Source organism: Barbus barbus, assembly GCF_936440315.1.
Source record: "Barbus barbus genome assembly, chromosome: 18".
In the NCBI taxonomy this organism is placed as follows: domain Eukaryota; kingdom Metazoa; phylum Chordata; class Actinopteri; order Cypriniformes; family Cyprinidae; genus Barbus; species Barbus barbus.
The window spans coordinates 28482878-28554966 of record NC_136746.1 but is presented as its reverse complement, the minus strand read 5'-3'; the positions used below and the strand labels follow the sequence as shown (position 1 = coordinate 28554966).

General features: G+C 35.6%; 2 protein-coding genes across 2 annotated transcripts in view; one reads left to right on the top strand and one right to left on the bottom strand.

Moving 5' to 3' along the window:
* Positions 1-2075, top strand: part of ntpcr (nucleoside-triphosphatase, cancer-related) — a 10310-nt gene extending 8235 nt beyond the window's left edge. Inside the window, exon 5 of the mRNA XM_079439991.1 lies at positions 1639-2075. Coding sequence (XP_079296117.1) covers positions 1639-1707 — 69 coding nt within the window. The 3' untranslated portion in view covers positions 1708-2075. The remainder of the gene's footprint in view (positions 1-1638) is intronic.
* A 15575-nt stretch (positions 2076-17650) lies between these two features.
* Positions 17651-70215, bottom strand: LOC306884250 (uncharacterized protein). Its single transcript, XM_079439983.1, has 33 exons — positions 69361-70215; positions 67277-67345; positions 63717-63869; positions 56763-56909; positions 56080-56271; positions 55025-55108; positions 54525-54643; positions 54027-54141; positions 53764-53841; positions 53491-53606; positions 47575-47737; positions 41542-41642; positions 41375-41456; positions 40078-40227; positions 39065-39214; positions 37361-37617; positions 37160-37280; positions 35645-35839; positions 35378-35530; positions 33547-33764; positions 32322-32505; positions 31994-32149; positions 30532-30846; positions 24434-25202; positions 23232-24325; positions 22165-22230; positions 21947-22027; positions 21712-21798; positions 21422-21513; positions 21220-21305; positions 20851-21117; positions 19814-19912; positions 17651-18992 (listed from the first exon to the last, which is right to left on the bottom strand). The coding sequence occupies exons 1-33, from the start codon at positions 69823-69825 to the stop codon at positions 18745-18747; spliced, it is 6672 nt and encodes a 2223-aa protein (XP_079296109.1). The 5' UTR covers positions 69826-70215; the 3' UTR covers positions 17651-18744.
* Positions 70216-72089: the final 1874 nt, after the last annotated feature.

Here is a 72089-nt window from a genome sequence, read left to right as displayed (position 1 = left end):
TTAATTCAAATACATCATTCTTAAATTTAGACCTAAATATATTTTTTTTAAATCAAGGCTCATTTTCAACACCAAAAGTGCATATATAGTTCCCCAAAAGATATCTGATGCATGCTAGACTTCTACACAGAGGAAAGTGGAAGTGTGGCTTCATTTGACCGTTCGTCTGTGAGTCACACAGGACGTGTGTCTAGACCAGCATGTGATGAATCCATTCGGTGTGTGCTTTACATGTGTTTGTGCTGCTGAAATGATGAATGATAACACAGATTCCTGTGCATTGCTTGTTGTTTGGTCTGTATGGAATCTGAGCCCACATCAACAGAAGCTGCACAGAATTCAAACTCGCATCATTCACTAAATTCCAGCACTTAATCAGTGTTCTGAGCGGCAAGAGATTTGACTTAAAACATGTAAACAATATCATTTTATAATGCTGTAAGCTACCAATATATAATAAGGAGCTCGGTTACATCTATTCTGCAAAATTCCACAGACAATCAGTGCAGAAAACTTTAAAAGGACACAGATTCCCTTTTCTGTGATTATATATGATCAAAACAATAGTTTGAATTTCATCATCATTCAACTTCATTGTTGCTTACTTTCATCCAAATATGTGACCCTGGAGCACAAAACCAGTCTTACGTTGCTGGAGTATATTTGTAGCAATATCCAAAAATACATTGTATGAGTCAAAATTACTAATGCCAAAAATCATTAGGATATTAAAGATCATGTTCCATGAAGATATTTTGTAAATTTATTACCGTAAATATATCAACTTCATTTTTGATTAGTAATATGCATTGCTAAGAACTTAATTTGAACAACTTTAAAGGCGATTTTCTCAATATTCAGATTTTTTTTCACCCTCATATTCCAGATTTTCTAAAAGTTGCATCTCGGACAAATATCGTCCTATCCTAACAAACCATACATCACTGGAAAGATTATTTATTCAGTTTTCAGATGATGCATGAATCTCAATTTCGAAAAGCTGACAGTTAAGACTGGCTTTGTGGTCCAAGGTCACATTTTCTACAGTCATGGAAAACATGCAAATATCAGGGAATTTTTAAAGTGTCTCTTTTTATTTTTTTTTCAAATGTAAAAAAAAAAAAAAAAAAGTCATTTAATAGTATTTTTTAAATAGTCTTTTTAAAATTGTCATTTTATATGATTTAATAATTGTTTTTTTTTTTATACAAAAATGATATTTTTATAATACAGTTTCTACAGTCATGGAAAACCTGGAAATATTTGGGCGTTTTGTTGAAAAAAAAAAAAATCTTTATTTAACATTTTTAAACAAACATTTGTTAATTTCTCATTTAATAGTTTGTTTTAATTTTCAGCTTTTATGTTCTTTAATTTTTTCAAAAATGTCCTTTTTTAATTTCCATTATATATTTGTTTATTGGTTCACTAGAGCTTGCTCTTTGTGAGTTCAGACTATGTAAAATGGTGTTTAAAAGTCTTAATCAGTAATCACAAACATGGAAACTAATTGGTCAGAACTTAACTCTCTGAAATGGATGTTTAATGAACAAATCTGCCTTTTTTCACTATTGCTCATCTTTTCTTTCACAAAGTCAAATTCCAGTTACGTTATGCTGTCTGTCTGTCCTCCCACAGATCACGAAGGAAAACAGAGACTTGATCTTTGATGACATTTTCTCAGCTGTACAAGAGTGCCTGAAGTAAACGAGGAGGCATACGTTACTGATCATTTATGTTTTCATTTTTGTTTGCCAAGAAGCCCCTCAGGAGCTCCGTTGGTTCGTCCAGTGCAGCGTCACAGGAGTGTAATGTATGCGTGTGATTAAGCATCTCTCTCTCCAGCACATCTTGTAATGGACCGAGCTCTGCATTATTGATTGGGAGCGAGCGTGAGAGACCGTCCTGGAGGAGCAACTGAGATGAACAGAGGTGATGCCCTGCAAACACTCGTCAGCCCTTAAATGTTTTCAGTGGGACAGAGAGGCCACTGAGGCGCCGACCTTTCCTCCTGAGCTTCCTGTATGTACGTTTCCCATTAAACAGGAAAATAAATTCATATTTGAGAGAACACGGTCAGGCTTCCAGATGTTTTATTTTCAACGCAAGTATGGAAACATGTTCCTGAATATGGTTAAAAATTATATACTGTTTCACTTTTATAATACTTTTTCTTGACAAAAAAAGTACAATAAATGCATAAGTTTTATATATCATTATTCACTGAATATGCATAATACATTTGAGAACTACAGCTTTAGACAGAATAACAACTGGTCTCTTCCTTCCACAAAGTTAAAAAAGGACTAAAGAAGTTTAGGAATATCCACTACTGTTACTGTTTTTTGGCGATTAATCCTTGCTTTCAACCAGCAATTCTGTCTGTTTAAAGGGACAGTTCACCTAAAAATTTGAATTCTGTCATTTATTCACCCTCAAGTTGTTCCAAACCTGTATTAGTTTCTTCTGTTAACCACAAAAGATGATATTTTGAAAAATGTTGGTGACTAAACGGTTGCCATTAGCCATTGACTTCTATAGTATGTTTTTTTTTTTTCATACTATGGAAGTCAATGGCTACCAGCAACTGTTTTAAAATTAGACATGTTTAGAACAATATGGTGAGTAAATGTATTTTTCTGTTTTTAATTAACAAAACATTTAACAAAAAAAAAAAATTGCCATTAATGCATGCAATATTTAAAACAAACTGCAAAACATTTGAGTTCGTCATGATCGCAGATGGTCAGTGCAATGCTATTAATTAATCCAACCACAACAACTGAGTTTATAATGTCTGATCCCATTTCAATTTATTTTATTTGTATGAATTCTTTATAGATTTAGGCACAGACTATATAGTGAGTAAATACTAGAATTCAATAGAACTCAAAACATTCTTTACAAAATGCTGATATCAATGCATGTAATTTTATTAGACAATGCAAAAACAAATTAAAGTTCACAGTTGACTGATGCTACTACTCCAACCACCACAGCACTTTATAATGTCTGATCTCACTTTAACATTTTAAGCACTACAATAAAAAAATAATGCATGTAGAGCCAGTTAAATCTATAGTGTTATTGAGCAACATTCACTGAGGATTATGCTCTTTTGTGAAATCAAATTAAAAATTAATCTCTCTTCCATTGCATTTGCATTAATTAGTGAGATTCACTCTTAGATGTGCTGCGATCAGACCTCAGAGAAACTGGACTGTGCTTTTGTCTGAATTGTGGTTGGAGTTTCTACAGATGAACAGGGTCAGCTGGTAAAGCGCTCTTCCAAATGCAAAGGAAGGAGGAAAGGCCAGTGCACAGTGAGATGTGCGTCACAGACCATTGTGTGCCAGTTTCAGCTCTGCCTTGACGTCCATTATCAGGCAGTGGAACAAACGCAGCTCTCTGACATGAATCATCTGCTCAGCTCTCTGCTTTAGAGTGTATTATAATCATATTCCTCTAGTTACTATTTATACAGTCTTCAACTAGCATATAAGGTGTCTCAAAACATGTTTTGAGTCAAATGTCATTCACAACCCATTTTGCTTATAAATTTTGGAAGTCACGCCATGCAGTTGTAGGATATTCTGGATGGTTGCTAGGTCATTGCTATGGTGTTCTGGCCTGGTTGCTAGGACGTTGCTATGCAGTTGCTAGGGTGTTATGGGGGGTTGCTTAGTTGTTGCTATGCAGTTGCTAGGGTGTTCTGGCCTGGATGGTTGCTAGGTTGTTGCTATGCAGATGCTAGGGTGCTCTGGGTGGTTGTTAGTTTGTTGCTATGCAGTAGCTATGGAGTTCTGGCCTGGTTGCTAGGTTGTTGCTATGAAGTTTCTAGGGTGTTCTGGCCTGGGTGGTTGCTAGGTCGTTGCTATGCTGTTGCTCGGGTGTTCTGGCCTGGGTGGTTAGGGTGCTTTAGTGTGTAAAAACATAATATTGCTAGTTACTGCTCATACAGCATTCAAACTAGCATTTATGGGGTCTCGCAACAAAGCATTTTAAAAGTCAAATAACATTCACACCCTATTTTGCTTACAAATTCTGATGCAAGGAAGAATGTGAAGGCCACAACATGTCCTCTGTGAACAGTCCCTGAAAAGTGTTAAAAACATAACTTTTAAAGAACAACACAGTCACTGTCATGTCCAGTGTTCCTCCTCAAATATCGCCGTACATCAAAACAAGTTCATAATGTCTCTGAATCTCAGTGTGTGTTTGTTCCAGGTCATTTGAAGGTGATGGGCTGCAGAGGCCAGACAGATTGAGAAGGGGATTGTGGGTAGAGCTGTGGCCGTCACGGGACTGGTGAGGCTGTTCTCTTAAAGACGGTGCCAATGGCCCGCAGCGGCAGCACAGATGGATTACATAATAGCGCTGACGGGGGCCGTGCCAACTCCTGTCCCGTATCTCACCCACTGCGACAGATTATTGACCCTATATGCGTTTGTCTTCCAAGATTCATCCCTTTAACTAGCCTCACGTCATCTTGCATAACCAACCAGTGCATAACATGTGCCTTGGGAAATCATTTTAACCATGAATAAAGAAATGCGTTTCACATGAAAGGACATTTAGAAACTCACTAATAGAGACAATATATTTACACTTTACAATGTTTTAGAGATGCATAGGGGCAGAACATTTCAGCTAAATTTCTGGAAATTTTCCAACAAAATTCCAAAAAATCCTGGAATGTTTCTGGAAATTTTCTTCCCAGAAATTTTCTGCATCTTTGCAACCCTATTTGCCCCTGCAAACTCACCACCACAATACTACGGTGTTGTGGGAGGCTCTCAGGATATTTGGAGTGTTTTGTAGCATGTAGTTAGGGTGTTCTGGGTGGTTGCTAGGTCATTTCTGTGTAATTAAGTAGATGTTAGTATATTGATAGGCTAGCACTAGGGCAGGGGTGTCAAACTCAGTTCCTGGAGGGCTGCAGCCCTGCAGAGTTTAGTCCCAACCCTGCTTCAGCACACATACCCATGTTGTTTTCAAATAAGCCAGAGGGACCTGATTAGCTGGATCAGGGGCCTGTTCCATAAAACAAGTTTACCAAATAAGCCAGGCTTATTTCAGTAATTCTGACTTATTTTCACTTGATTTGGTTTCTGAAAGCAAAGTTACCATAGCTCAAGCTCAGTCACTGTGGCAACTTATGCTGGCAAACTAACCTGGTCCGGAGCAGGCTAACTGTCAGGCTAAGTTGAGCTCCTCTAACTCTGACCAATAGGAACGCATCCATATTACCACTGACTCTCTCACATACAGTCAGTTGAATTTATTATCGGTCCAAAAATAAAAGTATACAGAAAATACACCTTAAATAATCAAATAAATAAAAAATAGGCTACAACCAACTGCATTTAATGTATTGTGCCCAAAATGTAGGCGAATGACATTTTAACATAGTTGCTACTCGTGCATGCAGTTGATCAGAAGTTTCTAGCCATGCAGCCTTTCTCTCTGAATTTATGACAGCTGTACCTTTTATGGTTATTAGAACATTAAAACATTACAATCTAAAATGGCTCTTTAAAGCATTAAAGCATAAAAACACAATCAAAAGTTAAAATCACTGAATTTGAAAAAAATGTAAATTTATAATAGAAATCAGAGTACATTTTAACTGATAAGAGGAACACACATTTAACTCATTTGAGCTAGTGATTAACAGTTGCTGCTATCATAAAAATACACTTATATGTAGGAAATTAAAATTCTATGTGTCACATTTAATGTGCAACAACAAATATTTTAGCAGAATGTATATTTTATTCAGAATTCTTGCGCTTGTATTCTATTCTGCTCTGTCTGTGTAGCGCGCATGCGCGCCGCAGCGCTCGTTCTCTCATGCGCCCACTCCTGACAGCTAAATGGATATATTTGCATGACTTTCTGACATTTACAGATGTAAAAAATATACCCGTGACGTATCAGTTATGCACTGAGGAAAACACAATGTGTCAAATGCGTTAAACAGCACAAATATTCGCTGTTTGCTATGGTGGATCGATTTGATCCATGATCGACATTAAGGGCTGCTTCAGAATAAGCGTGTACGTCACATTATCCTGACTCACTGAACCTGGATAGCATTAGTCAGATTGCGTCAACTTGAATTGTCGTTTATGGAACCGCTTTAGTCCCGATTGATTTGTTAGGTTATTTCAAGTCAGGTTTTGGACTTTAATCCCCGCTTTTCTTAGCGTCTTTTATGGAACAGCCCCCAGGTGTGTTTAATTAGGGTTGGAGTTAAACTCTACAGGGCTGTGGAGTTTGACACCTTTGCACTAGGGTATATTGGGGGTTATTACATAGCCAGAATGTTGCTATGTGATTGCTAAGGTGTTTTGGGTGGTTTTCAGGGTGTTGCTATGTGGTTGCTTGAGTATTGTGGGTGGTTTCATTGCTAGAATGTTTCTAAGGCATTCTGAGGGGCTGTTAGTGTGTGGGTATATGATTACTAGGGTGTTTTGAGTGGTTGTCAGGGTGTTACTAGGGTTTTCGGGGTGGTTGCATTACTAGAGTGTTAAGACATTCCAAGGAGCTGTTAGCATGTTGCTATGTGATTACTAGGGTGTTTTGGGTGGTTTCCAGGGTGTTACTATGCATTTTCTAGCGTGTTCTGGCTCGAATGTTGTTATGCAGTTGTTACGGCATTCTAAGGAGTTGTTAGTGTGTCGCTATGTGATTGCGAGGGTGTTTTGGGTGGTTGCCAGGGTGTTGCCATGCAGTTGCTGGGGTATTCAGGGTGGTTGAATTGCTAGAGTAGGGTGTTGCTAAGGTATTTGGGATGGTTGCATAACTAGAGTGTTGCTATACAGTTGTTAAGGTACTCTGAGGGGCTGTTATTGTGTTGCTATGTGATTACTAGTGTGTTTTAGGTGGTTTCCAGTATGTTACTATGCAGTTGCGAGAGTATTCTGGCTAGAATGTTGCTATGCTCGTGCTAAGGCTTTCTAAGGGGCTGTTAGTATGTTGCTATGTGATTACTAGGGTGTTTTGGGTGGTTGCCAGGGTGTTGCTATGCAGTTGCTAGGGCATTTGGGGTGTTTGCATTGCTAGAGTGTTGCTATGCATTTGCCAAGGCATTCTGAGAGGCCGTTAGTGTGTTGCTATGTGATTGCTAGGATGTTTTGGATGGTTGCTAGGGTATTGCGATCTCTAAAATGTTTCCTTCGATTTTTCTCCACCGTATAATGGTCTGGTAGGTGATTGCTTAGAATAGTAATTGAATTATATTTGACGTAAATATTGAAATATTAGCCTACTAATGATTCTGCATAAATGTTGACTCATTCCTTTTTTTATATGGACTAATAGCATTTAACATAAGAGCATCATGACACCTAATGATTTTGTATCCTGTTTATTCATTTTCCTCTAAAACTGCTTTCAGTGGCTTTCCCTTGTGCGCACTAAAGTGAGTTTATCCTCACTGAAAATGGATAGAAGCAATTTCCATAAGTCTACTTTATCTGAGCTTGCAGAAGAGTCTTGGTCAAAACCAGGAGCGTCTGCCCATAAGAGCTGCTGCATCCGGTGCCAGCACATACAGATGGTGTGTGTGTACACCAGTGTTTTTTCACTCATTGACAGAGCCGTCAACACAAAGCCTTAGTAAATAAGCATGTTTGGGCGCCTTTGAATTGCCTTTCATTTCCATATCGCTGACATGCATTCATGGAGGGCAGACGCTAAATGTCTAACCCCTCCCTGCAAACGTCTGAATGAGGCCCAGGGGGGGTTTACAGTCTGGGGCGTATAGTGAAGTGTGAGGGACCTTTTGTGAGCACCTTTTTAATATATTACAGACATTGATATGAATCACAACAGACAGGCGTGCTACCTCAGTGCCTCAAATGAGAGATGCACACCGGACAAAAGCAGCATTTGGAGAGTAAAGACACGGCAGCACGTATTGGTCTAAGATACTGAATTATTAAATGCATAAATGATAGACTTTGGAAATGAAAGACAGCACAATATTTTGGTTACAAGGATGGAAAAGAATTCAGAGGTCTTGTTTTTAAAAGCTAAACCGTTTTTATCTTCATGCTTAACTGCTATCATGTAATGTTAATTATAATGCAAATAAAATAATGATATGCAAACAGAAACGATAATAGCCTGTCATTTTAGTGATTTATCTGCTACAATAATGTAATGCTTTTGAATGATCTTCGTTTGGAGGTATCTTAATTTCTGTAAATATTGATAGTTTATTTATTTGTTATTGAATTATTAGATCATTTTCTTTAATTACCGATTTAAATATTTGATTGTTTGTTATATTGAATTATTAGATCAAGTCAAAAACAGACTGTTAACAGATTAATGGATTTATATTTGTTAGATTTATACATTTAACCCTTTGTTTGCATATTAATTATTTGCAGTTAATCAAATTACAGTTTGAATTTTAATTGCTCAAGAACAGACAAAACTGTTTATCAGATTTACACTTAACCCTTTGTTTGCACAATGAATTATTTTCAATTGCTTAGTCAAATTATAATTCAGTTCACTTAATTGACAGTTCGCTTATCAGATTTATATTTGTTTTCATATTAAATTATTTGCAATTAGTTGATCAAATTACAATTCAGTTAATATTTTAATTGATTGACAGCTTAAATGCACAAAAAAAACTGCTTAGATTTATATTGGAGTTACATATTTAACCCTTTGTATGTATACTGACTTATGTTCAATTAGCTAAATTACAATTTATCCAATTACTGTTTTAAATGATTTTTACAGCTCAAATACAGACAAAACTGTTTATGAGATCTATATTATATTAACATCAGATTTGCACATTTAACCTTTTCCTATGATGCTGCCTGTTGAGGCTCATATGAAGGAGCAGAACAAAAGTACAGGACTGACCACAAAAACAGAAGTTTCCTCTAAAAGCGCTGTGAGTCATGTTGACTCGAGGACACACATACATCACTACCCCTCAAAACACACGTGTAGAGTTTCACCTTTGAAGCCACGCAGATCAAAGTGGCTGAGGAAGACCACAGTAAAGAGATATAAAAGCACAGATCACTGAAGAGGCGAACACACGGTACCAGACACCTGTTCATGAGCCAAACACTCTCACATCTATTCAAAAACAAGCTTTGAGAATAAATGAGTGTGAAGAAGCAAAGCTAGCAGGTTAACCATTTGCATGCATCTCTGGTATAACTTATGAGAAGGTCTCTCAATATATTGCAGGAATCATCCATCTAAATCACCATTAACCACAGAAAATCCTTTTGGATCATCCTTCAGTTTGCACAAATGGGTTTTATAGTAATGGACATCTGTGGTGCAAGACACTGACAAACATTCAAATGCATTCTTAAGATATTGCCTACAGTCATGCTCAAAAATATCGGCACCCTTGGTAAATATGATCAAAGGCGGCTGTGGAAATTAATCTGCATTGTTAATCCTTTTGATCTTTTATTAAAAAAATTCACACAAATCTAACCTTTCATTGGATAATAAGAATTTAAAATGAGGGAAATATCATTATGAAATAAATGTTTTTCTCAAATACACATTGGACACAATTATTGGCACCCCTAGAAAATCTTATGAGTAAAATATCTCTGAAGTATATTCCCATTCATATTCACAATTTTGAGCACTCCAGGGTGATTATGAACATGAAATTATCCAGCCATGCCTTCCTGTTTCACAGAAATATAAATAGGAGGGAAAACAAAGCCCAAATTCCCTTAATCATCCATCACAATGAGAAAAAACAAAGAATATATTTCTGATGTGCAGCAAAAGATAATTGAGCTTCACAAATTAGTGAAGTGGCTTTAAGAAAAGAGCTAGAGCAGTGAAAATGCCCATTTCCACCATCAGGGCAATAATTAAGAATTTACAAATCAACAGAAAATTTTACAAAACTGCCTGGAAGTGTGTCTATATCGTCCTAATGCACGGTGAGAAGGAGAGTTTGAGTGACTAAAGACTCCCAAAGGACCACAGCTGGAGAATTGCAGAAAATAGCTGAGTCTCGGGGTCAGAAAACCTTTTTAAAAACAGCACCTACATCATTACATGTTATTTGGGAGGATTTCAAGAAAAATTCTCCTCACTCATCCAAAAACAAACTCCATCATATTCAGTTATCAGACAGGACTGGCACTTCAAATGGGACTGGCTTCTATGCTCAGATGAAACTAAAAAATGAGGTTTTTAGCAGCAAACACTCAAGATGGGTTTGGTGAACACAGGGATAAAAAGTACCCCATGTGTACAATGAAATATACTGCTGTATTTGTGATGTTGTGGACCTATATTTCTGCTGGAGGTCCTGGACATCTTGTTCAGACACATGGCATCATGGATTCTATCAAATACCAACAGATAAAAAATCAATAAGTGACTGACTCTGTTAGAAATCTTATAATGGGCCGTGTTTAGATCTTCCAACCGTACAATAATCCAAACACAAACCTCAAAAACAACACAAACATGGGTCACTGAGCACAAAACCAAGCTTCTGCTGGCCATTCCAGTCCCCTGACCTGAACCCTGTAGAAAATGAGTGATTTTTGTGAATTTTTTTAATAAAAGATCAAAAGGATTAACAGTGCAGATTAATTTCCACAGCCTTCTTTGATCATATTTGCCAAGGGTGCCGATATTTTTGGCCATGACTGTAAATGTTATACATGTTAACATGACACTAACATAATGAGATCGCTTACGAACCTTGTCAAGATCTCCAGGACTCTGTCATGACTTGAAAATGGTAAACCTGGTAACTTTCTCTTGACACACAGAAACAGAAAGGGACGTGATGTCCACAAACTATCCTCGGAGGCAAATCACTTCAGTTGCTGTTTAAACTAAAAAAAAAAAAAAAATCAATCTTACTATAAATTGTGATTCTTATACTCAAATCAATCTAAATAAAATGCAGTATCCATTGTATGTGCATTACTGTAATTACTGTTAATTTAGTTTATCAATGTTAATGATAATGCAAATAAAATGATATGCAAATAAAACAAATCTTTTCATTTTTATAATTTATCTTTAGTTGGAGACGTCTTGATTTTTTAATAAATAGTTTGCATATTGAATTATTTGCAGTTAGTTACTGAAATTCTAATTAATTCAGTTAATTTTTAAATCATTTGACAGGTAAAATACAGATAAATCTGCTGATCTGATTTATATTAGATTTACACATTTAACACGTTGCATATTGATTAGTTTGCAATTAGTTAATCAAATTATAATTAAGTTTTTTTTATTGACAGTTCAAATGCAGACACATCCGATTTGCACATTTAACCCTTTGTTTGCATATTAAATTGTGTTATTAGTTCATCAAATAATAATTCAGTTTTAATTGACAGTTCAAATACAGACAAAACAGGTTTACACAATTTTATTTGTATTTATTTTTTAATCTATGCAGACTCTCTTTTTCTATTTTTGTGACTTGCAGATCATCATTATGAGCATTTTATGCAAAAATTAACTGAGATGCAAAATTCAAGCTTCATATTTCTGCTATAAAACTGACTCACAGACTTCTATTGTAAGTGCGTTACTGTAAACACAATTTATGCATTTTTACAAACTGAGAGCCAAGAAATTTTTTTCCTATAGCTCAAATAGAGCATGATGCTTGCAACAATGTCATGGGTAAAAATCCCAATAAATGCATAAAATGTATATTTTGAATGTGATGTAATGCAAAGTATCTACCAAATGCATGAATGTGAAATTGAGACAAATGCTGCTGCACAGAGCAACTTTAACTTTTTAACTACTTTGTGATTTTATGAAGCGTTTGCTTCAGCTCTTGTTTTTCAGTCTTTTCCATCTGACAAACACCTCCTTATTGCCCTGGGACGCGATATAGGATTCCAGCCTCCTCATATGAATCAGTGGGTACTGAGAGAGGTCGTGACCTCTGAGGAACTGGCCAGCAGTGACAATAACAAGCGAGATGGTCAGAAGCGGCCCTCAGGGACACATTTGGACAGAGAGTTTCCCATGACACCGGGTCAAACCCTTCAGCTCGAGCTCACAGAAAAGAACATATTAAAATGACAAGAGGAGTCTGATGAAAGTTAGCTAGTCTTCCCTTAAATTGTGATTTTTTGCCCATGCATAACTAGATTTAACTCACCACCAAGATGCTCTGCAAAATCCACTAAATCCATCACAGAAATACTACTGAATATTTTGTAGAATTATTTATTTATTGAATCTCTTCTGCTCACCGAGGCTGCATTTAATCAATCAAAAATATTATTAAAAATATGAATATTGTAAAATATTAAAATTTAAAATAGCTGTTTTCTATTTAAATATATTGTAAAATGTAATTTATTTCTGTGATCAAAGCTGTATTTTCAGCATCATTACTGCAGTCTTCAGTGTCACATGATCCTTCAGAAATCATTCTAATATACTGATTTGCTGCTCAAGAAACATTTCTGATTATCATCAATGTTGATATTTTTGTGGGGGTTTTTTTTAACTGTTCAGAAGTTTGGGATCTGTAAGATAAAAAAATTATTTATTCATCAAGGATGCATTAACTCGATCAAAAGTGATGGTAAAGACAAGTTATAAAATACTTTTTTCTATTCATCAAAAAATCCTGCAAAAAATGCATCATAGTTTCCTCAAAAATATGAAGCAGCACAGCTGTTTTCAACATTTTTAATAATAGATCATGTTTTTTGAGCAGCAAATCAGCATATTAGAATGATATCTGAAGGATCATGTGACACTGAAGACTGGAGTAATGATGCTGAAAATACAGCTTTGATCACAGAAATAAAATTACAGTTTAAAATATATTCAAATTGAAAACAGTTATTTAAAATTGTAATAATATTTCACAATTTTTACTATTGTTACTGTATATTTAGTCAAACAAATGCAGACTTGGTGAGCAAAAGAGTCTTATTTCAAACAAAAGAAATCATAATTATTCCAAACTAATCCTTCATAAATCCTTGATCAAATTAAGTATTTGTTTCAGGCAAGGATACAGGTTATTGAGAATGTGAGACGCCTGTTAGTGCACATTGATTTTTTTCTTCTTTTTTGTCCCAAAGAGTCGAGTGAGTTTGACCTGTGGCGTGATCGAATGTTGACAGCGGTGCAGGGTACAGGAGCGGGTCGTGACCTCGGTCATTGATCGGAGACTCTCCAGTACAGCCTTTCTGATGACCGGCAGAGAAAGACCTCGATTGTTGGCTTTCATCGGCGTAATTGACTCGTGAGCACCAGTCAATGGTCTTTTTAAACAAGCGCCGCTCATTTATCAACATCATGGAGTAAAAGTGACAGCAGGACGTCAGATAGAGTCGTTTTCAACTAGTGAGCCCAGACTTTTGGACCCCACTAGATAATGATTTAAATATCAACTTGGTCTCATATGGAGAATGAAAATCAATAGAGAGCTATGAATGAGTATCGCAGCTCAGATAAAGCTAAATTCTCATTATTGCCTGCATTTAATCTTTTAAAAAAAAAAAAAAAAAAAAAAAAAAAAAAAAAAAAAAAAAAAAAAATCGCATTTGTGATTTTCATTCCTGTGGGAGGCTTATAATGGCCACAGAAGAATGTCTTTTTTGAAAGTCCTTGAGAGTTTTTGAGTCTTCATTGATTCATCCTGTATATATGATATTTAATATTCTAGTCAAGTATGGGGGAGAAAAAAAATCCAGTCACATTCCAACAAATGTAAACATTAAAAGTCATTTTAAAAACCACAAATTTGACAAATAACCATATCAAGAGACTAAAATATGGCAGAGACTTGAGGCCAATGAGCAACCCATAGACGCTTGCTAAAAATGCTTTTTAATGCTTTATGTGTCCTATATTTGTTTGCTGCATCAGAAGCAATAGCATCTGACTGGGTTTTGTTTTTCATACTTGACTAGAATATTGATTCAATATTAAGTATGGAAAATATTATTGAATCTCATATTGCATATACAGGGCTGAACGATGTTTGAGGCGTTTTACACACCACACTGTTACGTCCCATTAAATAAGCTCCGTCCCTTTGCACTTGGCACATTTCTTGTACATAATGCACGCTAATCCGACATTGACCATGTGATGAAAGCCATTGTTTGAGCACTTTTACCCCCCGATCCTCTTTTGTTTCGCATCCCTCTCGCTTCATTTCAAGTGGCGACTATACCATTTCTTCTTATCATTTTAACATGAAATGCTCACAATTATATATGCGGAGACTATTTGAAAGCTTAAAGGGATTGGAGGGGCATCCAGCTTTTCATATGCAAACGTACGAGCTCAGCATCGACCTCTGAGGGTTTGGGGCCCAAGCCGGAAGGCTCAGATCTCCTCGGCGCGGCTTTAATGATTATTGTGCAGGCTTTCTTACTGTGTTTATCTGTAGTTGCCATATCAGCGCTTTTGAAATCCCTGTCTGAGAGGGAAAGACGAGGGTGTGTTGAATCGTGCCTGGTGGATCGTTAAAACAGGCAAACAGCTCATTTCTTCACTACGAGAGAAGCTGCGGTCATTGATTTATCTCAGGGCCGAAGGCTTTTCGTTGCCTATACAAAACACATTTAGCTCTTTTCACAAAGAATAGTAAAAAAAATGCACAATTTATTTTAAATATTGTCAATCAGATCTACACACACCACAAAACCTGGCAAACCTAATGTAGTTAAACAACTAATTACAATTCATTATAGGCCAACTATATCATAGTTTTCCCTTTATTTCTAAAATACATTTCTGAAATGTTAGATATACCCAGCAAACTATTTTTGGAACATTCTAGGAAGGTTAGTTTTTGGTTGCTAAATTAAACCAACAGAGAATGTTTTTATTTGGTTCCCAAAAACATTAGTCGTCATAGTTGGGGTAACGTCAAGGCAGTGAATGGGAGAGTACCACAAATATATTTTTTGCATTCCCATTTGCTCAAATTGCAAAAGGCAAACTCCACGTTAGTGTTTGCATGACTTTCCAAAAAAAAAAGAAAAAAAATAATTTTACAGACTGATAATGGCAGTCAGAAGAGAGAACGATGTCAAATTTACGATCCCTCCCATAGATGCTTCATTAGAAACACCCTCGCATTAACGTTAGCTAGATTTTTTGTAATTTGATGCAAAAGTGATATAATAGAAAGTAAACCCCTGGTTTCACAGACAAGGCTTAAACCTAGTCCTAGACTAAAATATAAATCTGAGCTGTTTCAGATGAAATAAACTTGCACTGACTGATCTTAAAATATATCGGTGCCTTTGTTTTGTCTCAAGATACACACCAGTAATGCTTTTATTCTAAGGAGGTTTATAAAAATGACTTCAATGTCCTAATTGAACTACGGCCTAATCCTGGCTTAGTCTAAGCCCTGTCTGTGAAACCAGGCCCTAGTGTTATAAATGTGCATACATTTAAAAAAAATAAAACCCTTTAGAGGATTTATGATGCTGATGACCGTTTATCTTGTGAAAAGGGTCCATGGGAACATTGTGGTTACCAGTCAAATGCAAAATTATATCTATTAAAAATGGTCCCATCATAGAGAAAACTGCACTTGCTGAAATCACAAACGACTTGCTTCTTGCACCAGACTGCATCTCAGTACTATTTTTATTTGATCTCATGACATACTCATAGTTTGATAACAAAACTATACAGGTATTCAGGGACAGGCTTTAGGATAGATCCTACATGTCTGACCATTATCACTTGTTCATTTAAATGGGGAATCATCTCAGTTAACACCAGTAATGTATGAAGTACTGCAAGGATCAGTATTAGGCCCTCTGCTATTTACAATATACATGTCACCACTTGGTAATATTAATAGAAATTATTATTAGTGCATGATTTTCACTATCCTAAAACTGTAGATTTCTGCCATATGGACATCACCTTAAACATAACACCTAAACGTTATATTTTGAAGCTGTTTTGCAATGATGTGTATCGTGAATTGAACTGAAATGCAGTTTGTTGGTGGTTGCATGCTGACCAAATTCCCTGCAATATTCTGGTCTCATTGGCCCCTGTATATGCGATCCAACACAATATTTAATATTCTAGTCCAGTATGGAGATAAATCCAGGCGCATTATGTAGCTATTGATTTTGATACCGCAAATGATTGCAAACTAGTTGCAAATGCAATATACAGTAGGTCACACAAAGCATTAAAAGTAATTTTAAAAAGTACAAATAGCCATATCTAGAGACAGAGACCAAATGCAACCAACTGGGAATGTTAATGCTGGGTAAAAATGCAATATGATGCTGTGTGCAAATTTCAGCTATACTTATTCTGCAGTATTTATTAATCCAGTTTATTACTTTTGGACCCTCACAATTGGATGGTAGTTTATGGATGTATATGACTCAAAATATCATAACCACTGCAGCATTTCTGATTTGCCACGTCTTTAAAAGAAAAAAAGAGCCATAAAGCCAATACTCGTGCTCATTCAAACTGCTGTAATGACCTTATTTTCTTACAATGCTTATGAAGACATTATTTTCAAGGCATGATGTTTTACAATCTGAACATATTTCCCACTGTAAAATATCTAAAATAATGCATTACATGTTTAAATTGTGTAAAAATGGTCATATACATTCATGCCACCAATCTCAAAAGCTCATGCATTACCCAGAGTAAAAAACAACTTCCTATAAAACCATCCTGACACACTGCATTAGTTTAAATACAGAAAGCAACGCTAGAGTATGTGAATCAAATGTTTAGTCTGGAAAAACACACGTTAAAGGGACAGTTGGCCAAAAATGTAAAATTACTGTCAACATTTACTCACCCTCAAGTAAATAAATAATGACAGATCTTTCATTTTTGGTTGAACGAACCCTGTAAGACCACACAGAACTCAAACCAGCCGACACAGAAAAACATGACAAGCTGACAAATAATATGTGCCAAAACTTCAGAGAAATTGCAATCCATGCCAAAAACAGAACATACATGAACTGAAACCCACCTCAAGTGGAATGTGGTGGGAACACTGAACACATTAGGTATCAAAAGTCTCATATCAGTAGATTCAGTACGGCAGTATTTTATGGCTGTCATCATATCCACAGCAAACTGCACTCATTTATACACACGAAAACAATCTGGCAAATAATGAAATCTCAGCATAGGAAAATGTTGAGGTTGAAGGAAGAGTTCACACCAATGATGACATCTATAACTAAAAAGTTTTGATATAATATAGTACTAATGTTTAGTGTGAATAGATCATTACTCACCCTCACGATGCTCCTATTTTCTTGTGTTCTTCACTTTTTGAACTATATTCTGTCAAGCCTAATTAAACACACCTGAACGAGTTAAAGTGTTTAAAGTCGTTAAAAACATCTAGGCAGGTGTGATGGAGCTAAATTCTGCAACAAATATGGCCCTCCGGAAGATTTGGATACACATTTTATGTAACAAATGGGGACTGGGTCAGTTGAGCTCCAAAATGACAAAAAAAAGCACCAAGGGAAGATTTACAGAGAGCAGAGATGCCCAAAACTGACCAGTGATGACCTTTGATTTGGCCCGTCATGCCATAGCACAAGAGGATATTCATTTCTAATTAATATTTATATTTAATTTTTTTTTTCTTAAAATGTTGTTCTTTTTTTAATTGAAATGTAAAATCTGTGAATTCTCCTGAAAAAGCAAAAAATTTATATTTCAATTTTAAAATAAAAAAAAATATTATTGATTTTTTTTTACTTTTTAAAAAAAATTTTATGCATTATAATATAGCTGGATTGAGTCGGCGCCAATAGCCTCATGGGCATCGTGCTGACATGTAGCACCATTGCGATTCGGGCATCCCGGGTTCGAGTCCCAGCTTGGGGACCTTTCCTGCCCCTGTCCCCTCTCTTTCTCCCACTTCGCTTCCTGTCTAAATACTGTCCTATCTGAATAAAAAGGGAAAAAATGCAAAAAAATCTAATTAAAAAATGGATTTAATAGACCTATATATTACATAATCTAATTTAATATACCAATATAATATAGTTGGATATAATGCATTTACTTTTGGCTCACAGCCCTCAATCAGGATTGATTTTTGGACCTTCATATTAAAATGTTTGGGTAGAGAGTAACGACTTAAATTTGGGTCTGTTTCTCAAATGTTTTATGACTTCAGAGCAATTGGATGAGTAATATGCACTATTGGTAACACTTTTGTGGTGTGCTTTTGTCTTTTTGGAGCTTGACGGACTTCATTGCTCTAAATATTTCAGCTTTTTCTTCTCTGTATTTCTCCTCTTCTCTAGCTTGCTTCTAAATAGTCTAATAAACCTGCTGGTGTTACAAATTATGAATATTGGTTCAGTGATAACATTTCTTTTGTTCCTCTTTGAAATTTGCTTTGGATAAAAGTGCAGATAAATGCATAATGTTCCATGAAAGAAAGAGTCATATGGGTTTGGAACAACATGAGGGGGAGTAAATGATGACATGATTTTCATTTTTGACTAAACCATCCATGAGCCCGATATCAAAACTGCTGATGAAGTGAGAAATTGAAGGAGTGAATATTACACATCTTGCAGCAACACAATCATACAAGATCTCATTCAAAAACGTATAGACAAATGTTCTCCATCAGATCCATAAATAAATGTAAGAAAAATGTTTTGAACTTGTGTCCTGCACATGTCAGTCAGGGTCTTTGACCTGCAGTGTCACAGAAAGTGTCCGTCACTCCTTTTTCCCAAAGAACTTCCTGAAGACAGATTTGTTGGGGGGTCGTGGGAGGCTCATGTAGCTCCTCATGGGCAGATCGGAGAAGGACTCCTGCCGGACGCAGTTTGGCGAGGCCGTCGCTGTGCTTTTACAGACTGACGGCATCTCACGATCTCCAATGAATAGAGTCACAGAGTAGCTGGAGCTGCTGTCCTGGCCTTTGCCTGAAGGGCGCGCTACAGGCTTGATCCTCTGATATGTGGCTGTAGAGACAGAGATAAAATAACAATAAGTACTAAATGTTTAAGGAATAATTACAAAATTTTTCTTCCATGTTTCAATTTTAATTGTAAACCTCGGTTGCCAATTTTTTTTTTTAAATTGTTTAATTTTCATCTGATTACATTTGAATTATATTGTTAATGTTTCATGCCTTCATTTGATTACCAGAGTTTTGGATAATAAATTTGTATTAAATCATACAGTTGACCATAAGTTATTAAAGGTTTATGAATTCAATTGATTAGTCATGCTTTTTGATTATTAAAACTTAATTCAACCATTAAAATTGAACTCAGTAAAATTAAAACTGAAAACAGAGAATTTCATAAAAATAAAAATAAAAGTATTTTACAGGGCCATCTTTTTTGTTGTTGTTATTGTTAAACTTAAATTGTTGAATTGTATAAGTTTCATGATTTCAATTAATTACATGCTTTTTGATTACTAACATTTAATGGAATCCAGAAGAATGGAAATGGAAAAAAATGGAATTTGGGGAAAAAAAAAAAACTTCCATAAATAAAACATTCCATATGGCTCTAAAATACTTTTTTTTTTTTTTTTTTTAAAGCTTTTAATAAACTGTTGTTCAACTGTACAAGTTTCATAAGGTCATGCTTTTTGACTCAAACTGAATTTAACCAGTAAAACAGCCCAGAAATATTAAAACAGAAAAATAAAAAAAACTTTGGAAAAAATTACAACCGAATTTTGAAAAATAAAACCGATTTCATAGGGCCCTATATTAAAGCACAACTGAATTCACTCCTAATTGGATGTGGCATGTGTGGCTCAGATGTACCTGAGGTAAACGAGTGAGAGCGTCTGTTTTCACTGGTCCAGCCCTGAATGGACATAGAGCACTGTCTCAGAGACTCGCCATGTGAGTGGAACTCATCCTCTACAGAGAGAAAAGAAAAAAAAAACAGAAAATTAATCATTCAACCTCTACAGTACAAGGGCAGACAGTATAAGTGAGTAACAAAGTACTCGAGGTGAGAAATAATGTGACCAAGGTGGAAATGACAAAATCCAGAGAGCGGAATAGAAGTGCTTCTCCAGAAATAGAAAGCCGCTGACAGCGAACAGATGTGACCATGCCTCATATAATGTCTGCTGGAAGCTCCGATCAGCCCCAGAGTCCTCTACTGCCCTCTTTTGGATGTCCAAAACATTTGTCTTGCATATTATTTATTTATTACTTGCATTAGTTGGCAGTGTTGAGGAAGCTACTTTGAAACTGTCAAACTGAAAGCTAAATTTATCTCGAGCATGCTTTCAAATACATTAAAGTAGCATACTTAAGATAAATTATGTATTTAAAGATTTTCTTTTTTACTGGACAAGACAAGATGCTGGTAAGAATTTTTTTTATAGTGCAATTTAAAGTAGTTTAACTACATATTTATACAATTTATAGACATTTATTATAAATTATATATTTCATAATATACTTTCAGGCACTAAAACAATAAGGTTGTATAAGATGCAACTTAAAACTTAGTAATTTATATAAATTACCGTATTAAATAGTTATGAATATTAATTTACTAAATTTATTTGATCAAACAGTAATGAAATATTAATGAAATTATATTAAAATTTAAAATAACTGCTTTGTATTGTAATATATTTAAAATTGTTATTTGTTGCTGTGATGGAAAAGCTGAATTTTCAGAAGCCTTTAATGTATTTTTTCCCCTATCAGCTTATTTATATGAATCAAAGCTAAAAAAAAAATGTATCCACATTTTTTTATGGCAAAAAGTAGCTGGTTACAAGAAAAACTACCCTTATTTTTTCTTAATTCATTGAACTGTATTAGTCACAGTTTCTTACCACAATGACCCGCATCTGAGAACGAGGGGAGCAACAGATCCTGATGCCTTTGGTGGATCTGCAGAGCGTCACTGGTGTGAACTATGATCTCTTTGGTTCGGCCTGAAGCGTGCTGACTCTGTGCTAAAACGGTGGTGGTGACATAATTTCTCATGGAGCAGTGACATTTATCTCCACACTGACAGCCGGTGATAGCAGGAGAATGTCTAGGGAGCGTCGCTGAAGCCCCATGACATGTTGATCTGTTCACTACAGAATCACTAGACGCTGTAGAGATAAGAGGATTTCGTGTGAATATGACTGTGGTCATATAATGCAGCACTGAAAACTTGTTAAGAAAGGACAGACAGATACTTAATGGTATAATACCAGTGTGTGCTTGTATTCTGAGGATCCATTTCTTCATCATAAATCGGGATGATGCACTGAGGAGATACTCAGATCCGTCCCGCAATCTGAGAGAAAAGTGAAGTCCTTCAACTGAATATGTGCAGGTGAAAATGATTTAAACAACTACTTCCATCTCTAACTAAGACAAACATGAGACGCCCTTTAGTTGTTCGTCATTTACCGCAAGCAGAAGCAGTTGGGTTTTTTGGTGTACTCTGGCGATGGTTCACACACCGCTCCAATTAGATTCAGAGGAAGGTTGGTCACACAGCTCTATGTGGTATAAAAATATAGAGTCATTTTGGCTAAACTCATACCCTTAGATGCTTTACAGCTGCTATTAAACATATTTCAATCACAATTTAATCACAGTTCAATCTTGCAATGTAACTAATGATGTCTGTTTGCAATAAAGGAACATAAAGTTTTCTACTTGGTTGCAAAGCCAGAACATGAAGTCTCCAAGCTTACCTTGAGTGTATCTTTCCTGTCCTGATAGAAACATATTGTTTGTTTGTATAGCACAGCATGATAGGAGTTCCACGCCCTGCATGGTGCCTGAAATAGTGCATTTATTTTATTGGTTATATAAAGACCAACCGAAATGTCGAAAAATTTGACATTTACCACAGTAGCCTGGATGAGACATAAAATGCTTATTTGTTGTGGTTGGGGTCAAGAAAATCTGTGTAATTGTGATATTTACCTTCTTTCCACCCAGTTGTAGTTTGTGTTTCCTATCCAGTGTACCTTCCATAGATGGCAGTTCCAGTTCTTGTCTTCCACTCTGAAAAACAACAGTCAAAGATTAGAATTAACAACCTTGATATGATGATACACAATAATTATTTCTCGATATTCTGAATAACTCTTAAGCATATACTCTCTGTTCTTGTATATGGTCTGCCGTTATACTTTGGGTACCTGGATATCATTGTCATTGGTCCCATCCAATCCCATATGAACAGACAGGAGGCTCATGGATTGGTCCTGTGGAGAGAGAACACGTATCAATGCATTTATTACCATGAAAAAAACCAATTACATGTGCACTAATCAGAACTACAATAATGGGCAGAATGATATGAGATATGCTGGCCACAACTTCATTTGAGGGCAAAGATTTCCAAATAAAACCCTCAATCGTCCTCGGAAGTTCCTACTTCAGCCGTTTAAAACAAATGCATCAGTGAAAAGCATTTTTGCTCCCACAGAGAACGATGGAAAATGTAAGGTATCCACCATGATTTTGTCCTTGACAAGCTTCTAAATCAGAAAGTCAATGCTTTCGAATCCTCCTACTACTAAATAAATCACTGTGGTGGCTCTCATGAGCACTCATCTCATAAATATCATTCTGACATATTCAAGGCAGCACAAGTCAACCACTTTAACCAGGGGTGTCCAAGCCTGGTCCTGGAGGGCCAAAGTCTTGCAGAGTTTAGCTCCAACTTGACCCAACACACCTCCCTGGAAGTTTCCAGTACACCTAGTAAGCCTAGTAAAACCTTGATTTGGTAGTTCAGGTGTTCAACTGGGGCTGGAGCTAAACTCTACCGGACAGTGGCGCTCTAGGAGTAGGACTTAAACCACAAGGCCACGTCCTGCAGAGTTTAGCTTTGCCTTGCCTCAACACACCTGCCTGGAAGTTTCTAGTAACCGTAAAGACCTTGAGGTCCTTGGTTCAGGTGTGTTTGATTGAAGCTAAACTCTACAGGACATTGGCTTTCCAAGAGCAGGACTTAAACCAGGAGTGTCCAAACTCAGTCCTGGAAGGCCACCATCCTGCAGAGTTTAGCTTCAACTTGCCTCAGCACACCTGCCTTGAGGTTTCTAGTATGCTTAAGACCTTTGCTAGTTCAGGTGTTTAACTGGGGTTGGAGCAAAACTCTACAGGACAGTAGCCCTCCAGGAGTAGGGTTGGACACCCCTGACTAAAACGGTCCTAAACAAAATCTAACAGGGTTTGACTGCCAACTTATAGACCTCACCTTCAGAAAACCTGTTTCCTCCTCCTCCTCCTCCTCCTCCTCTCTATAATGGTAGATATACTTTTGCTGGTCCTCTATTTCAGGTAGTTTCACCATATCTGAAGCCGTTTCATTAACAGCCACTTGTTTGTAAACCTGTTCCTGTTGAGTGAACGCAGCCCAAGACCTTCTGTCCCCTTTATCCAGAATTTGCCTTTCTTCTCTTGGGTTGTGCTGCTTCCCAGAACCCACCATAGTCTGGACAGATGGTGGAAGTCTGAACTCCGCCACAAGAAGGTTGGGTGCAGAGGCCGTGACCAACTTCCTGAAGAGCACTGCTTGTTCTTTGGGTGAGGGTTCCCTGCGTTGGTCTGGAGAAGATGTGGCCTGGTAGCCATTATACATGATGTCAGAGTTTAGACTCTCTCGGTAGCTGTTGGTGTGGTTCCAGATGTCCTCCAGCTCCTCCTCTTCCTGCTCAAACTGTTGATGGTCAGGATGAACTGGATCATCAACGTCGATAGATAAGGTAATGCTCTTGTCCTTGGAGAACTCGAAGTTCTTGTTGGACACTCCTGCATCCAGGGATTGTACCTTCCCAATGGTCCTCTTGGGCACTGGACAGTCTGGGGAGTCTATGTACGGACCCTCAGCACATAACTTGAAGCTTCCAGAGCTGGAGTGACCAGAGTCCACTGAGTCCTCTCTTCCATTGGCTCTGAAGTTCAACACCACATGAGATGCATGGCTGGGACTTAACTGTTGAGTGCTGGAGGTCTTTGCTGGCTTATGGAACACGTGTCCATTAAGATTGTTAACCAAGGTATGAACACTAGGACATACATGAGTTGAGTTGTGGTTAGCTATCGTAATTGAGTTGTGGTTAGCTATCGTAGCTGCCGTAGTTGAGTTGTGGTTAGCTATCCCTTGAATGGCATCTTCTGGAGGACTTGTATAGTGGTTCTCCTTGTTCTCAAGTTGAGTCACATTTGCGTTACAACTAACCACCTCTTCTTTGGGCACTATACTGATTCCAGACAGATGTTTCTGTTGGATATTGGTCAGATCACTGAGTGATGAAGGATGATTCTCCTCAATTGAGATGTCTTCAACAACTGGAGAAGGTGGAGGAGGAAATTCATTTTCAGTAAATGAAACTGTGTCAATGCTGATCTTTGAATGAATGAATGAGTCTTTACAATCAATCTTGAGGGTTACTTCACCTGGGTAAATTTGTTTGGGCTCTTCTTTTTGTGTTGGAGGTGAGCGGACTGTTTTAAAGGTGCTCAGAGCTGTCGGACGATCAACCTGAGAGTCCTGGTGATGAGAGTCTGTCTTCTTTTGCTCAGGATGGCCAATTGTGATGACATCTTGAATGCTAGGGATGAGGCTCATATCCTTGGGCAGGTCGAAGCTTAACATAGAGCCCAAGGACAGAAATCTGCAGTGGTTCTTCACATGTCCTTGGGTGGCAACCTCTAAGGTGCTGTGAACTGGAGATACAACCTCTCCAGAACATTCTGCATCTATGTCTTTCACTAAAGGGTTCTTTATGTAGTCCAAGACCTGAGTCCCATCGCTGTTTGGTTTCCTTGCATTTTTCTGCTTCTTCCTTTCTTTCAGGGGCCAAGTATGTGTATCGTATGTCACCGGTTCACGTACAGGTGGCAAATCAGCCTCCTCTGACAGATCCTCTCCCATGATCTTCTGAATGGTGTTTCTACGGTCATCTTTCTTCTTCTTCACCTTCTTGCTCTTCCTCTTCAGACTGCTAAAGATTGAGATGTTGCCATTCTTTGGCAGGAAGTTGTTGGCCTGCTGAAGGGTGTCTTCGATGGAGGACGAGGAGTATGGGGAGGTGCAAGGGGAGGAGAGAGCATACAGGGAGGTCCTGGGAGAGGAGGAGGAGGGCCTTGGAGCATTGTCTTGGGGAAGCGCCATACTCTCATACACTGCCGTGTTGTTTTCCATTACATGCAAGTACGTACTTACCTAAAACACAAGGAAACGATTGTTTTAGAGGATTATAACTTTTTTTCTTCCATGCATAAAGTGGAAAGCATTCATAAGTATCACACTTCAACACAAAGTTCACCCTTCAAAGACACATCATGCTAATTATCTGATGTGCAGTGCTCCTAAAAAGCATTTGGGCATTTAGGTCGCACATAAAAATTAATGAATGTCAAAATATCAAATGAAGTAGCATATGCAAACAAATGTTGCTGTAATTTTTAATACATGCATGAAGTCAGTTTTTCTCAAAAACACACAGGTGTAGTTCATCACATTAACTAATCAACATGTTTCACAACCACAAAGTGTCTTCATTTTTGAACTTGTAAGTGTGCTTGTGTTATCTTTATAACAAATGTGACTTGGTTTGGTATTTTGTTATCTTATGCAACGACATTCATATTTAAGTGTGGCTTGAGTGTCCAAATACTTTTTATGGCCGGTGTAATTCACAATTCAAACACTGAAAAATTATCATTTGTATAACCATTTATGAAGTGTTATTAAGTGTTTTAGTATCTGAACACAGCACTTCTATGAGTGTCTGGCTCAAGCAAAGCATTCCTAAGCAAAAACACAGACACATGTTGCTTCACATTTGTTACTGATGAATGATGACATCGCTCTGCAATGATAAAAACATTTAAAATGCTGAAACATCTTTTCCTTCACTGCTTATGTTAAGCAGCTGGAATTCACATTTGTTATGGGAAAAAGTAAACAATTCTTACATTCTGTGAAGAAAAATTATGCAAAACTTGCCAATACACCGCCAGTATGTTGTGAAAGTTTTTCCAGTGAGTTGCTATGTCGTCGCTACATACTACGTGGTTAACATGTTATAAGTGGTTTTTAGTGTGTTGCTAAGGTGTTCTGGATCGTTGTCAGGGCGTTACTATGCAGTTGTTAAGCTATTCTGAATTGGTTGTTATTATGTTGCTATGTGATTGCTAAGGTGTGTCAGGTGGTTGCAAAGGCACTGCTATGTAATTGCTAAGAAATTGTAGATGATTGCCAGGGAATTGCTATGCTGTTACGATCATGTTTGCGGGTACGAGTCTCGGGCCGGCAGGGATTGTAGGTGGGGGGAGTGAATGTCCAGCGCTCTCTCCACCCTCAATACCACGACTGAGGTGCCCTTGAGCAAGGCACCGAACACCCAACTGCTCCCCGGGCGCCGCAGCATAAATGGCTGCCCACTGCTCCAGGTGTGTGTTCACGGTGTGTGTGTGTTCACTGCTGTGTGTGTGCACGTTGGATGGGTTAAATGCAGAGCACGAATTCCGAGTATGGGTCACCATACTTGGCAGTATGTCACTTCACATTCTTCACATGTTCTGAATAGTTGTCAGGGTGTTACTATGCAGTTGCTAAGGCTATGTGATTGATGTTCTAGATGGTTGTGCTATGGTGTTCTGAGTGGTTTCTTACATCAAAAAGCCACAACAAACCTTAGCAAACACCACTAATAATGCAAAAACATTAGGTTTACATGAGAACAACATGAACAAAAGAACACTGGCATGACTACACAAGCCTGCTTGATTTTTTTTTTTTAACTCTGGGCTTAATAAGAATCATCTGCTCTTAAAAATGTCGTCATACACAGCTGTAATGGCTTGACCTTTCACCCCGTGTCTAATCTTGTGCTGCTCTGGCAGCCCCAGACCATAAATCACACAGGGCAGTCAGGAGGGCCTTCTAGAAAGTTCACAACAAATTCTCCAGCGCTCCTGCTGGGAGCCATTTCAAATCTCAGCGATCATGGGAAGCGAAGGATGAGGTCACATCTCAGCACCGCGCTGCTGTCATGAGTGAGATTACATCAGCCTTAAAGAGAGCTTACGTAAGAGCGAAAAACCCCACTGCATGCATCTTATCATCTGCTTCCTTTGTCATTGTCTTTATCTGTCCATGCATATCTGATTAAAACAACCAATTTGCAGCAAATCTTTAGATCTAATAAAAACCTCTGGCCTCTGCTGGTTTCTGACTCATTTGTCAAGATGGAGCAAGAGTTTAAAGAGTTAAAAGTATTTTTTTCTCCATTTGACTTTAAACAAATGTAAGCCATTAGTCGACTAATCACATTTATATCAATTTAATTAGTTAAATAATAGGCTTTAATATATAGCCTATTCCATGCTCAAGCGCACACAAAAAGCTCATCGCAAAGCAAAAAAGAACTATAATGACTATGAATGTGTCAGAAAAAATATCAAGGAGATATTTTAATCATTTACTGAGTCAGTGTGCGCTGCAAAGATGAAGTTGACAGTGCTGACTTGCCATTTAGTACAGTGGATGTGCCTTTAGAGAGAAATGCAACTTTCATATGGATTTACATCATAATCAGAGAGCATTTGGCTTTTATTTGAATTTCGGTTCATTTTTGTGATGCTCTCCATCTTTCGTCTTGGTTGTTTTCTTTATTTTACAAAAGCACAACGTTTTGTGGATATTGCGAGTGTACACAAATAAAAGTAGACCCTTTACAGTTTCAAATGTGGTACTCTTTTCTGTACGAGCAAAATGACAGTTTTTTAAAGATGTTTTCGCTGTTATCAGGAGAAAATGCAAGTTGCTGGAGCCTCCATGTCATACAGTATGTGGACTAATAGCTTCCACACCCCACACAAACACTTGGATATGTGCCTAATAGAGCACATTTATCTAGGTTAACATTAGAGCGAGCGGCCATGTAAAGTTGCTACTACAAGTTTCAATTACAAATGAAAAGCCATATTTGAGGGTGATGAATGATTTCACGAACATTTGGATTTCCTGCCACAAGGATAGACATTAACGATCTGTTCATCACAGTTTTTTTTTCTGTGAATAACTGACATTGTGGTCGACTAAGCCTCTTCTCGTCGACTATTATGGGGGGCAGAGCTAGTAAAAAATACTAAAAGTTTGCTCTGTTCTCATGCAAAGCTATTGTATGGGTGCAGAACACATGCATGAATGTTTCAATCATCATTTCTGAATTTGTGCGATTATACACTGATCTCTAGGGTCTGGTTTTTGCTATCAGTGGATTTATATGTGCTGAAAGCTGCGAGGGCACAAAATAAAAATCCTAGTGACAGATATAAAAATGCATTTGAAATTAAATGATATGACAGCAGCTAGACTCTTTCCCACAAGCCCTAATCCTCCTGATGTTTTCAAAAAAATATACTGGATTACATGAGAGCTGCAAACCTACAGCAATGGGCAACATTTCTAAAATAACTTCTAATGGTGACCGAAGTTTTCATTTCACAGACCGTAATGGCATAATAAAAGTCCCAAGGATATTGCAAAACCATTTAAGGCTACTATATTTTAAGCTCCTGTAACCGTTCCAAGAAACACACACTTTTTTATTTTTGCTGCAATTACTTTCAAAATGTTCCCAAAGACAGTTTTGTAAACAACCCGAATGCTTGAAATGAGGCTTTATATGAGTCTTGGAAGAGTTTCTCGTCCCCGTTTCTAATACTTCCCATATACTGGCAGCTCAAAATGAGATCATTGGAAGTGGCTATTTCCTCCCTCATTTTTTCATTACCTGCCCCTACCTGTTTCTGTTACCAATCTCCTCTAAACAGTAGTGACTTCTCTTCCATCAATCAAAGTCTCTTTGGCTTTGTTGCCTTTCCAACCACTGCACAAATAAATGATCAGGGCAATGGCGACATTTCAGAATAGCATACTATTATACTATGATTCTGAGATGTACTGCAATGCTTCAGTAATCAAAAAAATATGATGAGATGTTTTGAGATCATGATGTTAGTCAGTCCATCACACTACAGTCCTCATGCACACACACAAGCAGAGCTGGGTAGATTACTTACAAATTGTAGTCCGTTACTGACGCCAAATTACATGACAAAAATTGTATTTAGTAATGTAATCCATTACATTGCACATTTTAGGTAATATAATCAGACTACTTTTTGATTACTTTTGTAGGGAAGTCCATTTCCACCACTAAATAAAAATTAAAAAAGGTAATTGTGACTTTTAATCTCACAATTCTGACATTTTTCTCGTAATTGCGAGATATAAACTCACAATTCGGACTGTTTTGTGTCACAATTGTAAGATATAAAGTCAGATTTGTGGGATATAAACTCAGAATTGCGAGTTTATGTCCCTCAATTCTGACTTTATCTCTCACAATTCTGAATTTATAACTCACAATTGCAAGTTTGAACCATGCACTACTGAGAAAAAAGTCAAAATTGCAAGAATTTTTTTTTAAATTGTGAGATAAAAATTGGCAATTACCTTCTTTTTTTTTCTTTTTTTATTCAGTGGCAGAAATGGGCTTCCATACTTTTGACCTAACTTGTTTATCACATTGATTTAAATAGGATAATCTTGTAATATATTGATATAAAAATACAAACAGAAAGAAAATATATTCCACTCATTGTTATTAACAACAAAGTGCAGTCAACATTACATCAAGGTTTCCCAAAGCGGGGTTTGTGAAGGAACTGATAATAATTAGAAAAGCTAATAATTAATTATATCATAAAAATGTAAAGTTAAAAATCAATTTGAAAATAATTGTGTTTGAAAGACAAAAGCCTTCCAAAGACATACTAATACATAGTTAAATAACTCAATTAGTGACAATAAAAAAAAAAAAATGTTGATGCAATATTGGGATGTTGAGAAAAAACTTCTTAATTTTTTTGTAAATCAAAAATATTAAAAATCCAGTAGTCAAATGTGTTTTCTGTGCAATTATAGCCAGCTGACTAATGGCTGGTCTTTATGTGAATATCCACAATACTAACTTCTAGCGGCAGGGCAGGCTATTTCAGGGAAAATTCAAAAGATGATAAAATGAATATGTAATCATGTAACCAATAAAAATGTAACTGTAGTCTGATTACGAGTATTTTACAATGTAGTATAATCTAACTACAAGTACTTCATTTTTTTGTAATCTGATTACGTAATCCAGGTACTACCCAGCACTGCACACAATTACCATGTTTCTGTTTACTCGTGCAGGGCCACCGACCAACAATATTTACCTCTTCTGCACTGTGTCGAAAAATCTTTTTCTTTCGCTTTAAACTACCAAAAAGCCCCTGGCAGCGCTTCCAAAAGCTTTTACAGGCAGAAGAGTGAGACTCAGCAGGCTGAAGGGGAACGTAGAACAAAATAAAACAGAGAAGGGTGTTTTTGAGGAAAGAGAAGGAAATGTGAGGAGACTGAGAGGGATATCAAACACAGAGCAGCATGTAAGTGCAATAGGGTTTGACTGTGTGTGACTGTGATGCTTAATCATTCTCACCCTGTGCACAGGTTCGGGCACCGGCACACCACCTTCCCTGCCAGGCGCCTGTACCTGGATTTGTGTGTCTCCAGAGTTACTGAAGCTGAGGATGAGGTTGACGGTGCCTCCTAAAGCTGAGGGACTGGGGTCCTTTAGCACCAGGTACGGTGAATCCGGCCTCTCTAAATGACCGCTGTCATCGCTTCCTTTAGGACTAACACTTTGCATCACCTCGTATCCATAATTGTGCTGCAAATCATCCTCCATGTCAGCAGGGGGAGCACTTATGAGGCTTTCTGTTCTCTTCTGAGAGACCTCGGGTGAGGTTTCCACCTGAAAATGGCAGAATTAGAATGGCTTATGAGGAGACTGCATCTTTGGATCGATCTCATGAAAACGGTTCAGAAATTCCAAGTCACACTGCGCAACCAAAAGACAAAAACATGTATTATTTTAGGACTTAACTAAACTGTTTGCATTGTGACATTATTTGACAATTAACCACATTAAGCACATTTCCTGCCTTCAATTTCCCATTACTATACATCCAAAAAAAAGAGGCTTTTGCATCTGAACTCTTCATATATATATTACACTCTATATTCTATATTTTATTCTTTATTAATAAAATAGTAAAGCTTGTTTGCATTATGATTTTTTCTACATTTAGTAGCATTTGCTTCATTTAATATATGCTGATTTAAATAAAAAAAGAATATCTAATACAAATCATCACTGAGAATAAGTGCAAGTATAAAAAAAAGATTAGGTTTTATTTTTTTAATGTAAAAAAACATGAAATTAATTTTTTTATATTATTTTGTTGTTTGGGTTGATCTCATGAAAACAGTCAAGGATTTCAGGACCATTAAGACTGTTTGCATTGTGACACTTTAATGCAAAAATTCTATATTATTAAATAGTGAAGTATTTCGACATTTAGTAGCGTTTGATACATTTAGTGTAGGCTGGTGCAAAAAAAATCTAAATTCATAAAATAGTGAAGTATATCTACATTTAGTAGCATTTCGTGTAAGCTGATGCAAAAAAAAAAATCTATATTAATAAAGTGAAATGCTTCTACATTTAGTAGCGTTTGCTACTAAATTTTATCACTAAATTGTATTTATTTCTACATTTTATTTTATATATTTTGATGTAAATTGAAAAATCATTGCTAATATTGATTGATTGATACTGATATTAATTAAGACTAATAAGCACATTTCCCCATCTTCAAATTAGCTGTAATGGGGAACAAAACTATTCATAAAATGATAAAAAATTGTTTATAGCATTTGAGAATTTGAATCATTGCATTACAGTATTTTACTGCTAAATCATCATTGAGAATAATTTTAATTATTGTAATTGATATCAATTACTTATCTATTATTATTTATTTATTATACACACACAGTTTTTGATTTATAATCTTCATTTATCCCCAGAAGGGAAATTCACAAATGAATGGTTCTACCTGTGTTTGCGGGCTGCAGACCGTAGCCTCGGAGTAAATAGCGTCTGTCTGAGCTTCTTCAGCCTTCTGTCTGCTCAACAGCTGATCCTTCTGAGCCCTCCAGTGGACCAGGATCCATCCCAGCATGCTCCTCAGTTCCTCCATCCTCTCTCTGATCTGCACAAGACAAAGAGCAATGGAAAACCCCCCCAAACCATTTTAACTTTATGTCATCCAGAGGAAACTTGCTCTTTCATAGGAGACTTAGAGAGAGTGTAGAGTTACAAAATCTATTTGTATATCAGTTGAGCAATGCAACTGAAGCAGATATTATGGAAAGCTTATATACCATTTTGTTGAGGTGATGCTCATCATCAAAGAGTTTTTTTCCAGCCACAGCGAGCTGATCAAACTCCTCGAACTTCTGCTCTATCTGCCGATCCAGAACCTTAACCAGAGGCTCCTGGTTCTCTCGGCTTTGACGCAGAGCACTTTCTGAGAAAATGCAGGAGCGGGTGTCTTCTGTCCAAGAGCTGTGGGAGAGAAGATGAACAGCAGAGAGGTGAAGACAAGCGCTTCAGGCCAACTCACACAGCTCAAGATGATGCTCACCAGACGTTTCTCCAAACACATAAGAGAACACAATGTGAACACATCTCCCATCAATAAATCAAACATTAGCTCTGCAAATTATATTCATAGAACATTCCTGGTGAATCACACCAAAACATGTCCAGGTCACATTTCACCCTAAAATCAAATGCGTTTTTGCTTTATGCCATTATTTTCATGACAATTAAGTAAGTTTCCCCCTAATTTACATTACTGTAATGCGTCCATACATTTAAATTTGTTTTTGTTCAGTATTTTTATTAAAAAAAATAAAAAAAATTATATATATATATATATATATATATATATATATATATATATTTTTTTTTTTATAATTACAATAATTTTTTATTTATCATTATTTTAGTATTGAGTTTTTTTTGTTTTATTTTTCTTAAATGCTATTAAATTCTCATTACTAAACTACAGTGCGTTTTATTAAATATTCAAATCAATATTTTTATTATAATTTATATACATTCAAAAAAGAGAAAATATATTAAGTATATAATAAGTATTTAGTATTAATGGTAGCATTTATTATTGTTTTAATTTATGTTGATTTAAAAAAAATATTTAATAGAATTTTTTTATTAAAAAAACTGCAGAATTGAAATGACTAGGCACATTACAATAATACAAATTTTGGAGGAAACTTGCTTAATTGTGAAGAATATAATGAAAATAAAATAATATTTATAAATTACTATATATAATAAAAAAATTACAAAGCAATTAAAAATGTCTATTGTTTATCATACATATCATGAAAATATCATAATGCAAAAAAGTCTGATAGTCCAAAAAAAGGTTATTTTTTGTGTTAACTATGCATATTTATTATCATTCCTTTCTTTTGGTTTTTAGGTTAATTATGACCTGTACATGTTCTTGTTATGTCAATCCTTAACAAAATGTGAAATAAAACAAGGTCTCATGTAATCGTTTTATCATTGACTTACATCATTGCCAAGTAGTTCCTAAAGAAATGGCGCAGATGTCCAAACTGCAGGAGTCTCTTCTTGTTTTCAGCCACACTTTTGCCGAGCTCGTCCCAGGAGTTCAGGCTGGTCTGAATCTCAGTCCCTACAGCGTTCATCCTCTCCGGACACACGTCTGACAAACGGCTCGCCAGACTCGCCATGGTCTCCACTTCCTCCTTCAAGAGCCCGTATTCAGCCTGGAGGAAGAAAACACGTCTAGGTTTAAGTTCACAATCGCATACTACTATCCTACAAGTGCTATTTTTGCAGCATAAACCCCAGTTGTGCAAACTCTTACGGCCTCACACTTTCAGTTCTTTAAATCTGTTAAAGGAACCATATGTTTCAAATATGCATCATGACAGAGTTTCTGAAGCTAATTAAAAGCGTTAATAAGAATCAAGCCGCTGTGTTTCAGATCTGCGGCTGCTAAACAGAGATTGTCAGATGCTTTGTGCATGAGCGTCAAACTATTTTAGTATGAGCCATTAGGTCATTTCTTGTGCTTTGGGGTTTCCAGACAGATGTGTTCGTGTTTTGCACGCCATCAAGGTATTTTTGCATCGCAACGCACCCGCACAATGCAGCAGTCTCAAATGAATCAACCGATACATACAAATACACATCATAAACGCCAAAAACTCACACACAATGGAGTCCTGTGTGGATAATAAAGGCATGTGTGGGCTCACTTCATTAACATCTATTGAACAAAACAAGGGTCTGGCTGAGCCTCAGTGGATGTCCAGCTTCAACCACAACAGGAAACAGATTCTAGAAACAATGTGCTAAAACAAATTCATCACAAGAAGTGGGAGAAAGACATTTCCATTAGATCAACACCGGGCGGTCACCGAGTCCCGGCAAACAAGATGCTTCCTGTTCTCAGAGGTAAATGCTCCGGACATGTTATTGTGTTGCGAAAACACTTGGTTGCTGTCTGGATTTACTTTAGTTTTTTTTTGTTTTTTTTAAAAAGAGTAAAATCGCATGAAAGCATGTCTAGGTAACATTTCACAACAAATATCTGCATGAATAAAATCAGCTATATTTTTAGGTACAGGAATTATTTTTTGCAATAACACTACTACTACTACTAGTAGTAATCATCATCATCATCATTATTAATTATTCTTTCCTTTTTTATTTGTTATTCTTATTTTTATTACTTAATTGTCATGAAAAATCTCAATAATAATAATTGTCATTTTTTGTTACTTAACTGTTATGAAAATCACATCATGATAATCACAATAATAATAATTATAACATTTGTCAAATAAAAAATAATCACGTTACAATAATAATACATTATAAAAATGATATAATAATAATAATAATAATATCATATATTTAACAATAATAACAACAACATAAAAAACAACAATATTATTATTTTTCAAATAAAAAAATAAACATTACAATAATAATAATACATTATTATAAAAATTATAATAATAATAATAATAATATCATATATTTATAATGATTGTGTTGTGATTATTTTCTTGACAATTAAGTAATAAATGAAAATTGCTGTAAAAAAATTTTTTATTAAATAAAAAGGATAAATCGACAACACTACCATTATGTATAAATATTTTACAATTTAATTTAATTCTAATTTTTTATGTGTGAGTGTGTGTGTGCATTATAGCAATAAAGATTGTTAGGAGAAAATAATTAACTCATAAAAAACAAGGTAGTACTGCAAAATATTTTACTTGTCCTAAAAATAAGGTAAAATGTGAGCCAGGTTTTGCAAGATTTTTCTCTGGTAGTCCTGCAGTAACGTTCAGTGCACCCGTACCTCCAGCTGGTCCTGGTACTCCTGCAGGTCATCAAGACCACAGCGATCTGGCTCACATCTCACAGCCATCTCACTCTCCATCTCCAGCACGTCTACGGCGAGTTCGGCACAACGCTGCAGACACTGCTCCACGCGCGCCGACACCATGGCATGCTGGGAAACGAGGACAGGACGAATAGTACAGAGAATAGTGAACACTTACATATTAAATCTTTCTTGCCAGGTCTGCCTCAACACAAACAAAAGTTAATTTCTGACTCTACACACCCTGGTGAGCAGCTCCTGGATGCTCTGGTCATGTGACTGCGAGCGGCCCCTCTCCCGCGCCGTGTCATTGAGCATCTCCACTGCTTCTCTGAGCTCCTTCACAGGGTTCCCAATGGCTTCCATCAGGGGCTCATCGTGTCTGCTCACCGGCAAGCCCAGAAGAGATGGTCCAGAGTCAAGCTCGCTGCACAGCGGCTGGAGGAACACAGTACAATAACAAATAAACCAAGAAATCAAACAAAGACTAAACTACTATAAGTCTGAAAGTCTGATTATGCAGCTCGTTGGAATAATCGATTCTGATTGGTCGATACTGCCATTCTGATCAAATATTTGTGGGGTCTCCAGTGAGACTGAATGGTATAATTAACAGTTTTTGTCCAACACAGCTGTGCTAGTTTGATGCCTCATATCACTCCGTAACCTCTTCAGTCTCATTTAATCTCAAATCAATATTTCATGTCCACTTATTTATTTGTTCGGAGTTGTGGCAAATTCATTGCACCTCTTCACTTATTTTGAATGTCATTATAAACCAAATCTGAATTGTTCTGGCTATAAGTGGAAAAACTCTAAAAACTCAAAATTAGGTAGAATTGACACAAATTAACAGAGACTTGATTGATGGATTGATTCCAACAGTTTGACATTAGCATGCTGCTAAACTATCAACATGCTACTCTAATAATTATAACAATACATAACACACACAAACAGATATATACACACACACACAAAACTATATTTATTGATTTTATTTATTCTAAACTTCAGTTTTAGACTGAACTAAGGAAATTAACAATAAAAATAAAATTTAACTTAATTATTCATGATTACTGATTATATTAAACTAATATTTGTTTTTATAATTAGATTTATTACTATCATTTAATATAAACAGTTTATAATAGTTTTCTAAATTTAAATTACATTATAATTAAATTAAATTACATAATATTAATTAATAAAAATAATTTGATATGCATAAACCATATATATAAATGGATACAAGTATGACTGATGCAAATCCAATTTATATTTATTAAATAATATTTAACATTTAAGTCTTATTTATAATAATAATAATTTATAAATAAGATGTATATTTATTATTATTAATAATAATAATTATTAATATAATTTTTTTACACTCATTAACAAATGGGTGGAACCAGAGATGATGCTACGGCAATAATTAAAACATTTTTTACAATACAGTTCATGGATTGTTGTTCAACACTGGATTCGAACCAGCAACCTTTCTAATCATCACTAAATGACACCATCTTTCTATGGCACACTTTATTTCCAATGCTATTAACTTACTAGCATGCTGCCATTATCAATGCTAGAAATGAGTTGAGCATTCCTGTAGTTCAAATGCATTGTCAAGGTCATGGGTTCGATTCCCAGCGAATGCATGAACCGATAAAATGAAAACCTTCAAAGCAATGTAAATCACTTTGGATAAATGCATCTGGAAAATGCACCATAAAAACATAACCCGTAGCTAACCTGTCCCAGGGTGCTGTAGTGACTTTCCTCGAGCTCCACCTTCTCCAGGAACTCCGTGAGCATCCGCGTGTCCTTCAGCTCTGAGCTCTGCTGGGTCAGTGCCATCTGCACACTGCTGAACCTGAAAGAAACACAGATGCTCATACATCCGAACACCGCAGCCTAAACAACGTCTATCCGTACCAAACCGACGGCACATACTTCATCTCCACGTCCTTCAGGCGTGCAGGAAGCAGCTGAGTGTGAAGATGTCTTTGACTGCTCAGATGATCCACTTCCTGTCTGAGGTTCTGCAGCTCCAGACGTCTGGCCTCCAGCTCCTGCTCCAGCTGGCAGCTCTCTTGCTCCGCCACGCTCACAGACTCGGGGTCTCCAGCCAGAGACGCCTGCCTGATGGACAGCTCCACCGCCTCCAACCACGCCTCCAGACTGGCCAGAGACTGCAGCATCCGCACCACCTGCCAATCACAAACAACTCAGTTATCAATTAAACACAGCTGCTGTGGACCGTCTGTCACAGTTAATATTCTCTGCAATGCACAAATGTGATCCTGGACCACAAAACCAGTCTTAAGCAGCACGGGTATATTTGTAGCAATAGCCAAAAATACACTGTATAGGTCAAAATGATACATTTTTATTTTATGCCAAAAATCATTAGGATATTAAGTAAAGATCATGTTCCATGAAGATATTTTGTATATTTACGGTAGGAAATCTCGGGCAAACATTGTCCTATCCGAACAAACCATACATCAAAAGCTTACTTATTCAGCTTACATTTTATGTATAAATCTCAATTTCCAAAAATTGACCCTTATGACTGGTTTTGTGGTCCAGGGTCACAAATCACAAATAAACTCATGAGACAGAGCAAACTTTTATTTTTATCCCACATTGTATCATGAGATATAATATTCCATGCAGGATGACTCATTGACCGTATATTGAACAATTTACAAACTTTTGGCAAACAAGCATTTGGCAAAAATATGGTTATTTTGCATTTGAAATCAAAATTTGTGTAGAATATCTTTTGGCAGTCCAATGAAATAGTGAGTCAAAAAGAAATGCAAATATATACTAATATTTAATTTAACATTTAATTTTATTTTATTTTTGCCCTTTTTGTGTTACTTTCATTTTGTTTACCTGCCATTGTGTTATTTGTATTATATGTATTCAACTTACAACTTTTGCATTGCAACATTATTTTTAAGATAATTAAGCACATTTTCTATCAAAAATCACTGTAATGCAGCAACATTTAATTTGATTTTTTTGCATTCCCCATTACATTTTCAAGACTGTAATAAAGCAAATATGAAATGCAACAAAACTGTGATATATTTTTTATTTATATTTTATAATGTAATCAGCATAAATGAAATATGTAATTTAGACACATCACTTTACAAACATTTTCTTCATGCAAAATACACTGTGCAGTGTCTACTTTTTATGTGAAACAGTATGCAAAATGCAATGATCAGTATTTCTCTGCTACATATCTGCTACATTTTTGTTACACAACCACGTTACGTTACATGTATAATCCATCTTTTAAAGTAATACTGTTTTTGTATTTTTATTCCAGTTGTGTGTAATTTTTTTGTCAGTGTAATAATAAAAAAAAAAAGTCAAATCATGATTGATAGCATTTCCTGCTCATCAAACTGGAAATGTATTCTCAATGTTGCACGCATTGCATTATGGGATACAGTACTCCACAGACAGTGTGCTCTAGATGTATACTGTACATTTCGGCAAATGTAGTTATGTGGGCATTTCTTGGCATAATAAATGGCATATTTTGCTCAGTATACATACTGCTTACTATTTTCTTTATGCGACAGAAGGCAGAATGCCATTCCAAACATTCAGGGAAACACAAGATATATGTACCTTATAGTTGAGCTCCTCTGAGACCTTCAGGACCAGACCGTTCCTCTCATGTCTTCTCTTCAGCTCTTCCCACAGAACCTCCAGCTGACTCAGAAACTCCTGGATCTTCATGCTGCCCGGATGCTGAGCCCTCACCAGACTGTAACCCTCCTGGATGGAAACAAAAGGTTTGAATTAACATTTTTACACATACACCTATAGCTAGCTATATATATATATATAAGAACAATTTATATAAATATAATTCATGCTAATTAAAAATAATTAATTATTAATTAATAATTAGAAAAATATAACAGTCTAATTTAAATAAGTTATTTATATTATTATTATTATTATTCAGCATTAATAATTATTATACAATTTGATAGTTGATTATACAATTATAGTAATTTTATATCATTTATTAGTAGCGGGATTTAATATATACAAAAACACTTCTGAATTAAAGCAACAGCATCAATCCTGAATACATACATTTAGACAAAATACAACCACAAACCAAGGATAAAACCACAAAAAAAAAAACAATACTAAAAACACAATAGTTTAAATAATTAAATTAAAAACTAATTAAATAACTCCATGAATCACTATTTTTAATCAGCTCACTGAAATGAACAATTCAAAAGAATTAATTTGCTATAATGTATCAAACGTACACAACATTTCATTGACAAGCATAAAGAAAAATCGTAATCGTACACATTTTCATTGCTTCAATTTAATTAGGATTTAAACTAGGATTTAGAAAAAAAACTTGATTTAGTCTCTCAATAAAGTGTGGCATGCAGTAAGGAATCATTGCAATACGCTTCTATTTGTTGGAAAAAGTAGCTTAATTTATTATTACTTTTTTTTTTTTTACACAACAACAACTTAAGTCAAGTTTAATTTCCAAAAAGTGGATTACCAATAGACAAAAGTTAGTGTACGATGAGGTATCTATGCACACTTGTTGTGTAAAGCCAGTGAACATCCCAGCGTTAACACACTCTGACAGCAGCGCTCACCTTCTTGACCAGCTCTATCCTGGCTCTGTTGGACAGGATATCCTGTTCCAGTGAGGCCTGACGCCTCTTGGCTGCTTCAAAACCGTTCGGCTCGGCCAAACTGCAGATCTGAGTGGCCATTGCAACGCTGTCTTTGAGCCAGGAGAGAGTCTGCAGAGATACAAGGAGAACATGAACACAGCGGCTCTGTTCAAAACACCTAGAGACCCCCCTACATAGACAGCAGTCTATGTAGAGCATAGTACAGCATAATATACATAATATACATAATGTACAGCATAATATTGCTATTTCAAATTAGAATTAAATAATGTATAAATACATATGTTAATATACATAATATATAATATAATTTATATTTATTCATTAAATAATATTCATATTGTTTTAAAAGTCAGATTTTTTATTCATATTAATACATTTAAACAAAGTATAATTTTAATAATAGTATTTCTCATTACGGTTAATATAATTATTGAATTTGATAAATGGTATTCATTTTTATATTTATCAGTATACTACACATTTATAATATTGCTATTTTAAATTAATTAGGATATATAAGTTAATATAAACAATTTATTTAAATATTAAATGAGTACAAATTAAATGAAAATAATATTTAAGTCTGATTTCTAATTAATAATAAACAAAGTATAATTTTATTAGTTATTTATTATTATTGTCGATTACTACTAATTTATCATATTTATAATTATTATAGAATTTGATTAGTCATTTTTTAACATTTATTATTATAACAAATGTAATATATATATATATATATATATATATATAATATAAATAATGTATTAATTATTGTTATTATTTTAAAAGTCTGATTAATAGCTAATTGTCACAAGCGGACCTACTATGCCTATTCTGCCTAAATGCTTTCTATACAGCTCACTAGGTTTTAGAACAGAACCGAGTCGTCACACTCAATGAAAAAACAGGAACACATATTTCTAACAGAAAGAGATGAGAGATCGTTATTTAGACCTCGCTGACCTCTGAACCGTTGGCTGCTTGGCCCAGAGTGGGTTCAGAAGCCGCCGGCGACGTTTTCAAGCCAGAACAATTCCTGGAAGTCCCATACACTAGCAGATCCTCAAGCAATTAGCAAAGACCCATCGATCAACCTCTCATGAGTGTATTCAGGAGGAATCTGAACTCAGCTGAACCGCAGTGAAGCGGCAAAGAGCTTCTCTGTTCTGTTCTGACTGGACTCAGTGGGTCTTTTCGCACCATAAGAGATTGTGTAACTCTTGTGTAATGGAGAAGTAATAATAGGCACCTTGTCTGCAGAAACGGTGAACTTCTGGAGTTGCGTGTGGAGTGGTGTGTGGCCGCTGGACTCGGGCCTTGGCACATTCCCGCTGTAAAGCCCAAAACAGGACCTCTATTTAGCATGCATCTTTAATTTGCATATGTGCAAAAAAATTTCCGAAGTGAAAATGTCACCTTTCAGCAGCCATGTGGAGTTTGAGGGTGGCTCGCGCTGCCATCTCTCCTGCATCCCGGCTGTCTGAGGGCTTCCCGTAGCGCTCGGCGTCTCTCCCGGCCTGCGGAGGGAAACACAAGCTGCGTGTTCATCCAGCAGACACTGATGTGTTTAAAAGCCTACAACGGACCCTTGTGTGCTGGTTTAAAACACGGTGGTCCTGTGTGACGAGGTTGGCTGGTCGTCGGGTCTGAATATCAGCGTGCGGTTGGAGGTGTGGACAGTGTGGCTGTAATCCCAGAAAGAAAGCCAATCACTTTTTCTGGAAAGTTACAGTGAGCAGTGCTGTTAAACAGGCTGGGGTAGCCAACATGGGAAAATAATTATTCTGTATAATCGCCGTCATGTCTCGAGTAGAAGGCCACTGCTTTTTCATGCACATTACATCAGCTATGAACAACATGATACTCTAATAATCATAACAATACACAGCACGCACAAGTACTGGAGAAAAAACCCAACATTTTTTATTAGAATAACATTTTTTATTGATGCTAGGTTATTAAATAAATAACATTTATATGTCTGTGTGTGCGCGCGCTTATGATTAACTCATATAAATTTATGCAAATATAAATTTAAGATTTATAATTAATATCAATAATATAAAAAAGCATAATTAAATAATAATTGTAATTGATAATTCATAATATTATTTATTAATATTAAATATGAATTATTGTTGATGGTATTCATATTATCAGTATAATATAAATAATATAACATTGCCATTTTAAATAAATATATATTAGTTAATATAAACTATTTACATATATATAATTAATGCAAGATTTATTAAAATATTCATATTATTTTACGTCTGATTTCTAATTAATGTTAAAGTAAATGCAGCCTTGGTGAGCATTAGAGACTTTTTAAAAGCATTAAAAATAAAATAAAAGACCCCAAACTTGTACTTATTTTAAGCAAATTTTCACCAAAAACTGATAATTACGCTATCCTTTCACTCCAAACCAAATTTGACAATGAAACTGAATGAGGACAGAAGACAAAAAGCACAATGAAAAGATCTCACAAATCTGATTTTGGCAACTAACAATAAATGACAAATATATATATATGAGGACCAACTGCAAAATCATACTTTCACAGACAAAAAAAATCTTTGTTTCACACAGACAAAATCTGTTTTCATGCACGGCACCCCATCGGCTCATTTCTGCTTTATGGCGGCATATGAATCTGAGCTGGGCATTCTCTGATTATGAGCTCAGGATGAATGAGTCAGAGTTTGGGAGAGAGAAACGCATGATGCCTGAGAGAAAGAAAGAAACAGTCGCCTGAGAAAGTGCCATTTGGAGAGTGCAGCAAATTTACAAGGCCTAATAGCATTTATAAACACGCCACTCAAAGAGTGCAAGCCTCGAGTTTAATCGCACAGCGGCACGTCATCGGGCTATTCGCAAGCGTGAAGTGTTTGAGTAACAAGCGTGGTGTAATTACACGCTCTAACGTCTCTTCTCCCCACGCCTGCTTCAGATCAGTCCAGGCTTTGTACAAACTCTAGCCTCTCCAGCATGATGAAAACTAAGGGACAGTGAGTTATGTCACCGAACGGCTCTGAAGGGCTTCCTCTGCTCGTTCCCAGAGCTGATAGTAATTAGTGCCGTATTTCATCAGCTCTTCTGAGAGTCTTTCAGTGTAAAGTTGTGGAGCGATGTGAGCCAAACGCTCTCGTAGCACATATGAAGCGTGTGGCAGCTCCATCTGGGAGCCATTAGAGAGAAATACAGGCCTCTTCATCATGTTTACCTCACGTCACTAAACAAGAAGTCTGGTTATACATTACACACAAACACACACACACACACACACGCTCGCCAACGGATGGATGCGATGCCTCAATGCGTGACAACACACAGGTTTAGACATGATTGAACTGAAAAAAACAAAAAACAGCTTAAACTAATCCAGGTTAGTCAGTCATCGGGTTTTGGGCACTTTATTTAACCAACTTGACCAGACTGAGAGACTAACTTAACTCTGTATAGCTTGACATGAAACAATGATCAGAAAAAAATAACACATACTAATATATATATATATGTATATATTTGATACATTTGATTTTTGGCACTTTATTTAACCAGCTAAACACCAGCCGGACCAGATTAAGAGACTAACTTCACCCATTATTTCATGTCAGGCTTCACAGGGTTAAATTAGTCTCTCAATCTGGTCAAGTTGGTGTTTAGCTGGTTAAATAAAGTGCCAAAAATCAAATGTATCAAATAATATATCAAATATGATAATTAACAAAAAACACTTTTTGTACTATTTTTAAAAATGTTTATATTTGTATATTATTAATATATTTATAACATATGAAGAGTTTATTTTTTTAGTTAGATTTAACCTAGTCAAAATAACCCAACTGCAGTTTGAGATTAATTGGAATGCACAATGAAAAAAAAAACATCATTTCTGTTTATCCGAGTTATCTGTTTTTGCAAATGAACTCTTCATATATAATATATTTACACAGAAACGGAACAGTTTAACGAAACTTTACACAAAATACTTTTAAAATAGTCAAATATTTGATATGGCTCATATAATATGATATTAGTGAGAATATGAAGGAAAAAAACAACATTTTTATTCATAGGCCCAAACTGAGCAAAAATATGCAATGAGAGATGCTGTCTGGATAATCAAGTAAACCGAAGTTGCTTCAGTCAAGTAAGTGTTCATCTTGAAATATTACATCAAAAGGTATTCTTATGTTTACTTAATAAAAATCAGTAAAGCACGAGCTGAAGGTTTATGTTTGCACAATTACACTAAAAGAACTTTTACTTGATAGAAAAGTCAAAAAGTTGTGTATGCCAGGTTTTCAGCAATCATATTGATCATTTAGCAGCCTTAGAAATTGATTTATTAAATACAATACAGTAGGCTCATCAATGAACAATTTTCTAAGGCTAAAAACACTACGCTAGAGGAGCTATAGTGAGTATTTGCACAAACGGGCTCATTTTCTCTTTCAATCGACTGCAGTCATGGCAAAACAACAGTCTGAAGAGAACTTGGGTTGGATGATGGCGAGCTTTTGGACCGGTGGTGCCGTCTGGCATCATGTTAGTCCTGGGGATTCGTGTCTCCCAGTAAAAGTCTCCATAAAGCATAATGAGCACGGCTCTCGTACACGATACACCCAGGTAACCTCTGCTACCAGCACTGACACAAGCAGCCATTGTTACAAACCTGCTTCAGCCCAGAACATCGCCAGCACCGTGCCAATCAAAACCATCTGATCAAAAGCTTATGTTGGGATCTAACAATTAAAACTAGTCAAAATACTGGACGAGACAGTCCATGTTTTACTGGAAATTACTCTTGACTTTTGGCAGCAACAGTTTATGTATGAAATACTGCGTGTCCAGAAATACAACCAAAAATACTTTTTATACTCACCAAGGCTGCATGCATTTTAATAAAAATAAAGCAAAAACAGTCAAATTGTGAAATATTACTATTTTCTGTGTGAATATATTGTAATATGTCATTTATTTCTGTAATCAAAATTATGTTTTCAGCATCATTACTCCAGTCTTCAGTGTCACGATGCTGATTTACTGCTCAAGAAACATTTATTATTATAATTTTATTATTATGATGTTGAAAACATTTGTGCCACTTCATATTTTTGTGGAAACTCTGATACTTTTTTCAGAATGATACTTTAATATTAATTAGAAATCAGACCTAAAATAATATTAAATACTATTTTTAATACTTATCAATTATGTTATTTAAAATATATTTTTTATTTAAATTGTTTATATTAACTAAAATATTTAATTTATTTAAACTATCAATATTATAATTTATATTTATAATATACTGATAAATATTATTTAAAAAAATCTAAATCAACTATAATTCATATTTAATATGAATAATTTCAATTAATCATGTGCTGCTTCATATTTTTTGGAAACTGAAACGTTTTGTTTTTCATGATGATTTGATGAATAGAAAGTTGAAAAGAACAGCATTTATTTGAAATCTTTTGTAACATTATAAATGTCTTTACTTTCACTTTTGATCACTTGCTGAATATAAGAATTAAAAAACACTGAGAAAGGGAGGACTGGCATAATAACATCCAGAAATACAGCCAAGATAATTATAATACACACAATGAAGCTCTTCTTCAGCGCTAATGGCCTGTAACATAACAAATGGTTTATGCTGCTATTTCTTTAATCCAGTGAGTGTTTTCCTCCATTTTCTGGCGGTACGTCCAAAAGATGTTTTTACAGCCATAATGTCAGAGAGGATATGAAAACGTCTAGATTTGGGAGTTTTTAGAGAATGGTGTTTGTCCTGGCGGCCTGTTTTTGCCCTCGCAGCACAATCGAAGCGCGTCATACCGAATGGAAACGTCTAGATCTGTCCTGCCAGTGTTAATAACACCTCCGAAGGCTTTCCTGACTGCGGTGTCTCACAGACAACGAGGCTTTGTTAGGTAGAGTGTATGTCATAAAATAAATGACAGAAACTGACTCATCTACATCCCATCCAAACCAACACACAGAGAAAGAGCAACCTCACATTTTTCCCTCCTAACTAACTAGTGACTCAGTCAAATTAAAGCAGCAAACTGCACCATCATCCACGGAGAGCAGTGACTGTATTTGACTTGTGTGGCCTAAAGAGGAGCAAGACTCAACGCATCAGGTCATTTACATGTTATGTCTGTTATGTAATTATGGCATGTGCTGATCTTTTCAGCAACTAAAAATAAAACTATTAAAAATTGTTTTTGTTAATTGAAGTAATGCTGAAATAAAATAGAATGCAAATATTAGAGAAACTCTGAAAAACTGAAAATCTAAAAAATATTACATTATAATAAATACTTACAGTAAACAGTACGAAAATAACTGCTAAAATACTTCTCAGTTACCAACATAATGCCAATACCACTACTAAGGAATTAATCATGAAAAACATTATTATATATTAAAAATATAAAGTAATTAAATATATCACTATACATAAATTATTTAAAATATTTATTTATTTGTTTATTTAAAGTGCATAAAATATATAATAATTATTATAAAATATAAAAAACTAAAATCAATAAAAATGACAAACAAATTACTAAAACCTAAAATCAATTAAAATTTGAAAATTAAAAACTGAAAATATAAAAACAAAAGCTAATTCGAAATATTAATAATTACTATAACAGTGTATAATTAATACTAAAATACCACTGCTAAAAGCACCTGTCACGGTGCACATACGAGGAGGATACAGGAACACGGATGTAATAATAGTCTTTAATGACTCCAAACAAGGCAGGGCAAGAGAAGGCAAGGTAGACACAGACAGGAACACCGGGGAGTAACGAGTAGACCAGTCGACACGAAACTGAACAGGCAGGAACTTAAATACACAGGTTAATGACTAAAACACAGCTGAACAGAATTAACTAATAATCACATTAAACAAGGACAGGAAACAAACCAAATAAGGACACAAGAGGTGGGAACACAAGACACACACAACACAGGACTGACAACACCTCTCAAAACAAGCAGCAACAATGGCTTTAACTTCCACATTCCACGTGCAATTTTACCATTTATTAATTTGCACAGAATATTTAAGTGTGTATAACACGTGGCTTAGAAACCATTATAGAAATTTCATCCCCCACTTTTTTTTTTTTTTTTGGCTTGAACACTGTGTAAAGAAAACTATCGCCGTAAAACAACGAAGCAGACAGCTTTTTTACATCCTAGTGAAATCAATAAATTTGCATAACATCAGCTTGATGCATCAATTCACAGAATTTAATCCTTTGGGAAACATGTGAAAAGGCCACTGGTGTCATTTAAACATTTCCGCTCAGCATGAAAACCAAAAAGAAGGACGAAAAGACAAAAAAGTGGTATGAGAGAGAGAGAACGAGAATATACTTGTAGCATTATAACAGAATGAAAGCTGCATACCGTAAACCCCTTCAGACGATTTTGTTCCTCTTTAACCTCCTTTCCCATAATCCTGTGTGGGTCTGTTCCCACGCTGCCGGGCGGCTCTTGGCTCGGGGTTTCAGGGTCACTGCCGTCCCTGGTTAATGAGGGGGTGGAGGGGAGCTGAGCTGCCTTTTCGTTCCTACAAACACAAACACTCAACCATCAAATCAACCTGCCAGCAGGACCCCAGACCAAGCCAAGAACACAGAAGCTTCAGCACTGCCTCTAATTATGTCGATGCTGGATTCGCTTTTGTTGTCACTCTACGGAAATTTAATACAGTGACTGTGAGCGACCGATGATAGCGGATTTACACATCTGGTATTTGCAACTTCCAAAATTAAGCAACAAAGCCACTAAACACACTACATCATGTCTTAAAATAAATATGCACATGGAAATAACCAGATTCCTCAGCTTTAAAGCTGGAAATGCTCAACCTTTGGAGGATAACATACATACATACATATATACTGTACACAAATTGTATGATATTATATTGTCATATATACACACTAGTTTTAATAAATTTACATTTCCTTAACAAATGATGAAAAGTGTTAAGAAATTATAACAAAGCATAAAGTGATAAAGAAATGACGTGAAGAAATGAAAACACCTCTAATAAGGAATAAAGAGGATCATTATTTCATATTAAAATATAATAATAATAATAAATTTATAAATAAAAATGTAATTAATAACATTTTATATTATATATTATACACACACTAGTTTACACTATTAATAAAATATATAATTAGAAATAGTTATTAATTATTTTAATGATATTACTATATATAATAATAATTATATATATATTTATGTATTAATATAATTTTATATCATAACTATATATTGTATTAACAATTATAATTTATTTAATATTATTTATTAAATTAAAATTTCTACTCATAAATATAAAATTACATAAATTAAATTTCTATTCTATTCATACTAGTTTAAGTCTACATTGCCTTAAGAAAATGTAAATGGTTTTTGGCTTTGCAAAGTTTGCCACCATGATGCTAATGCTACTAATAAGCAATGAAGAATAAGTAAAAACATTTATTATACATTAAAAACATTTATGGGGAATATATATATATATATATATATATATATGTATGTAACGCACCTAACATGCAATCTAAATAATCAAATCCAGGCTCACGTTTCTGGAACACATGCAATGAGACTCTTCCAAGTGATGCATGAGAAGTTCATCTCTTTTCTAAAAGTAACAGTAACAAGTGATCTGACAATGATTAATAGTGCAGACTAAGAGCGAGTGGATGTTAACAACGACACCATACAGTAACCGGCCTGACTTTATCCCGTTCATAAATCCAGTCATACATAATCCATAAATGCACAGGTGTTAAAGAAAAGCAGAACCAGCGTTTGACAGATGAACTTCAACTGCTCCAAATTCAAGACACACACAACATACAATACAGAATTACATCAAGGACCGTCAAAAATGGCTTAAATTTTTTTTGACATATTAACAGAATCTGTTTTTATATTATTACTTCTATATAGAGAAACTCTTTATTAATTTCCCCCAGAAACGTCCCACTCGGCTGTGAACTTTTACTGCATTCACATTTTTACTGCAACAGAACGAGCTGCTTGTGTATTATTTTGCCATGAATTCATCTTGACTAAACATCTGCTTTGCCCAAATAAATTCTTACGCATTTAATATAAGGAATAATAATAAATTCCTCTAATTGCAGGCATAAACATACTTCACCCTCAAACGAGGGCATAAGGAGGAGATGGCAAGCTTTCTGCAGTAAGCACACTATTTATTATGACTAACTGGGCTCAGGAACAGGAATCGCAGACTTTTAAATCTCCGGCTTATTAAGGATATGCCCGTAACGGTGTTGCTGGGCCGAGACTGGCCGGGCTTCGAGGCCCTCCTCGCCGACGCCACACAACCTGCCAACCCCAGCGGGGGTCGCCGTGGATGGCGCCCAGCGAAGAGGCCTCGCCGCCGCCCCGTTCTCTTGGCCTCCGATGGTGGGAGAGACAGTGAGTCCCCTTCCCACAGCACTAACCTCTTCTATGATGTCTACCAGCAGGTTTCGGGAGGGGTTTCCTTTGGCCGTGCTCAGCGAGAGGATGACACACCTGTCGCCAATTTGCCCACGGCCATATAAGCCATGTGAGGCTGCATAACGGCAAGACTGGTGTCTTGAACGCTGAGAACTAAGGTGTCGTCTCTATTTGATTTTCAGAAGCAAGCGTGTGACCGAGCCAGCACTGCCACGAGCACAGCACCGATTCACCGCACCAAGGAAATCACACACAGAGAGCACCACACCACCTCAGCAAGCCACTCTTCACTCTGAACCCACTCTTTGTTAATAAATCCACCCTCCGGGGTATTTATTTGAGCTCTACTTGTCGCGTGATTCTTCAACTCGTGTATTAAATAAATTCAATGCACACAGACTGAAGTAGTTTAAGTCTTTGGTTCTTTTAATTGTGATGATTTAGGCTCACGTTTAACAAAAACCTTCTCAACAAATTAGAATACTTCATAAGACCAATAAATTTTTTTTTTAGTTAATTGTTCTTCTGGAAAGTATGTTCATTTACTGTATATTACTGTATATTTAATGATTATTTAATTTCTTTATTTTCTTAAATATGTGGGTATATAGTATTTATAGAGTTGTAACTTTTAGTTTTAGTTACTTTTTCTTATTTGTAAGTCGCTTTGGACAAAAGCGTCTGCTAAATGACAAAAGTAAGTAAGTAAGTAAGTATATGTACTCAATACTTGGTAGGGGCTCCTTTTGCTTTACTGCCTCAATTCGGCGTGGCATGGAGGTGATCAGTTTGTGGCACTGCTCAGGTGTAATGGAAGCCCAGGTTGCTTTGATAGCGGCCTTCAGGTCATCTGCATTGTTGGGTCTGGTGTCTCTCATCTTCCTTTTGACAATACCCCATAGATTCTCTATGGGGTTCAGGTCAGGCGAGTTTGCTGGCCAATCAAGCACAGTAACACCATGGTCATTGAACCAGCTTTTGGTATCTTTGGCAGTGTGGGCAGGTGCCAAGTCCTGCTGGAAAATGAAATCAGCATCTCCATAAAGCTTGTCAGCAGAAGAAAGCATGAAGTGCTCTAAAATTTCCTGGTAGATGGCTGCGTTGACTGTGGACTTCAGAAAACATAGTGGACCAACAGCAGCAGGTGACATAGCAGCCCAAATCATCACTGACTGTGGAAACTTCACACTGGACTTCAAGCAACATGGATTCTGTGCCTCACCACTCTTCCTCCAGACTCTGGGACCTTGATTTCCAAATGAAATGCAAAATTTACTTTCATCTATAAAGAGGACTTTGGACCACTGAGCAACAGTCCAGTTCTTTTTCTCCACAGCCCAGGTAAGATGCTTCTGACGTTGTCTCTGGTTCAGAAGTGGCTTGGTAGCCCTTTTCCTGAAGACGTCTGAGCGTGGAGACTCTTGATGCACTGACTCCAGCTTCAGTCCACTCCTTCTGAAGCTCTCCCAAGTGTTTGAATCGGCTTTGCTTGACAGTATTCTCAAGCTTGCAGTCATCCCTGTTGCTTGTGCACCTTTTCCTACCCAATTTCTTCCTTCCAGTCAACTTTGCATTTAATATGCTTTGATACAGCACTCCTCGAACAGCCACACCTTTCAGTAATGACCCTCTGTGACTTACCCTCTTTGTGGAGGGCGTCAATGTTCGTCTTCTGGATCATTGCCAAGTCAGCAGTCTTCTCCATTATTGTGGTTTCAAAGAACAAGAGATACCCGGAATTTATACTGTAGAGATGGTCATTAATTTAAACTCAAATGTAAATATTCTAATATTTTGAGAGACTGATTTTTGACTTTCATGAGCTGTAAGCTCCAATCATCAAAATTAAAAAAAATGTTTTAGTTTTCTTGTACCATTTAAGACTTGTTATGGCCTTAAATTTTATACAACTAAATTTATGACTTTTTAAGGACCCTGTATGACTAACTGGGCGCAGGAACAGGAATTGCAGACTTTTAAACCTCAAACGACGATGAAATCAATATGGACGCCTGATGATGGTGCAATAAAATGGCCAAATTGCAAACAAACAAACAAGAGAGTTTAAGTGTCGTTTCCAGCTAAATTTCATATCAAACAGTTTGTTTTGGTGTTTAGCTTTCCAAAACATCAGGGAGGAAAAATTCAGATTGGTAATTGGTGGCATTGTGAAAATAAGCACACATCTTTTATATGCATCTAATTATCATTTGGAAGCAGTTTCCTGGCCGTGTCCCATGCGGTTGGTGGTGGGGATTACAAATGCAACAAAAGCAGGATTGTGGAAAGTGCCTTCGGCTCTGTGGAAAGCCCATTAAGGAGGGAAACTGCGCTTGTCCCTGAGAGGTAGGGGTGTCCCCGAATAAAGATTTTTATAGTTGAATCAGAGTTGTCGCATCTTGCTGATAGTCGAATCATATGTTTAGGGGGGGGATTACATTACCAAAAGTCAAGTAGTCAGACATTCAACAGTCATAAATACTGACGTTAACACAGGGAAAGTGTGCAATGGATGCCTCGAAGATACAAACAGAATAAATAATGTTTTATGTTTTGATTAAAATATAGTTAACTTCAGCCGGTCGCGTATCATGCTGTTTATTACTGATCAGAGCTGATGAAACCGGAGATTTGCACTAAATAAAACCAAATATCCACACAAGATGAAATCAACAGATGCAAGGAGTGTTCGATGAAGTCCGTGTGCATGTTTAGTATAGAGTATAGAGATTTTCACAAAGGAAATTAACAAATATCCTGCTAATTTTTCTGACTTTGAAGCATAGACAACTGCCACATAAAACTCCATGCGACTGCCTAAATATGAGCTGCTGTGAAAACTGCTCTAACACAGCTAGTTTTATCCAGGCCCAGTTCCAGAATTAAACACGGAGGGTGCTCTAGCCTCAATTCGCATGCATTTTCATGTATATTTTTGTCCCGTCCGTTGCGAGTGTAAATCTCACATAAATATGCGGATGTCAATCCCCAAAACTTTGTAGCATGTATGTGGTCGAAAAATAAAAGTTCTATACAAATTCGGAATGGATTATAGGCTATATAGCCTAGAAAGGACACAAAGAGCACTACCTTTATAATCACTAAAAAGCTGTCCCTCATCTTCATTTCGATCTCATTAAGTTTTGAGAGAATTTGCAAGCTTTCACTGGACTAAGCACTGGACAAAAATAAACCTTTTGATTCTCTCCAGAGCACAAACACAAGTATGCATTGGATAGATTGCCAGATCAGTTTCGCCAAAATGACAGTGAATAAATAATATCTCGAGTTTTTAAGATCCCAAGCATCCGTGGGATCGGCGCCTATGTTCACAGCATCCAAAAATCAAATTAGAACCGGCAGAAATGTTTTGAAATCACTTGTACCCAACCTGATCCAGTCTTTCACTCTGCCCGTGTCAATTTGAATCTTGTTAAATATTTAAATCCTTGCCGCCAAGATGCTCCTCTGTCGGTCACGGATTATGGAAAGTGAAACTTAACTTAAATCTATAGGGGTGGTTACATTTTATTCATGTTAAATATTTATTAAAAGCTTCTTTCTTATTGGCAGCATTATATTAATAGGCTCTATATTAACTTATTGGGAGAAAACCGGTAGTTCTATGTGAAATCAGACATTTGAGCACCCCCATATAGCCAAAATGGCATGATCATAACACCTCTGCGAATATTCGAATGTGACATTGGGAGTTGAATCAGGCTCCTCCTATCGAAGCATCAAATCTTCATCTATTTGGGATCACCCCTACTGAGAGGACACCGTAGGGATTGATAAATTTATAACTCTACTAATCTGAGTTACCTGAGAGTCTTCTGGAAAACGACCCAGCAGTCTTTCATCTCGCTCTGCTTCTGTGCAACACGGGCCGCCAGCGCCGGGTGCAGGTTAGAGAGCTGGGAAACGCTCACATCCAGCATCTGAAACCACACAGAACGACAGGAAAACAAACGAAGGCGTCAGGCTGGTGTTTGACACGGAGCTGGACCGTGAACTAACGCGTTTAGGGTCAGCGTGTTCACACAGCTCGCGGCTCCTCGTGTGACTATAATGGGATGTGAATTTTGGATCGCGCACCATGATTTGACTGGCAATGTCCCGAATTTCCCCGTCTCTGGCGTTTTCCACTCCATGGCTTGCAGAGAGGCTTTTTCTCTGGATGAGAAGTTAAAAAAGGAGAGCAAACCGTAAATAACATTCTTAGATTACATCAGCATGTCAACACACAGGCACAGTTGGGTTATAGTCGTATCAAAGGACAAGTCAAAGCGAAATGGTACAGTTATGGGGTTTCCTGTGGGGTTTGAACAGAAATAGCTTCAACGAAGGAGAATGATTACCATGTTGTTGATGGAACGGACAATGTTATCGGCCTGCTGGTAGAAAGACGAGACTTCGAGGGCGAGCTGAAGATTCTCATGATATTCCTTCAAGTGCGACTGGGCCTTCAGCCACCTATGTAGTTGACAAATATTACATTTTATTTAAATTAATAAATAAAAAATCATATAATCATGCAAATATTAAATTATATTTACTTACATAATTATTACTATTCCTTATGTATTCATAGAATTATAATTATTCATATATTGATTTTATGCATATGTATCTGCGTATACATTATATTTTATAGTAATAAATGATAAATGTGTATATATGTATATTATAAAATATATAATATATACACATTTGTGTGTATAATTTTTTCCATTTTATAGTAATTAAACATTAGTTTATATATATCAAACGAAAAATTATAAATTAAAAAAAGACTCTAAAGGGCCATCATCATTTTTTTGTGTATTATTATTATTAGTAGTAGTATTTGCACTAACATTTTGTTGATGTGTTTCCTGCGGGTTGAGATGGTCTTTCCTTCCGTCTTCCCCTGTTTTTCCAGTCTGAGGGCCATATGACTGATCTCTTCATGAAGATTATGATACAGCTGCTCATCCTGAAAGAAAATCAGACCCTCAAGATTTCCTGAGCTCTAATGATCTTACATTTAACCAAAGCACATTTTAACCAGGTGTTTGGACCGCATTATTGGCTATTATCCCCAACCCTAGAAGTACAACTGGCTGTATCAATTAGCTTTAGGAATGCTAGTGAATCAGTGGCATCTGTGAGTAAGTACAATCTGTGAGTAAGGTCTCAGCCTCTCAGACTGCATTTTAAATCAGAAGCACTTGCTCACATACAGGTAAACAATGGTACTAAATTGGACAATAAAACAGATTCTCTCAAAAAAATCGAATTGTTTTCCAGTAGTGATAATTGAGGCCTGTTGAGAATTTAGCAGCAATTTCTGTGTCTGTCGTCTAGAATCACCCACCTGTTTCAAATCCAGTATCTTCCTGGTAAGCTGCATCTTGTCAGTGTTTTCCCCAAGGATACTGGCCAGCGATTGTTCCTGCTCCTGCTGACACACATAAAAGCTTTACAGCCCTGAATTGTTGTAGCCCAGCGATTGTTTTCTTTGAATGCAGCTACTGTTGTTCTAAATGAGCCTGGCTACCATGGTGAGACGTAAAACAGTAACACCTCGGCTTCTTGGATGCAGATGCAAAGCAGGCCGAAGATTAATGAGCGAAGGAAAACAGAAAGAATAATATGACCAAAATCCCACAAGAAAACATTGAAATTTTTTTAATTAAATTTTTTTTTTTAATTTTTAAACATTTTTTTTTACATGGGTCATTTCATGCTGTGTTGAAAAACACACATTTTATAAATAAAGTATGTTTCAAAACATACAAAAATAAATATTTGGCATATTTTACAAAATATTTATATTACACATGTATATAATATATGTTATATATACATATATAAGGGGTTTTTAGGGTGTTTGTGTGTGTGTGTGTGTATATATATGCACGTATGTGTATATATATTATACATATATATTACACATACACACACACATATATATAAATAAATTGTAATTGTAAATTTTTATAAATTGTAGAATTATAACAAATTATATTACAGTATTTTTTTCCCGTATTACATTACTTAGAATTATAATTTTTTTTAAATGAAAAGAATTACAAAAAAAACTCAAAAGTAAAGCACCTGGATGCATTTAAGAATGCAGAATTATAAAAAAATTATAACAATAATACAAAAAATTGTAATGAGCCTAAAACTAAGCTCAATTTTCTTACAGCTTTCTTTAAAATATAAATTCTTTAAATCTTTTCACTGTTGATAGAAAAGTGACCATGACAGGTTTTGTGAGGTTCATCCTAACAAAAAAAATCCCTAACATATCTCCATATAACCCACTAAAATCCATTAACATCATCAATTTAGGATAAAATCCAAAAACAACCCCATGAAAAGGCTCTGTTAATTAGTATAACTAGGTTTAGTGGTGTGTTTAACCTTCTCTTTGATCCACGCCTCCAGACGATCCACCTTCTTATTAAACTCCTGGAGAGCCTTAGCCCCGCCCATCGCCTTGATTTGATTGGCTGCCGTCTGTTTGAGCGCGTTCCATTGGTCACGGATCTGAGCCAGCTGTTTCTTCACCAGGTCAGACGTCGGGTTAAGCTTGCACATTAATTGTTCTCCCATCTGCACAAACATTCAGCCCGCTAAAACAACAGCTTAATCAAATCATCGCGCTTGAAATCCACCCAAGTCCTCGTTCTCCGTGTCTCAGGCTAACAGGAGATCCGGTTTTGCAACCCACCAGGGATGTGTGTCAGGAGAGGTTAATTATTTGCAATGTACTATTTCAACATGAAGGGAAAAGGACAAATTTAGCATCTGTGCTGGGAAAAAAAAAATGGGGTGACTCGATATTTTGTGTGATTTTGGATGTCTCACAAAAAGCTTTCTGAGGCTCTGCAGGTCTTGTCAAAGCTGAGCTGTTAAAATTGTGTTTTGACAAGTCGACATTAAAAAGAAGTTATGATTGTTACCATAACAATTTGTAAATGTTTTGCCGTTTATTTGCAAAAGGGAGAACTTCTTTTGTTGATTTTGGCCGATGGACCTGTTGAAACCTGACGATGATTCATCAATCTTTTACTCTCCTAATGAAGAAGACGGTTTGTCCTAACCTGGTTGAGTTGTATGACGGTGTTCTCAAAGTCCTTCAAATCTCTCTGAAGGGTTTGACAAAGTTCCTCCCAGTCGGTCAGAGGACATCTATGGACGTTACTGGTGTCCCTCAGGGCTCGCAGCTTCGCTCTGATCCACGTCTCTGCCTGCGGGACACCAACATAAAATGCTTACTTCAAAGTCAAGATCCATACCTTCCTACTAATTGAAGTACAACCTTGTAAGCGGCTGATTTAGAACATACAAGTGACAGGAAAGACATTCATAACGTTACAAAAGAGTTCTATTTCAATGCTGTTCTTTTGAACATTCTATTCCACAAAAGAATATGCTCACTTCAAAAAAATGCCTTTCTTATTAAGTACTTTTATCTAAACATTCTTAAACCAAGATTAATGTACTTGAGAAGCAACTTAAATAAGCAAGTTTATGTTTAAAACAAGAAAATCACTTAATTTTGGTACATTCTTCAGAAAACAAGAACCGGAAAAAGTTATTAATAATCAAGCAAATGTATCTTGGTTTAGAAGTTATAAATATTTTTAATGGAAAACAAGACAAAAAATAAGGAGTAAAAACAAAATGCAGTGTGAACAAAAATGCATCACAGTTTCCAAATACAAAATTAAAATAGCAAAACATTAATGATAATCTTAAGAAATGTTTCTTGAGCTGCAATTCAGCACAATAGAATGAAGGATTAGCATCTGGAAATCATTATATTTCTGACACTGAAGACTAGAGTAACTTTGCATCAGGAATAAATTGCACCTTAAAATATATTAAAAATTGTGTGTATTAAACTGTAATCATATTTAACAATATTACAGTTTTTACTGCATTTTTGATCAAATAAATGCAGTCTTGGTGAACAAAAAAATACATAAAAAAACTTTTTTTTATAGTTTAGTAATTCTTAAAAACTAATCTGATAATATAATAAAATATAATACACAGCTATCTAAACATCCTTGAATCAAGACACATTTACTTGAGAAACTAAATGACATATGAAGTCTTTTTTGTTATTTTTATTGCTTAAAACTATTAAACATATCTGCCGAAGGGGTAAAAAAATTAAAAAATAAATCTTAATCCAATTTTAGAACAAGGTTATGTCCCTTTAGCAGATATATATTCTGATTGTGAGAAAAAATAAATAAATTCTCACTTAATTTTTCAGAAAGCAAAGCTTAACATCTGATGTCATTATGCTTCTGAAGTAAATGTGTCTTGGCATAAGATTTAGATATCTGTAAAGGAAAACGAGACAAAATTGCTAATTACTAGACAAATAAATATAATATCTAACTAACTAAAATAATGAATATCAATAAATGCAATAAACTACATAATAAAATGCAATAAATAAAATATTTATTTATAAATTTATTTACCCTTTCAGGATAAAGATTTGAAGCTGGTGGAAGAAAATATTCCTCCCTCTAATAAATATTACTAAAGAAACCTGCTCAAAACAAATGACCAATTTCTGAACTATTCAGGCTGGATCACATCACAGAGGATGTTAGTTCCATCCTTTCTGTTTTTTCTTTGGATTTTATTGTTAATGTTTGAAACATGAACACATGTTGAGACACTTAAGGCCCATTTTACGCTCGCTTAGCTTTCTGAGTGCACTCTGGAAACACAATATTAAGCAAATAGCAGCACATGTGAAGTTACAGTCGCTGTCTATTATTTCACGCCGAGGAAAGTTCCTCTGTGACTTTTGTTTTTGAAGAAAATAGCGATTACTTATGTCTCGACTTACAGAAACAGTTCAGAAACATCATCGGGAGATTGCTCACCGTTTCTCAGATATCATGTTATGAGCAGTGAAGGTTTCTTTTGGCTGGAGCTCACAGATAGTTGCATAAGGCGTTTGAAAGCACAATTTCTGGCCATGTTTGCACTGCGTGAATAGAAACCAGCTGGCCGAGCCCAGATAGGTCCTGGACATGTTTATTTGGTATGAATACAATGTATGACCACTGGCGGTCTTCAAAAAGCCCACCCACATCAGCACAAACCAAACGATTGTTAAATGAAGTTGTCATTTCTGCAAGACTAAACGCATGAGATCTCCAAAGCCAATAAAAGCAACATATTGGGCTAAATGTAAGGAGACAGCTTAGGGTAATTATTAGTGCTGCTGGCTACAGAAACCATCACTATTTCTATGGTGCATATTAAAATATTAAACCTCGCCTCATAATTTGTCCCAGACAGACATGACTGATTGCTGAGGAGACAGCATATTTTTTTCCTACCTTTTTAAGAAAATATAAAATCATGTGCACTGTAAAATATTTCAAACTCCTTCAACTTAAAAACATTTTGAAGTATAATCAAATTGGCGGTACAAATAATTTCAACTAATGCTAAAATCTTGTCTGGTTGAATCTTGTATAATTTAGTGTTGTTTTAGTAATAGATTACCTATTTTTATATTTTAATATAATATTTTATATAATTTTTCATTTTAATTTTAAAGTGATTTTGTTGTGTTTGTCATTTAGGTTTTTTTCTATATACTTTTTATTCATTTTACTTCCATTTTAGTTATTTTAGTGCATCAAGTTAAACTAAAATATAAATGTTTTTTTATTTTTGCTTTAATATTTAGCATTTCCATTTTATTTTTTATTGTAGTTAGTTTTGGTCATTTTCTTTTCTGTCATTTATAATATTTTCATTTTTTAAATGTCAATATAGTTTAGTAATTTTTACTTCCATTTTAGCTATATTTGTACATCAAAGTAAACTAATGTCAAATATTTCGAATCAGTTTTTATTTTTCATCTTTTAATTGTAGTTTATGCTTGTTATTTTGTTGTTTTAGTCATTTTAATAGTTTATAGCTTTTCTCTTTTTTAAAGTGTGTGTGTATAAATACATATACACATATATACACACACACACACACTAAAAAAGAGAAAAACTATAAACTATTAAAATGACAAAAACAACCAATTTTTTCCAACTTGATGTATTTAAATAAATATATAGTTGATTTCATTTTTTATTTATTTAAATACATCAAGTTAAACTAACTTAATGAGAAATCTTGCCTTGGAAAACATTTGATGAAATTAAAAAAAGTTTGATTTTATTTTATTTCTGTTAATGTTTATTTCAAGTATCCAATTTTTTGTTTTGTTTTGGTTCAGTTTTAGTTTTTATAACCTGAGTAAAATGTAAATATATATATATATATATATATATATATATATATATATATATATATATATATATATATATATATATATATATATATATATATATATAAAATTGGTAAATTATTTTAATTATTTAAAGTCATGGAAATATATATTCTACCATGACCATTGATTATATAATTTTTATCATGGTTTGGGAGTTTCAGTATAAATCCAAATCTTTCTCACATCAAAAACACACAGGAGACACACATCACAAGTGGACAAGAAAAACAAACCCTCCGCAATGTTTGGCAAGATCTCACAGTGCAGATCAAAAATAATATGATGTCACTTCTAATAAAAGATCAGTCATTATTTTTAATGGCTTCCCACAGGCTCAACGGTATTTCAATATTCGCGGCCTGTGTAAACAACACTATCGTCTTATTTCTACCCCACCGTGACGAGAAACCCATGACTTCATACTTTGTTTCTTCCGCTTCCCTTTAAAACAATAGCCCGTTTTTCAAAAAATAACATTCCGTAAATCAGAATGAAAGTTTGGTGAAATGATACGGCTATAGATGTCATCAGCACGGCTGAGGTCATGCAGGTTTTCCCGCTTCCTCCTTTGAGAAAATGAGCAGAACCTGTACTGTGAAACTGATTTCTAACAGGTGCTCGATCTAAAGTGAAAACTCTTCCTCATACCTGTGGTTAGCATGTGTCTTGTTAATGAGACATGTACTGTTTGATTACTAATTACCTGGAACAACATACAAATCTACCAAATTTTGATTTGGCAACATTTAATCATTGCAGTTAATAGTTTTCACTGTCTGTTTGATTACATGCAATTTGTGACTAACTGCATGATTTTTATGATTTGTACACTTCTGTCATAGTCACCACTAATAACCTACTCCTAAATATAATGTACAAACTTAACATTTTCTGTAAAGCTGCTTGGCAACAAATTGTATATTGAAAAGCGCTATACAAATAAACTTAACTTGAATTGAATGAATCAGAAACACAATTTCACCTGAAAACAGGTGAAAAAAATCCCACAGACTAACACCAGCATTCAAAGGTTTGGGGTCAGTAAGATTTAAAAACAAAAAAGAAAAACGTTTTTGAAAAATCTCTTCTGTTCACCAAGTCTGCATTTATTTGATGAAAAAAAAAAATCAGTAAAAATTTGAAATATTATTACCATTTAAAATAACTGTTTTCTATTTGAATATATTTAAAAATGTAATTTATTCCTGTGGTGCAAGGCTGAATTTTCATGATCCTTCAGGAATCATGTGGATTTGCTGCTCAAGAAACATTTCTGATTATTATTTTATTTCATGAATTTTTGATGCATAGAAAGTTCAAAAGAACATAATTAGTTTGAAATAGAAATATTTTGCAACATTATAAATGTCTTTACTGTCACTTTTGATCAAGTTAATGCAGCCTTGCTGAATAAATGTATTAATAAAAAATCTTTTGAACAGGCAAACGCTCACATCTAATTTCTTTTAATTATCAAAATGATACAATTAACCCATTTTTATGTGAATGGGGCAATCCTAAAGAGCGCTGGAGGATGTGTTGACTTTAATTCACATTTCTGAAACACAGGCCAATTTCCACATCCTTGACTCTATAATGCTACACTAACACAGATTCATCAATGCTATCAGTCAACCGAATCGCCCGTAAGAGATGGAGGCTTTGCCCAACACGAATATTCATCCAAAGGCCATTTCCTAAACGAATGGCAGCATTTCTACAGCCTATTAAGATTAACGATGTGTTACTGTTCCTGAGGCTCGTCTGTCATCTAAAACACTGCACTGCCCACTTCAGTAAATCTCATGGGTCATACGGGCTGCTGAGAACAGCAGCTGCGTCCTGAAGCAAATATCCTCGAAAAATGTCCTTGTATGTCAGAGCGAGCGTGGCGATGAGATAACGCGAGCGCTCGAGCGGCTCGGTTTAGTCTCAGAAGGCCAGAGGCGTGAATAGACAGGGCCAAACAATGATCTCATCCCAAAATAATTGCTCCTCTTGTGGCTGTTCCCTTCCCTCCCACTCCCCTGTGCTGCCCGCTCTCCAACTTCAGATAAAAAGAGCGAAAGAAAAGAAACCGAGGGGCTTGAACGGGGTCAGAAGGGCCGGGACGCTCTGTTTCCACCTTTATCTACACTGCTTTTTATGTCTGTAAACTGCAAGTGTAATTTTCCACATGCAATGCAACCATTCAACCGATTCAGTTTAGCTGGACAAAATCAAAAGTGACCAAACACAGGTCCACCTATCCACAAAGGCAATGTGAAGTTTCAGCTGTGAAGTTGAAGCAAAATGAGCATTTCTAGGATTGATTTCCCCCAAAATCAAGAACAATTAAATAAGAAATTTAGCATAAAGAAAATGAAGCAAGCTTTTCTGCATTTTCACAATTTTCCCTCAAATGATGATTTACGAATAAATATATATATAATGTATTTATATTATTAAAATTTATATTTAAATTTTTAGAATAATTTGCACTACTTAATTACTAATTTATGTTTATTTAAAATAATTACTTCAGTATTTTGTATTGTTAAAAAAAATTGTTACAATGTAAAAAAATCTTTTAATGGGCTTTAAAAAAAGTCTTAATTTCTTAATGCAAAAATTTATTTTCACACCATTTTGCCTTCAATATTCATTTCTGTAAAGTGTTACAAAAAGTAATGTTATTTTTTATCATATATATTATAGTTTTTTTTATATTATAAAAAATTCTTAATGATTTAATTACCAATTCAAGCTGATTTCAAATATTTATTGCAGTTTTTGTTATTGTTAAAATAAACTATTACAATGTCATATCTTAATGGACTTACAAAAAAAATAAAAATAATTATTTATCCAGAAACACAATATTTAATATAATTTTCCCTACAATTTTCTTTTCCGTAAATGTATATATATATCTATATCTATATATATATATATATGACATAAATTGTATTTTATTTATAATATATAAAATACATATTTTTATATTATACAAATGTTATGACAAAAAATATTACATTTAAATTGTATTTAATATGTTAATTCATATTTTGCATAATTTGCAGGAATGCAATAAAATGTGCGTGTGTGTATATATATATATATATATATATATATATATATATATATATATATATATATATAGAGAGAGAGAGAGAGAGATTTGTTTTTAATAAAATTTAAAGCAAATGAACAATACATAAAATCCTAATATATATATATATATATATATATATATATATATATATATATATATATGAGAGAGAGAGAGAGAGAGAGAGATTTGTTTTTAATAAAATTTAAAGCAAATGAACAATACATAAAATCCTAATATATATATATATATATATATATATATATATATATATATATATATATATATATATATATATATATATATATACACACACATATACATATACATATACACACATACAATTAAATAAATGATTTAAATAAATTAAAATTCATTATATATTTATTCACGTCTCAAATCCAAATAGTAAAATGTGTGATACTGAGCATGTTGTTGGCATATTGTTTTTTTCTTGTTTTAAGCAAATGCCTTGCATGACTTGAATGCAATAAAATCATCTGCCAAATGCATAAAATCCAAATGAATAACATATAAAATGGTGCTGCTGAATTGTTTCTTTTTTATTCAGTTTAGTGAACTATTCTTTAAAGCAGTCTCTGTTGATTTTCACTGACAGAGTGCAGCGATCATACCTGAGTGATCTCCTTATTGAAGATGGTGTTTTGTTGGGTAAAACTGTGCTCATTTTGCACCGATGAGACTTTTGAAACAAAGCACACGTCTTTGTGCTCGCAGGACAGACTGTCCACCACATCCTTTCTTGCTTGGGTTTTGAGCATCTGGGTCTATGTGGAAAGAAATATGAAATTATCATTTATTCATGGGGAAAACTGGTAATATATACAAGCTAAAACATCTGAACACTGTGCTGGTGGACTGAAAAGCTTGTGCGACGTCATTGAGAGTTTATATTGAGTGTAAGACGCTTACAGAATGGAAGAGCTGCGAAACGAGTCCTGGCAAGAAACAAGGTCATTTCAGATCACTGCAACACGGAACCACAAAGTAAATTCCCACAGTGATTATGTCATCGATGACTACAAGTGAGGAAGAGCAGCTCATCGGCACCATGCATGCTTAAATGTGTGACGAATCAACCACAACAACACACTGAATAAGAAAGGAATGAGAAAACACATTGATTAACTAAAGTACTGCTTGTTTAAAATGTCTGCAAGCATGCTCAGAAATTAATGCCCCACAAATTCAAGGTAATAGGGCAAAAAAGGCTGCTGCACAATTAAAATACTCCTGCTGTCACGATTAAAGTGAAAGGTGAAAACGATTTAAAAGTGTCAATTCATGGCATTAGATTGCATCAGGTTTCTGTTTGCGCACTTTTTTTGCAACGCTAAGCATTATAACCAATCACACGTTTCTGTAGCGTTTATGAACTCAATGGCCAATGCGTTTATGCGATTAAATTAGTTAGCGCCAATCAGAAGCATTTAGATGAGTAATCATCATAAACACCAGAGTTTTGTTGCAAGTGCACTCTGAAACAATTCAGCACGCTTGCGAATTCTCTAATCTCAAACAACAAAAGGTGTAAGTAAGAGTTTCATTTCGCAGTTTAGTGATTATATAGGGAGTTTTTGCAAAAGTGCATAATTCGTGCTAGACCAACGTTATGGACTGACATGTTTGTGTGTGCAGCCGGAATAGGTACGGTAACAGCGATGCTAGCGGCGGTGTGTAAAACGGTCCATTTTAACAGATAACGACACTGTTTACAGTACAGAAAGCCATTGCTAACTCATGTCAGACAGTCTTATATAACCAAAAGCCACAGTCAGCACAACCAGTGACGTATATGGTGGTGAGGACGCATTTAAAGTGCTCAAATAATTTGACAAACTCAGTAAAGTCAGGAAACATCTGTGGTGATGGTGGGAAAGGGCGGCCCATTACATCAACACATCATCACAATCATAAATAAAAGACGAGATCACATATTTGTGCTGCAAAAACATTACACTGCAAAAAAATCATCTTCACCTGTATCTTGTTTTCCATTATTAAACATCCTTTAAGAAAGATACATTTACTTGAGATGGTAATGCATCCATTTGTTCATTCTTAGTATAGCTTAATAATTGTTAAATATATCTAATGGTTATTAGAGATAACTAAAACCACAAAAAATAAAAAAAATCATAATTTTTACTTGAAATAAAATAAAAAATATTTCTCATTTTCATTTAGTATCTTAATGTTTTAAAATAACTAAGCTACTACAGTGGAAATAAAAATGAATAATGCCTATCAACATTTAAACGCAACAAAATTAGAAATTTAAATTAAAACGAAAAATGAAAATACACAATTATACAATAAAGTTATTCAAGTTTTAAAGTTGTTAATTCAAACCATTTATTCAATATTTTTTATTAATGTTTTAAAATGATCAAAGATGCAAAATTTGTGACATTGAACATATGATACAGTCATATGAACATATGATTTTTCTTGTTTTAAGCAAACCAAAAAATGGTTTATACACTCCACATTTACAAGACAACCCAATTTGACAATGTTTTAAGAAAAATACACTTAATTAAACAAACAAGATACTGAACATCATAAGCAATTTTGCTTCTTAGTCATTTTATGGGCATTTAAGATATGGAAATCCAGATTTTGCAGTGTGTAAATCTATCTAAAAGAGCCTCACATATGCTGAGGTACTCCATCACTCAGGGTGGATTGGCATGTCCCGTCCGTGTCCAGTGATTCCGAGTGTCATCCCATCCTGTATGAGCTCATGTTTTCCACACGATTGACCGATCCGCTCGGCCTGGTCACACTCGCGCAGCGCCCGATCGCAGATGACTCAAGCCTTGGCCCACAGGCGCTCAGGCTGCGACCGGTTTGTTTTGAGTGCTGATTTTCCTTAATGTTGCGAGCAAACATTTATTTCGCAGGCATCGTGCCTCGCAAACAACAGCGCTGTGCGCAGGTGGCCCCGACCGCAGCCGCCGTCTCATCAAAGGGCGGTTCGCTTTTTAAGGGCCTCGACTCACATTACCCCAAAACGGCTGTAAAAATTTCACCGCTGCTTTTTCCTCTGCAAAACCCAACTGAACACTTAAAATAATAAGTCGTTTAGGCTTGGCCTGCTGTGCCACTGACATCACTTCCTAAATTCCAAGAGCCCATTATCTTATATACATCTGGCTATGGCTGAACACAAACCACTCAAAGAGGGAATTCACAGTCAAAATTAAATTCCGCTGCACACAGGTCTGGGGTCAGTCGTGTGTTCGAGCGGTCAGGGAACAAGAAGTACAAGTACTAAAATGAAATAAAAATAGTGCTGTCAAATGATTAATCACATCCAAAATAAAAGTTTTTGTTTACATAATATATGCATGTGTATGTATACACTCATGCATGTACATATTTAAGAAAAATAGGTTATTTTTATATATTAATTATATTTATTTATATAAATTAAAATATAAATTATATGAATATAAATATGTAAATACATGTAAATATTTTCAAAATATATACTGTATGTGTATTTATATATGCATAATAAATATACACAGAACACACACATATATTGTGCAAACAAAAACTTTTATTTTGTATGCGATTAATTGTTTGACAGCACTAAATAAAAACTATATATAAATTAAAAAAACTACAGAAAAATAAAAATTACAACAAAAAAATACTCAAATTTTAATTAAAATTAATATAGAAAAAACAAAAATAAAACTAATTTAAAATCTTTAAAAACTGTAATAGAATCTAAATGATACTAAAAAAAAAATTGGTGTGAATTGTGCATTCAGAATTAAACATGAAATGCACTACATTAGAGTTTTTTCCAAAAGCTTTTATAATAATAAGATGAAATAGTTTTAATAATAATTACATCACTAACACCACCACCAATAACAACAACAATTTGTGTACTTGTAAAAGAATTTAAATTTCCCATTTGCTTCAAATGTTTGATGTGATTAATCTCAGAGCTGGTTAGTTTGGTTCATGCTTCAATGAAGACTTTTAAAAATCTGTATAATGAAAATAAATATGAAAAAAGCTTGATTGTTTTTCAGTCGCTCTTGATAAAATTGTCCGCTGAACGCATAAATCTAAAATCAAAATCTGAATGATGAAAACTATTTTTTTTCAGAATATTGTCATTAAGGTTAATCTGGTAAATCAATAAAGTTACCTGTGGCGAAGAAGTGAATTTCTCTTTGTCACCACTGAACTGCTTTTCACCATCTTTACACAGCAACACCTAAACAAAGACAAACACTGAGCTGTCATGAGTTATAGTCATTATCTGAGAGACAGACAATATTGCGGTTTTGCTTTTCAAGGCCAAAACTGATTATCTGTACTTCTAACACAATAACATACAATAATATTTTATATTAATTTATCAATTTATTTATTAATTTTATTAATTCTAATAATACACTTTTTTGTTATATTAAAGGGTTATTCCATTCCCTGACGAGAATACTTTTTGTACGCAAAGAAAACAAAAATAACGACTTTATTCAACAATTCGTCTCCTCTGTGTCACCGTAGTGCCATTTTGGAGAGCATCCACTGAACGCAAACAGCGTATGCTCTTCTGTGTCAGACGCACCACATGTTTTCTATGTTGATTTACAGTTTGATTTGAAAACAGCGTATCCTTGTGGTGCAGCTGACACAGAAGAGCATACGCTGTTTGCGTTCAGTGGATGCTCTCCAATATGGCGCTATATGGTGACTCGGAGGAGACGAATTGTTGAATAAAGTCGTTATTTTTGTTTTCTTTGCGTACAAAAAGTATTCTCGTCACTTCATAAAATTCAGATTGAACCACTGAAGGCAGATGAACTATTTTGACGATGTCTTTCATACTTTTCTGGACCTTGACAGTGTTAATTACCTCCCGGTTTTCATCCAAAATATCTTCAACTGTGTTCCGAGGACGAACCAAGCTTTTACGGGTTTGGAACGACATGGGGGGTAAGTGATTAATGTCAAAATTTTCATTTTGGGGTGGAAACCCTTTAATATATTAAAAACAAAACAAATACTAAGAAATCCTGAAAATCGTGTTCATTTCAAAACTTTTCACTGAAACTGATCAAATGATTTGTAATGAAATAAAGATGAGAAAAATAGAAGCACTGTGACTAGTGGTATTAGACGTATAGAAGATCTCTATTGTATAGTATAAATGCACAGAAGCATTTCGCCTGCTGACCCATTGACATGAAACAAAACCTGAGTGAACACACGCTGGATCCTGGAGGAGGATTTGAACAGAATGGAGCCTTTCAGCCGAAGCTCTGACATCATTTGAACTTGAGCAGTGATTCCAGGAAGAGCAGCGTTACATAATAAACACATCATCTGAACCACACAGATCCTGAGCACACGACCGCACTCATCTCCTGCCTTCTCCAGCTCATAATAAGACGTGCCTATCAGTTCATGTGGACACGCATGAACTGATATTAAAGCTGAGAGAGCGGTGACATCATCAGCCTGGATGAGATCGGCTACAATAGTTATATTTGTGTATCACCGTTTCCATGGCATTTCAATATGTTTTGATTAAGGAAGCTTTTACTAAACAACAGCAACATGTGGATTCTGCAAAAACAAGATTCCAGGGGCATGCCATTTTATTCCAGTAACACAATGTTATTGTCCTGAGTAGTTTATGTGAGCATGTTTAACTCGATACAGCAATGTTTCAAAGTTTACTGCACTTACATGACATTTTACAGGCTTATATATATATATATTGTCACATTTCAATCTTCAGTGACGTGATACATTTATAAATGTTATAGATGTATAAACATTTATTTTTACTAATCACATATCAATTGAAATATCTGTATTTTTTAGATTTTTTATATTAAATTAAATCTAATAATAAGCACAGTAAAAATATTTAAAAAACTGACATTCATACATTCATTATTATATCTATAAAAACACTTACTTATGAAGCGTTTTATGCACTTCATGAATAAAATGAATGCTCATTTCATCATTAATAACAATAATAAAACAACCTGAGTTTTTCAGGATAGCAACAGTTTTTTTTTTACTTACACATTACGTAATATTACAAATAGATTTTATAGACCAATAAAAAAAAGTTCAAGGCATTTTTGTTAATAACCTAAATACTCGTTGTATGCCTGCATTAAAAAGCAAAGATGGCTTCACATAAAGAAACAAATATTTTCATTTACTTCCATTCGGATTGGATTTCAAATATATAAATGAATGTCTTACCTTGAACTGTGAGCTTGGTTTATTCTCACAGCTGACGCCCACTATTTTAGGCAGCTGCATGTTGGAGGATGTGATGTTGTTATTGTTATTAATATTCTCAGAGTTTGCTCTTATTTTCTTCAGCTCCATCCCTGGAGTCAGTCTGTCTTTCGCAGCCTCCATTCGGCTGGAGATGGTGATCTTACGAATGGATCTGGACGCAGCGTTCGGTGGGGAGGCTGTGTTTCGGTTCAGGTGGTCGTCGGACATCTCTTCGCGCCGATGCTTCGCCACGGGTCCGCAGTGTCTGTCTCGACCGAGATAAAGAGATACCTGTTCGTTCAGGTGCCTCAGTTTGCAGTTATCCGAGAACGTCCGGTTCGGAAGAAAACCATCGGGAAAGTCCGAGCACTTTGGCACGGCAGGCGCTGAGAGTTTGGTCCCGATGGTGAACGGCTGGATTTTCCTGACGATGCTCTCTGACATGGTTCGTTCTAAATCAAAAAATAAAAAGTCAAAGCTATACTCGTTCCTCCAGAATTTAGTTGTCCACCTTCTTGTGCATGTTGAGAATGCACAAGACGCAGCCCAGGATGGCCTCCTTGGACTCCTGGGAACTGATGCGCTCCCAGACGTGGCGCAGCACGGTGCCGAGGTGGCCAGCAGCCGCCGTGAGGCTTCTGCGAAGGAGCTGCGCGGCAGAGGCTGCTAATCTGCTACTGAAGAGACTGACAACCAGAGAGCGCAGCAAGAGAAAAACGGCTGGCATGCTGCCGGAGAGAGAGAGAGAGAGAGAGAGAGAGAGAGAGGAGGAGGGGAAGCTTTCGTGAATGAGGGATGAAGTCACCGGGCCGGAGTTTCTGTCAGAGCATGTGCAAAGCGCAGGCAGGGGGAGAGGAGGTTGTAAAGTCTGGCTGTCAAAACTTCCTCTCTGACTGAGAACAGAGGAGCCTGGCGATAAGAGCGGGATGGCGGAGACCCCTGGGTGACCCTTTCGGTCAAGGTGAGGCAGCGCAACAACGCGAAATAGAAGCGCTTACCTTTTAAATGTAGTGTAAATATTTAAAAGTAGCAGATCGGCATGTTTCGGAATCTTCCCTTCAAGCAAAACATTCCAAAATTGAAGATGGTCTTCAGATGTTGTCCAGAAAAGATTCTTGGCTTCAATTAAATGCAAAAACATCTGCGGTGTTCATGCTTTCAGCAGCTTCTGATATCTGGCGTTGCGCTCGCGTCTCTGTCCGCTCTCAAAAGAACCGCTTCGGACTTTCTCCACGCGTCTTTGTTCTGTGCCTCGGGAACAGTTGTTTCGACAGGTTTCGTCCCAATGAAAGTGCACAAGCTAATTTAAGCACAGGAATGCCATGTGTTCTGAACAAATGATGCCCTCGAGACTGACCTTTGCCCCCTTGACAGGGTGTGGAGCTGACTGGTCACATTTACACAGCGGGTTTGAACAACAGAGAAAACAAGGTAGATGTGAAAGTCTGTAAAAGAAGAAAATCGTTTTAGAATATTTGTTACCCCTAATACCAATATTAAACAGATAGTTCACCCAAAAATAAAAATTGCTCGATTATTTACTCACCCTCAAGCCATCCTAGATGTACATGACTGACTTTTCTCTCTCAGACGAATACAGAGATATATTAAATAATGTCCTGGCTCTTCCAAGCTTTGTAATGGCAGTGAATGGCTGTTGATTTTTTGAAGGCCAATAAAGTGCATCCATCCATCATAAAAAGTGCTCCACACAGCTGTGGCAGGTTAATAAGATTCTGTGTGTTTGTGTAAGAAAAATATCCATATTTAAAACTTTATAACGCGGAAGCACAGAAGAGGGAGCAAAACAAAACACTGGTCACGAATTAGAAGTACAAAACAAGGCTTTGTAAGGAAAAGGATTTCGATGTAAGCCAAGAGGAGACTGGTTTTCCTTTGCTGTAAACAAAACTGGGTTCTCGCGAGACTAGCATATTCTCACCGGAGCTCATGCTACACTTATGTCCTACATCATCCGCAGGCCTTTATTAACCCCCTGGAGCCATGTAGAGTAGGGAGGCAACGAAATGAAAATTGATGTCAGTTTATGGAGTCGTAAAAAAGGCTATAAATCTCTCACTTGCTCACAGTAAAAGTGAAGAAACCACGATAAAGCATTCTGAAATGAGAGAAAGCAAAATTAATGTCACAACAGAGAAGCAGAGCGATGGGCACAAGCAAAAAATATGTCTGCTCCTCCGAGACAATGAGGCAGAATGGAAAGCAGACTTTCATCTTATTTTTTATTTATTTAATTCATTATTTGACAGGGACAATAGACAGTCAGGAATCTGCCCCAGAATTAGCTACAGAGCTAAATTTCATCTGCTGTCCAAAACAAAAAAATACAAAACAAATTATGTGACAAAAACATCAGTTAATCCCCCATATAGAAACTACAATCTAAATTTCTACAAAATATCCCTTATAAGTACTACAAACAATTATAAAAATTTTACAACTCACCAAAGTTTCATTCAAAATACAGAAATACTCAATGGTCACACACCCGACCCGTCTTTAACCGTAATTTCAAATGTATCTTAAATTGTGCTAAGGTAGAACACTGTCTTGGCAGTAATTGGTAAATGGAGTTTCTTTTGGAATTTCCATGTGAAATGCTTATTTTCGCCACTGAATAAAAAAAAAAATAAGGAAATTGCGACTTTTTCCTCACAATTCTGACTTTCTCACAATTGTGTAATATA

Excerpts from the sequence above, each read along its gene's own strand:
- LOC306884250 (XM_079439983.1), bottom strand. The coding sequence starts at position 69,825 with ATGTCAGAGAGCATCGTCAGGAAAATCCAGCCGTTCACCATCGGGACC. Across the intron at positions 53,842-54,026 it reads TCCGTTCCATCAACAACATG|AGAAAAAGCCTCTCTGCAAG; the intron begins GTAATCATTCTC and ends CTTCTCATCCAG. Across the intron at positions 40,228-41,374 it reads TCACCGTTTCTGCAGACAAG|ACTCTCTCCTGGCTCAAAGA; the intron begins GTGCCTATTATT and ends GTATCTCTGCAG.